At 39.3% G+C, this 68,830-nt stretch overlaps 8 protein-coding genes across 9 annotated transcripts; 6 read left to right on the top strand and 2 right to left on the bottom strand.

Moving 5' to 3' along the window:
* Positions 1–17,612: 17,612 nt before the first annotated feature.
* On the bottom strand, positions 17,613–21,312 carry LOC101896148 (sulfotransferase 1 family member D1). Its single transcript, XM_005175817.4, has 5 exons — positions 20,956–21,312; positions 20,762–20,894; positions 17,994–18,318; positions 17,855–17,927; positions 17,613–17,788 (listed from the first exon to the last, which is right to left on the bottom strand). The coding sequence occupies exons 1-5, from the start codon at positions 21,306–21,308 to the stop codon at positions 17,653–17,655; spliced, it is 1,020 nt and encodes a 339-aa protein (XP_005175874.2). The 5' UTR covers positions 21,309–21,312; the 3' UTR covers positions 17,613–17,652.
* A 5,911-nt stretch (positions 21,313–27,223) lies between these two features.
* LOC101895989 (serine protease inhibitor 77Ba) lies at positions 27,224–32,008 on the top strand. The gene is made up of 6 exons (XM_005175816.4): positions 27,224–27,550; positions 29,322–30,006; positions 30,079–30,355; positions 30,421–30,616; positions 31,491–31,669; positions 31,729–32,008. The coding sequence occupies exons 1-6, from the start codon at positions 27,532–27,534 to the stop codon at positions 31,987–31,989; spliced, it is 1,617 nt and encodes a 538-aa protein (XP_005175873.1). The 5' UTR covers positions 27,224–27,531; the 3' UTR covers positions 31,990–32,008.
* Positions 32,009–32,401: 393 nt separating this feature from the next.
* Positions 32,402–36,416, top strand: LOC101895814 (sulfotransferase 1C2). Of its 2 annotated transcripts, none has more exons than XM_005175815.4 (5): positions 32,402–32,785; positions 32,853–32,982; positions 33,059–33,386; positions 36,110–36,176; positions 36,238–36,409. In XM_005175815.4, the coding sequence occupies exons 1-5, from the start codon at positions 32,487–32,489 to the stop codon at positions 36,377–36,379; spliced, it is 966 nt and encodes a 321-aa protein (XP_005175872.1). In that variant the 5' UTR covers positions 32,402–32,486; the 3' UTR covers positions 36,380–36,409. The 2 variants fall into 2 exon arrangements, with proteins under 2 accessions (XP_005175872.1, XP_058980004.1); XM_059124021.1 differs by having other exon boundaries at positions 32,506–32,642; positions 36,238–36,416.
* A 374-nt stretch (positions 36,417–36,790) lies between these two features.
* LOC101895641 (sulfotransferase 1E1) lies at positions 36,791–38,523 on the bottom strand. The gene is made up of 5 exons (XM_005175814.3): positions 38,119–38,523; positions 37,921–38,050; positions 37,201–37,528; positions 37,069–37,129; positions 36,791–36,976 (listed from the first exon to the last, which is right to left on the bottom strand). The coding sequence occupies exons 1-5, from the start codon at positions 38,433–38,435 to the stop codon at positions 36,841–36,843; spliced, it is 972 nt and encodes a 323-aa protein (XP_005175871.1). The 5' UTR covers positions 38,436–38,523; the 3' UTR covers positions 36,791–36,840.
* A 5,325-nt stretch (positions 38,524–43,848) lies between these two features.
* On the top strand, positions 43,849–49,823 carry LOC101893506 (sulfotransferase 1 family member D1). Its single transcript, XM_005175801.4, has 5 exons — positions 43,849–44,258; positions 44,326–44,455; positions 46,846–47,173; positions 47,237–47,303; positions 47,539–49,823. Exons 1-5 carry the CDS (start codon positions 43,942–43,944, stop codon positions 47,672–47,674), a joined length of 978 nt encoding a protein of 325 aa, XP_005175858.1. The 5' UTR covers positions 43,849–43,941; the 3' UTR covers positions 47,675–49,823.
* A 131-nt stretch (positions 49,824–49,954) lies between these two features.
* Positions 49,955–53,341, top strand: LOC131803078 (sulfotransferase 1 family member D1-like). Its single transcript, XM_059124020.1, has 5 exons — positions 49,955–50,515; positions 50,572–50,701; positions 52,528–52,855; positions 52,922–52,988; positions 53,045–53,341. Exons 1-5 carry the CDS (start codon positions 50,211–50,213, stop codon positions 53,178–53,180), a joined length of 966 nt encoding a protein of 321 aa, XP_058980003.1. The 5' UTR covers positions 49,955–50,210; the 3' UTR covers positions 53,181–53,341.
* A 71-nt stretch (positions 53,342–53,412) lies between these two features.
* LOC101893174 (sulfotransferase 1 family member D1) lies at positions 53,413–57,717 on the top strand. Its single transcript, XM_020038192.2, has 5 exons — positions 53,413–53,824; positions 53,886–54,015; positions 56,991–57,318; positions 57,389–57,455; positions 57,523–57,717. Exons 1-5 carry the CDS (start codon positions 53,520–53,522, stop codon positions 57,656–57,658), a joined length of 966 nt encoding a protein of 321 aa, XP_019893751.2. The 5' UTR covers positions 53,413–53,519; the 3' UTR covers positions 57,659–57,717.
* Positions 57,718–57,980: 263 nt separating this feature from the next.
* Positions 57,981–62,224, top strand: LOC101895460 (polypeptide N-acetylgalactosaminyltransferase 8-like). Its single transcript, XM_005175813.4, has 3 exons — positions 57,981–58,585; positions 60,741–61,515; positions 61,569–62,224. The coding sequence occupies exons 1-3, from the start codon at positions 58,119–58,121 to the stop codon at positions 62,220–62,222; spliced, it is 1,896 nt and encodes a 631-aa protein (XP_005175870.1). The 5' UTR covers positions 57,981–58,118; the 3' UTR covers positions 62,223–62,224.
* Positions 62,225–68,830: the final 6,606 nt, after the last annotated feature.

The raw sequence follows: 68,830 nt of genomic DNA, 5'->3' as shown, positions 1-68,830 counted from the left end.
ATGATCTGCTAATTATGTCAGAGGGGCTGTCTTAAATGAAGTCAATTTTTCACAGTTGAAATGAAAATGAGATGTAATTTTTATTAGATTTATTTTAGATTTTCCAAATCAAATGGTAAATTCCGATTCGAGACGAGAGGCAAATAAAATGAAACCAGAGAGATGCTATCACAAACTTACCAATTTGCAATGGGGTTTTCCGGTAGGTTGACCGGCTAGCTCATCATACATGTTTGATATGGTAGACGTCGTCGGGAGTTCTTATTTTTTTATAGAAGACCTTCGAGCAGGATACCTACAGCTGGAAGACGTTCGAGTAATATAATATACATATTTTATATATTTTTCCTCGTTCCCTTACATCCCCTCTTCATAACTATTTGTTTATCCCCCCTTCATAACTTTTTGTTCTTTCCTTCCTCATCCCCCCAAATCCCCTAACAATCAATGGACACCCTTTGCCATTGTTCCTCTGTCTGACTCCCACTCTTCTTCCTTCTCCATCCTACCATCCCCCCTTCCTGGACTCCTTTTAATCTCCAAGACAAACACATTAACGTAGAGAATTGTTTTCCAATTTTTCCGAAAATTGAGCAATTTTCTAAGACGACTTTGCCAAGATTTGTTTACATTTCGTCTTTGACTTGAGTAGCTTTTCAAAAACAAAAAAAATTTCAATATTTTGTATCGAAAATAAACAACCCTCCGTCTGGATTTGGTTGCCAAGGGATGATGGGGTATAAAGTGTTATTGCCTGCATGAATTTTGGTTCCATGCAAACTGGAGCGTTTTGGAATTTTCTATAAATCTTAGAACAAACATTTTAAAAATCAATCAAAAGTGGAAAGTGTTTGCTAGGAGATTTGCCATTCTTAGAAAAAAAAAACAATGGGGAAGTGAAAAGTGGGTCAAATATCCAATATTAAAATTTTACCAAAAAAAGGACAAAAATGGGATAATAATATTCATAAGGGGTTCGGCTAGAAAATTAAGGAAAGTGATGAAGGTTTTTATATTATCGAGCCCTTATTTTAAGTGATTGAAAGAGGGGTTCTATAGTTAAACATTTAAGAATCCTTTTGGAGATAAGGCTCTCACAAGAAGTTGCCTCATAGGGGAAGAATCCTTAAGGGGCGAGAACCTTGAGGGAACCTTGAGGGATAGACCAACAGGAGTTTGGAAGAGGGGTTCTATAGATAAACATTCAAGAATCCTTTTGGAGATTTAACTCCCACAAGAAATTGCTTTAGAGGAGAAACATCCTTGAAGGGCGAGAACCTGGAAAGAACCTTGAGGGAAGAGAAAGAACCTCGAGGGGGAGCTCTAAGAGGGGTCTTTACCATATACAATACCTTAAAAAGATCTGAAAAAAATTATCTTTAAGAGAATTTACATAGCAGACCTTAAATAATCCTTTTTGAAGAGAGAACATTTTCAAGAGCTCTTCTATAGATAGAAGAACTTTGAGCAATCTTCAAAAAATAAAAGGCTTTCAAGTATTGTCGTATGATGATCTAAAATTGCGAAGTGGCTCCTATGAATTTTAGATTATAATAAGGCCTTCCGTGGATAAAATAAATAACTCCTATGGCACTGCTATAGTTAAACGAATATCGAGAGGTCTTGGGTTGTTAGAATATCGTCGAGTGGTATTTTATTGAAAAAAAAAATCTTTAAGAAGATATCAATTGGTGGGAGAATTTCCGAAGGTCTTTAGAAGACCTTTCATAGATAAAAGAACTTAAAAAAAAACCTTCTCAGATAGAACAAGTAAAAAAGCAGTAAGTTCGGTCGGGCCGAACTTTGAATACCCTCCAACATTTGGAACGAATTAGAAAATATTCAAAAAAATAAAATCCATTGAAAATTCTGTAAAAATCTTTAAAATACCTAATATCGGAAGGTGCCGATATATGGAGGGATATACGCTATTGTCGACCTATATAGACAAATCTATGTCTGGGGGTAAAGTACCCACTAGGAACTCCTTGTGTGGATTTTCAGACAATTCCGTTGAAAAATGTGGGTAAAATCATCAAAATACCGAATATCGGGGGGTACCGTTATATGGGGGATATACGATATCGTGGACCTTTCACAATTCTCTCTCAGGGGCGTAAAGTACTCACAAGGAACTACTTCTGTGGATTTTAAGACAATTCCATTGATAACTGTGGCTAACATCATCAAAATACCGAATATCGGGGGTACAGTTATATGAGGGCTATACGATATCGTGGACCGATATACCTCATCTTCGAACTTGACCTGCAGACAAAGGAGAGATCTGTGCAAAATTTTAGCTTCCTATCTTAATTCGTTTAGACTGTAGCGTGATTACAACAGACGGACAGACGGACGGACGGACAGGGCTAAATCGTCTTACAATTTTACGCTGATCAAAAATATATATACTTTGTTGTGTCTAAAATGATTATTTCGATGAGTTACAAACGGAATGACGAACTTAATATACCCTCCATACTTTTTTTGGTGGAGGGTATAAAAACTTCGAAAAGTTATGTTAAGGGACTTCCATGTATAGGAAGTCTATCCGTAGTATGTATCTCTAAAATCTTCTCTCTATAGATGATATGTCAAAAGATTTCCGGAGGTAGTAGACATCAATGGGCCTCCTATTGATAGAGTTCGTCAAGGGTTTTCAAACTTCGAGAAATCTTCTATGAACAGTAGGCCTTCCAATGATTTAATAAAAATTATTTTCGAAAGACTTCAACTGTAGTTGAGAGAGATCTTCTCAAGATGGGGGATCTTCCAAAAATGTATTAGTCCTTCGGGAGTTCCTTTTTATAAGAAGACCTTCGAGGGGTATGCAGAAGACCCTAGAATACGACCAGCAAAGAGTTTGCAGACGCATAGGCAACATTTATTGTTTGCAACGTTGGCTGAGTGCAAGGTGTGGTGTACTCACTACCTAGAACATATCTATAATCTACTGATTTTGATTCTGAAACTATTTTTTTTTTTGCGGAGTGTTTGGGAGCAACTGGCCTCTTTCTCCCTTATGGTTTCAAAATTCACAACATTAAGGGCCAAAATTAAAAAAAAATATTAAAGATGATACCAAATGAAGATATCCTATAGTCAGTGTGCCACAACTTTCTTTGGTAGAAGAACCCCTAAAATTGTGGGTAGGGATTGCACAAAAAAAAAAAAATAAATAAATAAATAAATAAATAAATAAAAAAAATAAATTCACTCAATTATTTCCAAGATTTTTATTTAATTTTTAAAGTCAGTTTTTTTAAACCAACCGCTTTTCCAAAACTGGCCATGAACGATATTCAAAAGTGAATTTTCTATGTTACCGGACAAGGGTAGCAAGCCTTTTCAGCGCCCCAAAAAAAGCATGCGGACATTTATAATTGTGGTGCAAGCCAGAGATGTGATTCCCTTTTGGCGAACATTTAATAAATATGTATTTGACACGTATCCAATCTAGACCACAGCGACATACACATTCTCCCATGTACATACGTACTTGCGGATTTTTTTCATTAATAAAAGTGAAATTTTAGAGCACTGAGAACGAGAGGGAGAGAGTTCGGGTGAATTTTGTTCTTTCACACCACCGCATATTTACAACAAACCATCGCATTGCCAAGCTGCAGGATGCGAATGGGGAGGACAACAAAGTTTTGTCGCAGTGACTTTGGGGAAAATTGACAATGAAAAAGTGTTGAATTTTCCGGCTTAAGGTTAAGTTTGTCATTAACACGTAGCACAAGCTGCCAAAAATGAATATTGACTGTGGAAGGATATGTGAGGATGATGATGTGTGTGTGTGGGGGGATGGGGGTGGAGGTTGTCACGAAAGAGTTTAACATGGCTGGCATAGAGTGGCCCCGAGGCATTGTACGTGTGGGTAAACATGTGGCAGATGAAAGACGTGAAACAATAAACGACAGGAAATTAAAAGTGTGAACTAAACGGAAGTCTAAATGAAATCGTCAACAAATAAAAGTTTCCCAAGATCTGGAAGAAGGCAGGAGGATAATAATCAACACGATGATGGGAGACAATTGAAACTTGTCTTGGCATGAGTTGTCAAAGTTCCATGGTATTTTCTTTAAGGACTTGTAGTTCAACTTCCAAATTTTATATTTGGATTTGAAAGTTCATGCCCAGGGAGAGACCTGACAGCCAGCCACCAAAACATTTGTCCATGCCTTACAAATTACACACCAAAATATTTGACATTTCATTGTCATCCATAATTGCTTATAATTTATGGACACAGACATTAATTAAATTCCATGGAACACTTGCATCACAAAGACACACACAGCATCAACGTTGAATTTCGGAAAGGAAGAGGGTTGGAGTTGTCTCTGTGGCTGTTTCAAAACTGGCACCTGCATCCCAACCAAAAAAATGAAACTACTCTGTGGTTGGTTGACAGTGTTTGGGTTCCCTTGGCTGCATACATGTCGCATCTTCTTTTTGTACGATAATCACATGTTCCAGTGGCATACCCTCCTCTCTTTGTTTTCAAAATTGAAAATTTAATATCTCCATCGCCACAATGGAAATTGAACTTGAATTTTTGTGTTGTGATGGCCTTGTCGCAACATCGCCACAGACACCACCACCACCATCAGCATCGCCACATTATTTTTAATTAGGAAAATTTACTTCAATTTTATAAAAATTAATGTCGATTTTTATGACAACTTCGAGTGTCGAACTTCGTTACAAGACATTGAATTTGAAATTTATTTGAATTTAAATAAGAGAGGATGGTTTTTCGTTTATGGGCCATGATATGAAGATGAATGCACGTGTGCGGCACAAGTTCAAAAATGGAAGAGGGGGAAAGGGGGGAGGGCTGTGTGGAGAAGGTGGGTTTTTTAGTTGGCTCCATTTGTTGATGAAGTTGTCTGGAATATTAAAGTCTAAAATGAGAGGAATTGAAAATATAAGTTAATTTCCTAACACAAATAAATAGCTACGCTCCACGAAGTCAAGGCAGGTCTACGTATTTCAGTTTTAAAATCGTAGTACTTCATTAACCTCCTGGAGGAAATCATATTACATTTTCAATTCCTCTCTATTCTGACTATAATATCTCCAACATCATCTTATTATTATACCCTCAGCCATATGGCTACAGAGATTATATATCATTTGATAAGGTCGAACGTGCCTCATCAAAACAACGGATTTAGCCCAAAGGTCTCTTTGAACAAAATCCAATTCAGGATATTTTGAGTTGATCTAGATATGTCCGTCCGTCAGTCTATCTGTCTCTCGAAGGGAGCATCCGATTTGATCCCAACTTGGTACGTCATATTATTTTTAAGAAACATAGATCGACTTCTGAGATGGGCCATATCGGTCCACTCCTTCTGGTACCTGAACCACAAAAGGTATGCAAATTATTCACCATTTAAAACAAGAAAGAATCATTAGATTTTGTGGAAAATTTGCAAATCCCAAAATTTTTGAAAAAAATTATAACTCTTATAAAATGTGAAATAAGAGTCCGATTGCCTTAAAATTTGAGATATCTCAAAATTTTTTTTAACACAAAATCTGGTGCTAAGATGAGATATATCGGTCCACACCTTCCGGTACCTCCCCCACAACGGGACAAAATTTTGAATAACCATGAAGCTCGTACAATGCGAACTGAGCATCCGATCCCTTTCAAACTCGGTACATCTCAATATTTTTATCAGCACAAGATCTGTTGTGAAGATGGTAGGTATCGGCTTTCTTCCTGCGGTACCTCCAACACAAAATGTTTACATGAAATAATTTATCTTATAGAACAAGAAGAGATCATCTAAATTCGTGCAAACTTTGTGAAATCCAATATTTGTATCAGTGCTATGTCAGGTGTGAAAATGAACAATATCGCCCCACTCCATCATGCACCTCCCCCACAAAAGGGTCTATTTTTTAAATAACTATAACTCTCTAATAAGCGAAACTAGCATCAGTTTCTCTTTAAATGGCACACACCTCAATATTTTTACTAACCCAAGACCTAACAGATTTTTATTCGTAGAATACTCTAAAAGCTCTCAATTTGCAGAGGATCACTTGAGGGTTAAGGTGTATTTTTCTGTAAAAGACCCTCAAAGTTCTTGTATTTTAAGATGTCCTTCCGAAATTTTCCGGCCAAAAAAGACATGACGAACTTCTCTAAAGTATCCCAAAAAGGGCATCAGAAGACCTGTCCCGGGCTTGAAAATGCTCCCTCAAATTTGAGCAGAGAATGAATTTGGCTCGAATTCAAGCGGAAGCACTACGTTCGATTAGAAAACAAGTAAAAAAGCAGCTAATTTCGGCCTGGCCGAAATTTTAAAACCCTTCACCATATGGAAGGAACATGAAAATTATAAAAAATAACCTCCACCATTCGGAAGGAACTTGAAAAAATTAAAAAAAAAAAATCGTCGAAATAAACGAAATGAAAATCGTCATAGGCGGTAGTGCCGATTCCGAACTTTAAATACGAAATTTGAAACAATGCCGGTGAATAATATCGCTAAATTCATCAAAATACCGAAAAAAGGGAGGTATCGTTATATGAGGGTTATACGAAGACGTGGACCTGTATATACGATATGGACCTGTATATGCGATTTTTCGTCATAGGTTGTAGTACCAATTACGAACTTCAAATACGAAATTTGAAACAAATCCATGTAAGAAGTTTTCAGTTTCAATACCTCAAATCTCTCTTCAAAGTATAGGCCAAATTGATTCAATAGTTTACGAGATATCGCCTACTTAAAGTAACTTCGTTCTTTTTTGCGAAATTACATTCGAAATGTATGGGAGTAATTGAGTAATATGTATGTGTCAGGGACGTACGCAGAGTGGGGACCCTTAGGGGGAATGCCATCCCCTCCATAGTGGCTAATCGTCTGACATTTGTTACGCTAAAACATTTTGAATAAGTAAGTTTGTCCTATTGACCTCTCTGAAATGATTTAGAAATGCCTCTCATCCCTGGTATATCTTCGGAGCGATTCCCTCCTCTTTTCATTTTTTTCTCAACTCAAAAAACTATCGCCAAAGTTATGTTTTTAATTTTCCTAATATCCGACCTCTGTTTGCAATTTCCAAGGAAAAATTCTCAGTCTGCAAATTAAACATCAACTACCATCTTCCATTCCTCTTTCCCATTTGTTGCAACTTCTTCGACTAAATTTGTTGAGTTATTGCAAAAATGCCAGCAACAACAACAACAGCGGACTCATCATAAATTTTTAAAACAAATTGCAATTAAAACTTCTTTGTCTTTCGGCCTTGGTGCGAAATCATTAAAAAGGTGAACTTTTTAATGAGCAAGCAAGGCAGGAGGCAGAACCATCACATCCCCGCCCATGGCCTACAATGAGAATCATTGTCTTGTTAGGGAGTTTGCTGGCACTGCCATTTGAAATCTTACATCGTTTCTTAAATAGATCCTATTTAGAACGAGGTCCTGTCAACACCCCGGCAGACTGCTCCTTCAGGCAAGGACAAGTGTAACAAGGATGAAAATGAGAATAACAACAAACAAACTATGATCTCGTTAGACGTGGAAAGTAACAAATTTTGCACTTGTTTGCCTTATGATTAATGATTACTTATCAGTCTGTCTGCCCGGCTGGTTGGCTGTCTGCCTGCCTGCCTGCTCCGATATGCGAATGGTGGCTGTTTACACTAACTGCTGCGAAAACTATAACAAAAATCAGACAGTGGGTGTATCCTCCCTTGCCAAACTGTAGCAACACCAGCACCAAAACATATGCGAATGCATGTCGACGCGACCAGGCGGAACCTGTTCAACGCTGTGCACAAAATTTTCGACAAAGACAATCAGAGCTTGTAATTATTGGTCTATTTACAATGTGGTTTGATGCGAACTATACTCCGTGTCTGGCTGCCATCGCCATTCATACCGTCGACAATGAGAAGGATATTTGGCTGGTAGTTTTTGATGGCAGCCATCCTTAATGGCCTGGCGGCTACGTGTTTTTGCATTAATTTTTGCAGTAATTTTTATGACTTTTGAAGAGGGTTGGATGTTGTTTTTGTTGTTGTTGTTATAGTCGACTAATTAAATTTTGTTTACCTTGACCAAATGAATAACTAGCAGATCATTTGTTGAATGAGAATGACGGTCAGAGAGATAAGCATTTACAGGCATTGAAGAGGAACTCATTCAAATTTACATAAAACAATAAATTAAAAGGAACAAGGGTTAAACAGCGGGGTGGGGGGAAATCGGAGTAGGTTTTATCCATTAAAACAATTACTAATTCTTTGGTAATTTTTTAAATGAAATTTATTGTCTCTGTTTTGAATACCAAGGCTTTGATTCTTCGAAGGGGGTACCAGAAGCAGTGGTCCGTATAGTCCATATTTATATCAGGCCTTGCGTTAATAAAAAAAAAATTGGGTTGTGCGGAGTTTGGAATGAATCTGATGCTTATTTCCCATATTATGGGCTTCATGGCTATTCAAAATGTTGACCCGCTGTGGCGGAGGTACCAGAAGGAGTGGACCGGTATATGCCATCTTCACATTGTGTTATTATTAGTATGTGTGAAATTTTAAGACAATCGGACTCTAATTTCACAATTTATAAGAGTTATAATTATTCCAAATTTTTACCCTTTGTGGGGGGAGGTACTTGATGGAGTGAACCAATATTGGCCATTTTACCACCTAACCTAGCATTTATACTTATATCGGGATTTGCAAAGTTTGAATATATTATTTTCTTTGCAAATTTGGATCTTTTGTGGTGGGAGGTGCCAGAAGGAGAGGACCGATATTGCCCATCTCCGAACTCGATCTTAGTTTCAAAATAATAATATAATGTACCATGTTCGGACCAAATCGCATATTCTCATCGAGAGTTATCGTGCGCACCAACCAGACAGACAAATGGTCGGACGTACATCCCCAGATCGACTCCCAATGTACTGAAACAAACAGATTTGGAAGGTCTTTTTATTATGGGAGTCTGTGGTGGATCCAGATACGAGCTGTGAAGGACCTTCTGCCTATAAAGTATCTGTGGACAATTAAGTGACTAGAATATCTGTCAAAGGCCCTTTATTAATAAAAGAGCAGTGAAAAGTATTATTATATCCACTAAATACCAAAGACGACCTTCTGGAAGCTCTTCTATCCTTAGAAAACCTGTAGGAAGTGTTGAGTTCTAGGAAAAACCTGAGAATGACCTTCCGTCCTTGGTTGAAATATCCTTTGTCCTTAAAATATCTCAAATCATACAAGATCTGCGGAGGATTTTTCATCCAGAAACGGGCTAAGAAATACCTTCTGTCCATAAAGGATTTGTGAAGGGTAATTGGTAGTAGGTATGTAATAATGGTAAGTAGGTATCTATGGAAGTTCTTTAATCACTAAAAGATTTGCCAAAGGACTTTTTATCCGTGGGAGACCGGTGAATAGAAAGCCTTCTAGAGACTCTTTAGAAGACATATGGCAGATCTTCAGTTCTAGAAAAACCTTTGAATGGGCTTCTGCTTTGTCATAGAAGAAATATCCTTTGTCCTTAGAATATTACAGTCTGCAGAGAGCTTGAAGAGTGATTTTCATTCATAACCAATAAATAACCCTTGACATGATCTAAGGATGGACCATAGGAAATTTGTCGAAGGGTTTTTGGTCCATAGAGAAACTTCGGCAGATTTTCTACTCTTTTTTGGAATGTCATCTGGCCATAGAAGACCGATATCCCTTCTTTCATTAGAATTGCTTCCAAGGATTTTTTGTCTTTTTGTGAAATAATGAGAAAACGCTTCTATCCTTCCAAATCCTGAGATGATTCTCTCCTTAAAAGTCCTGCGAAAGGTTCTCCATTCATTTATGATCTGTGACGAATCTTTAAAACCTGCTTGAAGCCTTTAAAGATTCTGTTGTCCTTAAAAATCCTACGAAAGTTATTTTGTCCTTAGAGATCTTTTGTAATGTTTTCTACGCTTATAAGACCTGTGAATTATCTTATGTCCTTAGAAGATAAGTAGAACGATTCTCTGTTCATTGAAGACCTATAATGGGTCTTCTCTCCTATGAAAACCTACCTCACTCTTTAATCTTTTGCCTTAAAAGCCCTGTAAAAAATCCTCTGTCCGTGGAAGTCCTGTAAAAGGCTCCTGTGCATCTTTGAAAATTTGTATACCCTTTCAAAATCTGCGAAATCGCTTTTGTTCTCAAATGACCAATGAAAATGGCAAGAGTCCTTTTAAATATTGCAGAAGGACGTGGATTTCTTATAAAAATTAAACGTGGATTTTTAAAAGAATTTCTTTAAAGAACCGCAAGGTCCTTAGGCGTGAATTTCTTACACAATTTTTCTAAAGGACATCAAGGACGTTAAACCTGGATTTTTTAAAGAATTTTTCTAAAGGACAATAATGACTTTGAAAGTGATATTTCTTAAAGAATTTTTCTAAAGGACCTCAAGGCCGTTAAACGTGGATTTTTTAAAAAATTTCTTTGAAGGACTTCAAGGACTTTAAACATGGATTTTTTAAAGAATTTTTGTAAAGGACATCAAGTACTTTAAACGTGGATTCTCTTAAGAATTTCTTTAAAGAACTTCAAGGACTTTAGACGTGGATATTTCAAAGCATTTCTTTAAAGGATTTCAGGGACTTTTAACGAGGATTTTATAAAGAATTTCTTTGAAGGACTTCAAGGGCTTTAAACGTGGATTTTTTAAAGAATTTCTTTAAAAGACTTCAACGCCCTTAAACGTGGATTTTTTAAAGAGTTTTGTCAAGTACCTGGCTTTTTTTTTAAGAATTTGTCTAAAGGGCCTGAAGGACTTTAAATGTAAATTTTTGCAATTTTTCTAAAGGACCTCAAGTACTTTTAACATGGATTTTCTAAGGACCTCAAGAATTTTGTTAAAGTACCTCAAAGCCCTTTAACGTGGATTTTTTAAAGGATTTTTCTAAAGGACCTCGAGGTCTTTAATCTTGGATTTTTTTAAATTACCTCAAGGCTCTTAAAAGTGGATTCTTTAAGTAAAGTCTTTAAAGTAATTTAAGAACTTCAAACGTTGATTTTTAAATTTTTTATGTTGGATCTCAAGGCCTTTAGACGCGATTCTCTTCAGAGGACTTCAGGCCTTTAAACGTGCATTTTTTAATTAATTCCTTTAAATTACCTCAAGGCCTTTAAATTTGGTATTTTTAAAGATGTTCTTTAAAGGACTTCAAGGCTTTCAAAACTGAATTTTTTAAAGAATTCATTTTAAGTACCTCAAGGCCGTTAAACTTATGATTTTTAAAGAAGTTCTTTAAAGGATCTCAAGGCCTTCAAACCTGGAATTTTTTAAATAATTCATTTTAAGTTCCTCAAGGCCTTTAAACTTATGATTTTTAAAGAATTTCTTTAAAGGACCTTAAGACCTTTAAGTGTGGCAATTTAAAAGAATTTCTTCAAGAACTTCAAGGATTTTAAAGGTGGACATTTTAAGGAATCTCTTTAAAGGACCTCAATGACTTAAAACTTGGGATTTTTGAAGAATATCTCTAAAGTTCCTCAAGCTCTTTAAACATGTTCTTGATTTTTTAAGAATGTCTGAAGGAACTCATGGCCCTTAAACGTGGAACTTTTACCGGATATCATTGTCTTTGGTAGTAAATATCCTATGTAAAGCTCGAATTGTGTATAGCCTTTATTAACTGAATTTCCTCTATACCCTGGGTTTCAAGACAGGATCTTATATTTATGAAATGCATTCAAAAAAATCATGTCTATATAACCTGTTTTCATTTCTCCAAGGAAACTCCTTTTGTAATTTCTCCCAGTAATAAATGTAATTTAGTCTCATATCTGAGAAATCGTCAAAGAAAAATCAATTCCAAATACTCTTCAGAGTTTTTTCTCCCCCTCTCCCCCTTCGGCCAAGTACAATCTATAATTCGATATAATAAAAGTTTATCGCCCATATGATGATGACAAATAAATGTGGAATTATTTATGCTTATCACACATTTTGGCAGTGTCTGCAAGGCATACTTACATGGAATACCCAACCTCCCTCTACCCTCTTTCTTAACTACTATTGATACAAGCTTCCACATAACATCTTAGCAACACCCTGCCATCTTCCTTCCCTCATCCTCAACGAATGATTGTTAAACATAAAGCTTAAGCACCCTTAATTACTTCTTAGTTCTCTGGTGAGTATTTACTTTGCACCCTTATCGATGCTGGGGTTGGGGTTGGCTGCTTGCCTTGGCCAGCATTCTTGGGGAAAGTAAAGTTTTAAGTTTACTTGGGCGATAAAATTGATGATGTTTGATGACTTTTAAGGTGATTACAATGGCCTTAGCCATGGGTATCCCCCAAAATATTCAGTGCAGTTACCAAAATCGTTCCTCCCTTCCAAAATGAAGTCCGGGCACAGTTGGGCCACCAGATTGACTGAATGACTGACTGCCTAACTGACCACTTGCTGGCTCTGAAACCCCGGCAAAAATTTATGACCAAAAAAAAAAATATGTACATATTTCAATGGTGGTCCCTTGGCCACAGGGGGAGATTCTTGCGACCACATATGGTTAGCAGCCACCGTATGTTCCGCTTTGTCCACCCCTGCTCCACCCGGCTCATTACATGCACTTTTCGTTGTGTTTCCAATATTCATCGATACATACGCCTTACAAATATTCTTGGCAATTTCTTGGGGTCTTCCTTTTCGTCTTCCTCTCTTTTTTGAGAAGAATTTTTCATGCTAAGAAGTATGGAAGAAAAAAAACGTAAGAGAAATATAGTTTCCCCTCCCCTTGGAGGTCGCACAGGAAGTGTTCTTGTTTCATTTTTGACGCTCATACGTGTCGAACGAAAATCAAACGTGTTGTTAAATAACAAAGCATGGGGAGAATGAATGAAGGTATGGAGGAAGCCTGCTCGAAATGCAACAACCCTCGTGAGTGAGTGAGTGTTCGACCATCATCACACATAGCGAGGACACGTGTGGTTGATGCTGAGGCTGCTGTTGCTGATGATGATGACGCTGCAAATGGATTGTGCCCAATGGCAATGATGATGAAGATGATGCCATGCCATGCCATGGATGTTGATGATGTTCTCTTTGCCTTGAATCCATCCAGCCATCCATCCATCCATCCGTTGGATATCTTCTCGCTTGATAATGTTCGCAAAGATAAAAGAAATTGTTAATTAAAAGTTCAAAAAATCTCAACAAGCTTGATTTGGAGCAGCATCTTTTATTTTTCACTTCTTCCTTCTTTGTTGTTGTTGTTGTTGTTGTTCTTGTTTCACGTTTGTATAAGGAAATGAGTTTTTTTGTGTTTTGGTTCGTTTTCTTTTCTCTCTCCTCTGCTTCCTTTGGGCTAACAAGCATGGAAGCGGATTTGAAGCGGAACTAAATTGTTTCATTTATTAGGATTTAAGTCAGAGTCGTTAGGTATTGATTTCCTAAAATGTTAGTATGTAAGGTATAATATGGTGGACGGAATCCTTGGAAAAGAACGAAACATCGAAAGAAGGAGAAAAAGCTTTTTTTTGGATGTTAAGTTCATGGAGAGTGCTGGAGTAGCTTAAGAGTGGGTCCAAAGGATCGTAAAATAAAATTTAGTTATGAGAGAGAGAGAAAAAGTAAAAGGAAAAAAGAGAGAGAAAAAGTAAGAGTGAGAAAGGGAGAGAGTAAGAGGGAGAAAGAGAGAAAAAAAATATTAGGACATATAGAATGAATCTATTGATAACCTGCGGCTCTACAAAAAAAAAAAAAAAAACTAATCAAGTATCCATGTAAGGATCTACAAGGCTAGGAACAGAAGATATATACGATTTTTTGTGGATATTAAGTTTATGGAGAGTAGTGGAGTAGCCTTAGAGCTGCTCCAAAGGAGGAGGGATAGGATTTTTTTTTTGGATGTTAATTTTCATGGATAGTGGTGGAGTTGCTTTAGAGTGAGTCCAAAGCATCGTAAAACAAAATTTTCTCATGAGAGAGAGGGAGAAAAAGAAAGAGGGAGAAAGTGAGAGAGAGTAAGAGAGCAAGAGGGAGGAAAAGAGAGAGAGAAGAAGAAGAAAATGAATCTATTGATAACCTGCGGCACTTAAAAAAAAACTAATCAAGTTTCCATGTAAGGATCTACAAGGATATGCAAGGATACTATTACAAAATACCTAAATACGTTATCTATCGAGACCCTATGAGGATTCACAAATATGCTGCTGCAAAAGACTTTTAGTGAAATGGGGAACAGAAGATAGATACGATTTTTTTTGTGGAGAGTGATGAAGTAGCCTTAGAGCTGCTCCAAAGGATCCTAGCAGAAAATCTAGTGATGAGAGAGAGAGAAAGAGTATGGGAGAGGTGAAGAGATAGAATAAATCTATTTATAACCTGTGGCACTACAAGAAGATACTGATCAAGTATCCAAATAAGGAACCAAAAGGATATACAAGGATACTACTAGCAAATATGACGGCAAGAACTCTATGGAGGCCTTATGAGAATTTACAAATACACTTCTGCAAAAGACTTTAAGTGCTATTCAAACAAGGATATACAGGGAAAGGATACTACTTTCGACAGGAGCCTTTAAAAGGGATTTATCACGGTTTCAAAAGGATATGTAACCTTATTAAGGACTCAAGCCAGAGGAAAGTCTGTATGAGAGCTTCGTACGTGTCCAATTTAGGACCTACAAGGAAAGAAGAGGATACTACTGCCAGGGAAATCAAAAAAGTGTTTTATAACGGATTCAAAAAGGATATGCAAGGATATTAGTACAGCTGACTTAGTAAAGTACTCAGAAAAGGAACATTTCTGCATGAGACCAAGGATAATACTACCAGAAGAGACTTTGAAGATCCTTGCTTCTGCAGTTACTCAGTTATAAATATAAAGGACCTGTATAAGTTTTCAAGGCTCAAGATCTTAATAAAAACTCTAGCAAGGATCTATACGGATACGAAGGGATGCCTTTGGCCTTATTGGGTACTCAAGCAATGGGGGTAAACAAGAATATTCACGAATACTCCGGCAGGATAGTTTAATAAGTTCTTAATTAAGGATCTGGAAGGATGAGAAAGCAGGTTCACTCCTTCAAAAAACCATAGTAAGAACTCAAATAAGGTTTTTGAGGGCTTTGTATGTATCCAATCAAGAATCTGCAAGGATATGTAAGGATAATATTACCAGAAGAGAGTTTGAAGATCCTTTCTTCAGTAATTATTTTTCCACAAGAGATCCTTTTTTTAATTGCTCAAGGCTCAAGACCTTAATAAGGATTCTGGCAAGAATCTATACGGATACGCAAGGATGTCTCTGCCGAGACCTTGTTAAATACTCAAGCAAGGATATTCATGAATGTTACTACAGGAAACTTAAATAAGTACTCAAACCAGGATTTACAAGCATATTCAAGGATGCAGTGAAATAGACTAAGCAAGCCCATTATTTAACAAGGACTTTAACGTATATGTCAGGGTACTATTATGGGAGACATTAACGAGTACTTTTGGTAAGGACTCACAAGGATAACCAAGGCTACTTCGGACCCTATTAAGATCTCAAGCAAGGGATTTTTGCCATGAGAACTTATTTCTTGTCCAAACAATCAACAGGGATATGTAAGGAGAATACTTCCAGAAGAGACTTTGAAGATCCTCGCTTCAATATTTATCAAGATTTCCGCCAATAGGTCCTTATTAAGATGCTCAAGGCTCAATACCTTAATAAGAGCTCTAGTAAGGAACTATGAGGGTGCGCAAGGATGGCTTTGCCGAAAACTTTTTTTGGGTACTCCATAGTGGGGTATACAATTATATTCATGAATACTCCTACAGGAAGCTTTAATAAGTACTCAAGCCAGGATGTAGAAGAATGGGGCAGCAAGATACTTAAGCAAGGATCTACACTGATATGGAAGGATGCAAGAAAATAGATTTTAATAAGTACTCATGCGAGTATTGTCAAGGCCACTACTACAAGAGACCTTTACAAGGCCTCTAGCAAGGATCTTAAAGGATTTGCAAAGGTACAATTAAGATAGAGAGAGAGAGCAATAAGTATTTTTGGCAAGCATCCACAAGGATATTCATGGCTACTTCAGCCAAAAACTTAAACCATAACCCGTACTTAAGCAAGGATATGCCAGGATCCTGAAGCCTACTTCTCCAATAGACGTTAAGAAGAACTCAAACAAGGATCTACAAGGATATGTCAAGATATTACTGCCACATATCAACAATGACATTAATGAGTGCCAGGACATTAATGCGTAGTCAAGCAAGGATACCACTACAGGACATTCAAGGCTAGCCCTACAGGAATCCTTAACAAATGTTTAGTCAGAGATACCTGACTTGACTTAAGACCCAAATAAGCACCCTTGGACCCCCGAATTAGGAATTTAGGTTGGTAACTCTCCATAGGATAATGTTGTCATACGAGCATTCATGGCCTGAAAATCTAGAGGTTTATGGCGGTTAAGGACATACGCAGGATCTCGTTTTGAAATTGCTGCTTTTTTTGTTAGTTGTGGTCTAATGATGGCAGTTATAGAGGTCCTTCAGACGATCTGCGGGCAGACAATAGGTCATGTAAGCATAAAAGACCCTGAGAAGGTCCTTTAGAGGAAGAAACCCTGTAAGGGATCATATAAGTGTGGAGATCCTATAAGATGTCATTTATTGATATCTAGCCCTTAAAATCCTGCCTGTGGATATGAGACCTATAAGCAGTCATTTATAAATAAAAGGTCCTCCAGAGGGCTCTCGTGTATAGAAACGCTTATGAATGGGCTTCGAATAGAAGAAAATTTTATTATGGCTTCATTAAATAAAAATTGTAAAATTGGCCCTCAAAATGAGAAAGATATTATAACAAAATCCTTTGCAGATGGGTTCATCGGAAGGATTTGCAATAAATTTGCACAGATGCAATTAAAAGGTTTTCCAGAGGTCTTCTGTGCATGGATAATTTTTCGAAGAACTATGTAAATTCCTACTATGGGTGATGGAAAGAAGGGTCTCGACCGGGAAACGTACAAAACGTACCGGAAAAAGGTTTTTTTATAGAGAAAATGCCTTTAAGATGCCTAATTTAAGTAAAGGACACTTGAGAGGTATTCTATGGATAGACAACTTCCAAAAGAGGCATTCATGTGGAGAAAATCTTCTTGAAGCTTTTCATAAGGAGAAGACTTCAAGTTTGAATAGCCAAAAAAAAAAATAAAGTTCTGCTTCAGACTTTTTTAAAATTCTCTGAAGGACTTCCAGAGAAAATCTGCAATCTGCATTTTTTCTCAGATAAAAGTGTTTCAAGTCCTCTTCTATGGAAAAATGTGTTGAGAAGTATTTTCCTTGGAGTAAGTAAAGCCATTATGAGGTCCTAGAATAGGACGTCCGTAGATAGATTTTTAATATCTGAATGTCTTTAAGGCTTTCCATGGCCAAAATAACATCCCCTGTTCATATATGAATCCATCATCAATCCCTTATGAGATCAGCAACCCAGAATAGACAACCATAAAGGAAACTGAGAATTTAAAACTTCCAAAGGTGTCTCTCATGACTGTAAGATTCCCAAGAGGTCATCCAAATAAAATTCAAAACAATCTGTTCACTTATGGTCCATGGAGTACCCACTGCACTCTTAATTCTATTCTAGATTTTTCCAAATATTTCCTCTAAAGTAAAATTATATTTTCGCAAATTTTCAGCTATCCATTTATCCAGCTTCTCTTGGGTCTCCACAGACAACTCATCCTTGTAGGAACCCACAATGCCACGGCGCATGAATCTGAAAATAAAAACATAAATTCAATATACAAGGACTCTTTTTTTGAGAAGATTCCTCAACACTTACTCAAATCCAGGTTTCACTTTTTTACTGGCATGGCTGGTGACAATAAGCTCGGTGGGGTTGGCCGAACTGTTTTCTAAAGGAAAACAAAGGAAAAAATAAATTTATAATACCGCCAAGTATTTAAAATCTCCCAACTTACCCTTCATACTCTTAAAGGACAAGTGGTTCAACAGTGTGTTCAGCTCCTCTCCGCTGAGCTCTTGTCTTCCCAGGAATTTATTTAAATCAACAATGACCTTTTGGAGATCTCTTTTCATTGCCTCATAGGTGGTAAAGAAAACATTCGCCTCATTCCTCAGCTGCCAGAAATCCCAAATGTGATCGAAATATGGCGAATACATGATGTCATTGTTAATTAGATCTTCCACAAATTCATCGATGCTACCCTCCCAGGTGCCAAGGCCACTGTGAAAGTGATAGAAGGACACCGCCATATCCTTGGGATTGCGGGCACAGTAGACAACCTGAAAATAAGGAATAGAGAAGATGATGACTATACAGGGTGAGATGAAAAAAACTGTAAAAAAAATTTAGACTGTTGTTATTTTAAAGCCACTCGTCCGACAGCTGTTAAAATTTTTCCAGTGCCAGCTCATTATATTGTTAACAAGCGTACAAAAGCAGTTTGGTGAGAATTTTCCAGAAAAAAAACTTATGCGTGATGGAATTCACGCGGGATAATGTGATTTCTTTATATTCCGCTGGAGAACCACAAGTGGCTATCTTTAGAGCATTCCAGCATTTGAATGTTAATAAATCTTTTGTGCCTCGTACCATCGCTCTTTACCGTGATACTGGTAGCGTAGCCCGACGTCAAGGAAGTGGACGGAAGGAAACAGCAAAATCAGCAGAAATGGTTCGAAAGGTAAAGAAACGACTTGATCGAAACTCGCACCGCAGTGGCCGAAAAATGGCTCGTGAGCTCAACATATCGCAATATTCCATTCGGCAAATATTGAAAAATGAGCTCGGGTTAAAGCCATGGAAATTCCAAAAAGTGCAAGAACTTACCAAACACCGCCGAAAGAAAATAGACTCAAAAGAGCTAAAGAGTTGCATCGCTTGGCCGAAAGTGAAAGGTGAACTGCCGAATTTTGTTTTCTCTGATGAGAAAACATTCGTTGTCCAGCAGTTCGTAAACAAAAAAAAAAAAAAGATCATGTTTACTTGCCAAAGAGGTCGACTAAAAATGTGCACCTTCGGTTGGCCACCAGAACTCAAGCGCCGGCCATGGTGATGGTGTGGGCCGCCATAACAGCCGATGGTCGCTCTCCGCTCGTATTAATCGAGCGTGGCATCAGATTTAATGCCGAATATTATCTCGAAAATATTCTGGAGGGTGTATTAAAGCCTTGGTCGCAGACCTTGGACATTCCAACAGGACTCAGCACGCACCACCCAAGAATGGCTACAAAATGAGGTTCCTCGCTTCATTTCCAGCTCACAATGGCCACCAAAATCTCCGGATACCAATCCGTTGGACTATTGTGTCTGGAGTTTTTTGGAAAGGAAGGTTGGCACTAAAAAAATACCAAAGTGTCGATCACCTCAAGCAAGCGCTTCTCCGGGAATGGGTCAAAATACCGCAGAGCAACATTCGGGCAGCGTGTGACGGTTTCATTTGCCGTTTGAAGGCCATGATTCTTGCCATAGTTGATCAATTCGAACCAATCTAAACTTATTCTGAAATTTGATGCTATTTCCGACATTTTTAATTTCATACAATAAAATGTAAAAACAAGTTAAAAAGCAGTAAGTTCGGCCTGCCGAACTTTGAATACCTTCCACCATTTGGAACGGATTTGGAGATTTTCAAAAAAAAAAATTCTTAAAAAATTCTGTTCAAATTTTAAAAATACAGAAATAGCCGTTATGTTGGAGTCTATACGATGTTGACCTACGTAGGCATTGTTTGTCATTAGCCATTGCCATATTCAAATTCGAAACTTGAAATAAACTGGGAATAATGTAGCTAAAATCATCAAAATGTCATATATATGGGGAGGTACCGTTATATCGAAGCTGTGCGAAGACCTGGACCAGAATAGACAATTTTCTGTCACAGGCTGTAGTATCCATTACGAACCTCAAATACGACATCTCAAACAATTTCGGTGGGTATTGTACCTAAAATCGTCAAAATGCCGAATATAGGGTGGTTCGGATATATGGGGCCTATACGAAGGCCTGGACCTGCATAGACAATTTTCTGTCTTAGGCTGTAGTATCCATTTCGAACTTCAAGTACCAAATTTGAAACAATTCTGGTGAATAATGACGCTAAAATAATCGAAATACCGAATATTGGGAGGTACCGGTATATGGGGGCTATACAAAGACGTGGACTTGTATAGACAATTTTCTGTCTTAGGCTGTAGTATCCATTTCGATCTTCAAGTACCAAATTTGAAACAATTCCGGTGAATAATGTCGCTAAAATCATCAAAATACCGAAAATCCGGAGGTACAGTTATATGGAGGCTATATGAAAACGTGAACCTACATGACCCATTTACGAACTTAACCTGCCTACTGACAAAATAAACATGTGTGCAAAATTTTAACCTTCTATCTCAATTCGTTCGGAAGATAGCGTGATTACAATAGACAGAGAGACAGACAGACAGACAGACAGACACACAGGCAGACAGACGGGCATGGCTAAATCGTCTTAGAATTTTACGCTGATCAAGAATATATATACTTTGTTGGGTCTGACATGATTATTTCGAGGAGTTACAAACGGAGTGACAAAATTAATATATCCTCCATAGTATGGTGTAGGGTATAACCCTTACTCGCTGAAAGCTAACACTTCGTATCTATTAAAAATTTTTAAAAACCTTTCTCCCTGAAAATTGACTTGAACGTCATTACATCCAAAATTTTAAGGCTCCTCTTACATACCTTGGCTTTTTTACTCCATATCTCTTTGGGCACTAGGTATGCGGGCAAATGTGACTTGAGTACCCTGGGCGAGGGTGTATGCTTGGCTGCCTCTAAGGTGTCAAATGGGATTCCACCATAGAAGCCTTTTAATCTGAAGTGAAGGAAGCATTTTCATAAAAATTAACAACAAAAGCTTTCAAAAAATCACCTACTCCATATATGGACTTCGGCGCATCAATTGCTGCTTTTTGGCAGCCTCATAATCCAAATTGTTCACCAACAACCAGGTGGCTTCCTGTATCCATGTTGTGCCACATTTTGGAAATGTCACAACGTAGACATCGTCTTGCTTCACTTCGAATTCTAACATTTTCTCCAGATACGTTTCATCTTCCAAGGGTAGGGAACAGCTGCGGTTGGAAGATTTCCCATGGAAATTGGGCAAATGCTCAGTGCTGGCAATGACATCGAACACGATCCGTTGATTTTGTCGTTTGGCGATATTTGCCGAAGTGCGTGGCTGAGTGGTGTACATTGCGATGTGAACTGAGATGGAAATTGGCATAGCCCTCTTGGGGACTGGCTGCCGTTATCTCGTCAAGAAAGCTCAACAATGGTCATTATCATTGTTGAAATGAGAGGAATGCGGTGTGAGATTTTAGTAATTTTTGTTGGGGTAGAGAGAGAAAGTGGGAGAGAGAGAGAGAGAGAGAGAAAGTGGCAGCTTGCAAATAAGTAAAGATAATAGTTTTGTGAGAACCCCGGCCATAAGTGGCTGCAATTTCGTTATCAAATGATTTTAAGTATCGCATATAACATTTATTTTTGCTTTTCTGTCCCCTGAATTGTTTTCGAACATTTTGATATTGAAAACAAGATAGCAACATTACGTTCTGGTTTAGTGTTAAATGTTCTATAAATAAAATAGGGTCTGTGAATTATAAAAAAGAAAGGAATTCAGGGTCTACATATCTCAATAATTCAACACTAATTTATACAGGGTGAGATAAAAAAACTGCAGCAAAGTCAAAGGCAAAAAATATCGGAAATAGCATAAAATTTTAAAATAAGTTTAGATTTGTTCGAATTGGTCACCTTTGGCACGAATTATGGCCTTCAAACGGCCAATGAAGGCGTCTCACGCTGCCCGAATGTTGTTCTACGGTATTTTGGTCAATTCCCTGCGAAGCGCTTGTTTGAGCTGATCGACACTTTGGTATTTTTTGGTGCCAACAGTGCTTTACAAAATACTCCAGACAAAATAGTCCAACGGTTTGGTATCCGTAGAATTGGGGTGGCCATTGTCCGTTGGAAATGAACCGAGGAACCTCATTTTGTAACCATTCATGGGTGGCGCGTGCTGAGTGCGATGGTGGTGCTGAGTCCCGTTGGAATGTCCAAGGTCTGCGGCCAAAATGTTTGCTTGCACAAGGCTTTAATACACCCTCCAGAATATTTTCCTTCCAAAATACTTCAGACACATAAGTCGAACGGATTGGTATCCGTAGAATTGGGGTGGCCATTGTCCGTTGGAAATGAAGCGGGGAACCTTATTTTGTAACCATTCTTGGGTGGCGAGTGCTGAGTGCGATTGTGCTGAATCCTGTTGGAATGTCCAAGGTTTGCGACCAAAATGTTTGTGTGCCCAAGGCTTTAAAACACCCTCCAGAATATTTTCTTTCCAAAATACTCCAGACACAATAGTCCAACGGATTGGTATCCGGAGATTTTGATGGCCATTGTGAAGCGAGGAATCTCATTTTGTTACAATTCATGGGTGGCGCGTGCTGAGTGCGAAGGTGCTGAGTCCTGTTGGAATGTCCAAGGTCTGCGGCCAAAACGTTTGGGAGCCCAAGGCTTTAAAAGACCCTCCAGAATATTTTCTTTCCAAAATACTCCAGACACAATAGTCCAACGGATTGGTATCCGTAGAATTGGGGTGGCCATTGTCTGCTGGAAATGAAGCCACCCATTCTTGGGTAGCGTGTGCTGAGTGCGATGGTGCTGAGACCTGTTGGAATGTCCAAGGTCTGCGGTCAATATGTTTGCGTGCCCAAGGCTTTAATACAACCTCCAGAATATTTTTGCGATAATATTCGTCATTTATTCTGATGCCACGGTCGATTTATACGATCGGAGAGCGACCATAGGCTGTTATGGCGGCCCACACCATCACCATGGCCGGCGCTTGAGTTCTGGTGGCCAACCGAAGGTGTACATTTTCAGCTGACCTCTTTGGCAAGCAAACACGAGCGGATAATTTTTTTTGTTTACAAACGTTTGGACAACGAATGTTTTCTCATCGGAGACCACCAAACCAAATTCGGCAGCTCACCACTTTCGGCAAAGCCAAGCAACTCTTAACTCTTTTGAGTCTATTTTCTTTCCTTTTAGGTGTAAGTTCTTGCACTTTTTGGAATTTCAATGGCTTTATCCCGACCTCATTTTTCAATATTTGCCGAATGGAATATTACGATATGTTCAGCTCACAAGCCATTTTTCGGCCACTGCGACGCGGGTTTCGATCAAGTCGCTTCTTTACTTTTCGAATCATTTCTGCTGATGTTGCTGTTTTCTTCCATCCACTTCCTTGACGTCAGGCTACGCTACCAATAACAGGATCACGGTAACGAGCGATGGTACGAGACACAAGAGATTTATTCTCTTTTAAATGCTGGAGTGCTCTAACGATAGCCACTTGTGGTTTTCCAGCCAAATATAAAGAAATCACACTATCACGCTTGGATTCCATCACGGATAACATTTTTTCTAGAAAATTCCCAAAATGCTGTTGTACACTCGTAAACAATATAATGAGCTGTCACTGGAATAATTTTAACAACTGTCGGACGATTGGCTTAGAAATGACAGCAGTCTGAATTGGGTTTTTTCATCTCACCCTTATCTTAACAATTAAACAATAAAAAAATTTTATTTTATGAAGAACTTGAGTTTAGATCCGAATCCTTGATCCTTTTCTCTCTTAGCTCTTGCTGGAAAATCATTACCTTCCCACCAAAAATCAAAAATTTTTTACATAAAAAATATTTTTCCGAATCTAATAACTGTTTTGAATTAATGCTGGATATATTTGATTTTTACATTTGTGACAGGTTCGTTTTTTTTTTTTTTTGAAATTTTGCATCTGTGGAATTGGAATTTCCTAAATATAACACACGATGCATAGGCAATACACTTGTCCGACACTTTGGTAAATAAATGTGATTCATTATGTGTATTCCCCAATCAAATGTCTCCAGTATGAATGCATCTCTGCTTATTTGTGGTTATTGTGGTTGTTTTTATATTTTATTACACTGTACAACAAAATAAACCTTTTTAAAGGAATAGTTGAAAAAATGTTTCAAAAAGCCTAGTGGTCCTTAAAGCCTGGGGGTCCTTGAAACCTCCTTAAAAAGGCTACTTTTAAATATCAAGAGGTCCTCAAAGATATGCAATTTTGAAGGCCTGGTGGTCTTCGAAATATTTGAAATTATCTACGTCTTCTTCTAATTCCTTGAAAAAATCTAAGCCAAGCCCTTGCCTCCTTAAAACATCATTGGTGAAACCCATGTTTATGGACCTAGTTGTGGTCCATGGCAAATCTTTCATTTTTTATCCACTTTTGAAGGTCCCTAAAAATCCCTTGGAAGTTTGAAGCACTTGTATCCTTAAAGGGAAAGACCTATGTTCTTAGACTTAGTGGTCCTTGACAAATTGTTGCGTTCATCCAATTTTGAAGGTCTAGGGGTCCTTGAAAAAAAACCGGATATAAATCCTATTTCGAAAGCATCGCGGTTTTCAAAACAAAAAAAAAATTGAAATGACACACGTTTAATAGTCAAGTGACCCTTGAAAAAAATTTGAAAAAAATCTAAGGACTTGGGCTTGAAGGCTTTGACAAATCCTTATATAGATTCACTTTTGAAGGTCCTTAAAAAGTCTTTGAATGTATCGAAAATTTGAAGACTAATTGGGCTTAGTGGTCCTTTAAAATATCTAAAATTTCAAAGCCTAATTGTCCTGTTAAAATTATTCCAGTGACAGCTCATTATATTGCTTACAAGCGTATGAAACCATTTTTTGAGAATTTTCAAGAAAAAAAGTTCTCCGAATTCGAGAGTGGTAGTGTGATTTCTTTATATTTGGCTGGAAAACCACAAGTGGCTATCTTTAGAGCACTGCAGCTTTTAAATGTGAATAAATCTTTTGTGTCTCGTACCATCGCTCGTTACCGTGATACTGGTAGCGTAGCCCGACGTCATGGAAGTGGACGAAAAAAAAACAGCAACATCAGCAGAAATGGTTCGAAAAGTAAAGAAGCGGCTTGATCGAAACCCGCGTCGCAGTGGCCGAAAAATGGCTCGTGTGCTGAACATATCGCAATACTCCATTCGGCAAATGTTGAAAGATATCGGGGTAAAGCCACTTTCCAAAAAGTGCAAGAACTTACACCAGAACAGCAAGAAAAGTGACTCAAAAGAGATAAAGAACTGTCGGATTTGTTGTCGGTTTTCTTCGATGAGAAAACATTCGTTCTCCAGCCGTTTGTAAACAAACAAAATGATCGTGTTTACTTGCCAAAGAGATCAGTGGAAAATGTGCACCTTCGGCTGGCCAACAGAACTCAAGCGCCGGCCATGGTGATGGTGTGGGCCGCCATAACAGCCGATGGTCGCTCTCCGCTCGTATTAATCGACAGTGGCATCAGAATAAATGCCGAATATTATCGCGAAAATATTCTGGAGGGTGTATTAAAGCCTTGGACGCGCAAACATTTTGGCTGCAGACCAGGACTCAGCACGCACCACCCAAGAATGATTACAAAATGAGGTTCCTCGCTTCATTTCCAGCGCACAATGGCCACCAATCCGTTGGACTATTGTGTCTGGAGTATTTTGGAAAGCAAGGTTGGCACTAAAAAATACCCAAGTGTCGATCACCTAAAGCAAGCGCTTGGTCGGAAATGGGCCAAAATACTGCAGAGCAACATTCGAGCAGCGTGTGACGGTTTAATTGGCCGTTTGAAGGCCGTTTGAATTCTAAAACTTGATGCTATTTCCGAAAAAAATTTAAGAATTATGGCATTTGACTTTGTTGCAGTTTTTTTATCTCACCCTGTAGAGTAGATTGCGCCCAACGTCATCTGCGATAGATTAGATGGCTCTCAACGGCGATAGAGTATATGTGATGGAGTAGATATCGCCCAATGTCATCTGCGATGGAGTAGATGGCGATCTACATCATCTGGAATAGAGTAGATGACATCCAACGTTCTCTGCTATGGGGTAGATGGCCATTAACATCATATGCTATAGAGTTGATGGCGCCCAACGTCATCTGAGATGGAGTAGGTAGCGCCCAACTTCATCTGTGATTGAGTTGATGGCGCTCAACGGCGATAGAGTAGATGGCGCCCAATCTCATCTGCGATTGAGAAGATCACATCCAACCATATCTGCGATGGAGAAGATGGCGATCAATATCATCTGCGACGTCATCTGCGATATAATATATGGCGACCAAGGTCATCTGCAATAGAGTAGATGACATCCAACGTTATCTGAGATGGAGTAGATGGCTCCCAACGCCAGAATTAATTGTTTTCCACCTTCCCCGTAGCTAATGATGATGTTGACAATAAGGTTGAGGTATGCCTTGGGATCCTTCAAAAACCTCATTTAAAAATTGCAAAATTTACTTGGGGAGCATATTCTTTGCAGGCCAGTGTCGATTTCCCCACAATCATTAATATTTCTCTGTAAATAATTCATTTTTGCTGGGCCATTCTCACAATTTAACCACAGAGTCTACAAATGAGACGTCATTTTTTCGGCGATAATTAATTGGTTCAAATGAATTTAAAAAAAAATACAATAACATTTATGAAATTCCCCAGTGAGAGAACGGTTCTGATTCTGTCAATAATAACAACGACAACAACACGATTTGACAATTTTTGGACTTATCAATCTTTACACGTCTTAGAAGTTACTCATCCCACAAAAAAAAATAAAAAAGTTCTGACGTTAGAAGCCGGTTTGTTGTTCTATCTTCGCCTTCTTCTTCTTCTTCTTCTTGCCTCGTTCTTTCTTTTGAGAAGAGATGTTTTTGCAAAAAATTATTAAAATAAACAAACATTTAGATTGATATAAGAGAGAGTTTATCAAACGAATTTGATCAATAATTGCAGGGGATTGGCTTCCAGTTTTGAAATCAGCGATTGTTGTTATTGTTTTATTGAGTTTGGATTCTGAAAAAAAAGTTATTCCCAGCGAGAATCTTAACAGGTGTAGAATGCTGCTGGTATTTTAGTCTATTGGCAGCATTTCGTTTCAACGGTTGAGTGGTGGCGTTCATAAAAAAAAATTATAAAATATTGGAGTTGAAATATCAAAAAAAAAAAAAAAAAAAAACAAAAATTAAAATTTCAAATTCACTGCAAAAAAAAAAAAAACTAGTGAAGAAAACTTCCAATCCGTGCAAAAAAAAAACAAATAAATAAATAAAAAAAATTAAACCCATAAATTTCAAAATTTTAAACTTATTATATTTTCTACTGTCGTTGTTGTTGTTATTGTTGTGTGAGCTAGAACTAAGCCGTTTAATTATCATTTAAAGAAACAAAAAAAGCGAAAAAACAAGATTTTGTAGAAGTAAACCCCGAAAAAAAAACCGCTTTCAAATTCAAAAGCTAAGAACGAACATCATCCGTTTGCCACACAACACAACAAATCTTCGCTAAACCGCCGCGAAACGGAGAGCAGCAAAGTAACAGTGTTTTCAGAATGTGGCTCTTGGCAAGGGGTAAGAGAGGCTTTAATTAATTATTTACTTGTTTATTTCAAATATGTAATTATAATCGACGTAAAGACAAATTGTTAATTTATAAGTTTCACATGGCATATGTGTAGAGAGGGAGAGGAAAGAGGTGGTTCCGCAGAAATTTTCATCAATGAAAATGATAAATTAGTCACCTGTAGATGCAACTAATTGTGATTCATGTAATTGACAATAAGCTGTGAAGAATAGAAAATAACAAGACACAGCTATTCACCTGGAGCGATGATATTAGGGGTCAACCACTTCTCAATAGATGGCGCAAAGGGTCATCAACAATAAAATAGGGGTAGAGTAGATAGCGACCTTATCAAATTAGATGAAATCATGAATTATCTACGATAGGGTAGATTACATCAAATGTCATCTATGGCATAGTAGATCATATTGTGAGTCAGCAACTGCAGGGAAGATGACATCCGGAGTCATCTACGGTAGAGTATATGACATCGGAAGACATCTAAAGTCAAGTAGATGACATCAGGTATCACCTACGGTAGAGTAGATGACATCAGGAGTCATCCACGGTAGAGTAGATGACTCAGGTGTATCAGGAATCATCTACAGTAGAGTACGGTTGAGAAGATGTCGATCGGAGGCTTATATTGTAGAGTAAACATCACTCGCAGACATCTACTATAGAGTAGATGTCGCTCGGGGACATCAACTGTAGATAAGATATCGCTAGGAGGCCCGATTTCGCCCGGAGACCTCTACTGTAGATTAGATGTTGCTTGGAGATCTCTTCTGTAGAGTAGATGTTGCTTGGATACCTCTACTACAGAGTAGATGTCACCCGGAGACCTCTAGTGTAGAGTAGATGTCTCTTGGAGACCTCTACTGTGGAGTAGATGTCTACTGTAGAGTAGAAGTCGTTCGTAGACGTCTACTGTAGAGTATATGTCGTTCATAGACGTCTACTGCAGAGTAGAAGTCGTTGGTAGACGTCTACTGTGGAGTAGGCGTCGTTCGTAGACGTCTACTGTGGAGTAGGCGTCGTTCGTAGACATCTACTGTAGAACAGATGTCGTTCGTAGACGTCTACTGTAGAGTATATGCCGCTCGTAGACGTCTACTGCAGATTAGATGTCGTGAGTAGACGTCTACTGTGGAGTAGATGTCACCCGGAGACCTCTACTGTAGAGTAGATGTCGTCCGTAGACATCTACTGTAGAGTAGATGTCACTCGGAGACATCTACTGTAGAGTAGATGTCACTCGGAGACCTCTACTGTAGAGTAGATGTCACTCAGAGACCTCTACTGTAGAGTAATATCGCTTGTAGACTTCTACTGTAGAGCAAATGTCGCCTGTAGAATTCTAGTGCATGTCGCTCGTAGACATCTATTGTAGAGTAGATGTCATTCGTAGACGTCTACGGGGGAGTAGATGTCGTTCGTAAACGTCTACTGGGGAGAAGATGTCGTTCGTAGACGTCTACTGTAGAGTAGATGTCGTCCTGAGACACCTACTGTGGAGTAGATGTAGTTCTGAGACACCTACTGTGGAATAGATGTCGTCCTGAGACACCAGATCTAGAATATATGTCGCCCGAATTCATCTACAAAAGTGTAGTTGACTCCCTAGTTCATCTACATTAGAGTAGATTCCGCTCGAAGTCATCTACGGAAGATTTCGCTCGAAATCACCTACTCTACAGAAAATACTTCTTGGGGATCTCTCTCTCTCTCTTTTCCTCCATTGCGGCGACAATAATTTCTTTTCTTTCCTCCTTTCAGTTTTTACCGTTACCCTCCTCGTAACTTTGTGCCACAGCGCACCCCAGCAAACCCTTAAATTCGCCCCCGCAACGAGCAGTGGCGAAACTCAGAGCAACAACACCGACAAATTAGTTTTTACCACAACCACTGCCCAGTCACCGGGTCAAATTGTTTTCGCCACCGATGATGCACCCTATGATCGATCCATTTTCTCCACCACTGCCAATTTTTATCCAGAACGCTATGATTTTGTACGCCCGCCCATATTCGCCTCTGCCAAGGCGGTAAATATAAAGGAGTTTGCCCGCTCACGGATTGATTCGGTGACAAGTTCACCCATTGTATCAGTGAATGCCAGTAAATCATTACCTTTGCCATTGGGTCCGCCGGTATTTGCCACCCTGAGAACAGAAGCTTCACAGCAGCCAATGGCTGGCAAACAGGAGGATGAATATTTGAAAACTATTGCCAAGGGGGCTGAAGAATTTGGCCTGGAGTTTCTGGCGAAAATCTCCGATGAACACAAGCCGGTTCCACGTCGCAGTTATATGGTCTCCCCCTTATCGGTGTGGTCCCTGATGGTTCTCCTGACCGAGGGCGCCGAGGGGAATACTTTCAAGGAGTTGCAAAATACCCTGAGGATTAACAATCAAAATCCGTATGGCTTGAGATTGGCATATCGTCAGATTAAGCAGCGTTTGAAGTGAGTTTGGTAGAATAATTTCCCTAAGAACATAGTTTTTTACCTCTGCCTTTATTTTACCTCTCCCATTAGTGTCGCAACAAATTTTGTAGAAGTCGTCTCATACCAGGCCATTTTTACGGATATCCACAAACCGGTGCAGCGAGACTTTGAGGATATAATTGAGCGGGAATACCAGTCGGTTTTAACTCCCGTCAACTTTGCCGATGTCAACAACACCTTTGTTCGGATTAACGACGAAATTGACAAGACCACCAAGGGTCTGTTGCCACACACCATACTGCCACAGGATCTAATCGATGTGCAACTTTTAATGATCTCCACTTTATATTTTAAGGGAAAATGGAAGGTAGAGGAAGGATGACCTCAAGATACAATTTTTTATTAATTAATTTTGATTTTCGATTGAAATAGTTCCCCTTTGAAACCATCAACACCCATGCGGTACCCTTCCATGATGAGGATGGCCAGATCACGGGAAATGTACAAATGATGTCACAAATGGGCAGTTTTACTTATGTCTTTGTGCCTGGCATTGATAGTTTTGTCCTGGAATTGCCCTATGGAGAGGCTAATTTGATGTCCATGTTGGCAATTTTGCCAAGGAAAGGTGAGTTGAGGGAGTGGGATGTCGATGATAAAAAGGTGGCGCCCAACGTCATTTTCTTAAATGTAGGTGGATCCTGCATACATCTCCGACGACATCTACAATTGAGTAAATGGCGCCAAAAGTCATGTACTGTAGAGTAGATGCCGTCCGTAGACATCTACGGTAGAGTAGATGTCGTCCGTAGACATCTACGGTAGAGTAGATGTCGTCCGTAGGCAGCTACTGAGGGGTGGATGTCTTCCGTAGACATCTAGTGTGGAGTAGATGTCTTCCGTAGACATCTACGGTAGAGTAGATGTCGTCCGTAGACATCTACGGTAGAGTAGATGTCGTCCGTAGACATCCACGATAGAGTAGATGTCGTCCATAGACACCCACGGTAGCGAAGATGTTGTCCGTAGACATCTACGGTAGAGTAGATGTCGTCCGTAGGCATCTACCGTGGAGTAGATGTCGTCCGTAGACATCTACTGTGGAGTAGATGTCCTTCATAGACATCTGCTGGGGAGTAGATGTCTTCCGTAGACATCTACGGTAGAGTAGATGTCGTCCGTAGACATCTACGGTAGAGTAGATGTCGTCCGTAGACATCTACGGTAGAGTAGATGTCTTCCGTAGAATCTACTGTGGAGTAGATGTCTTGCGTAGGCATCTACTGTGGAGTAGATGACTTCCGTAGACATCTACTGTTGAGTAGATGTCTTCCGTAAACATCTACTCTAGAGTAGATGTCGTCCGTAGACTGCTACTCTAAAGTGGATGTCGTTCGTAGACAGCTACTCTAGCTTTGGTAACGCCCAACGTCATCCGCTATTGAGTAGATGGCGCCCAAGGTTGAAAAGATATTAAAACGGATTTTTTCTCCCTTCTCCAGGTACAAAATTAAATACCGTTATGAACAACCTGCGCAACGTTGGCATATCGGCCATACTGCAACAATTGGCAGAAGAGGAACGGGCCGCAGCCGATGATGGTGTACCCAATGAGGTGGAGGTATTCCTGCCCCGATTCACAACGCAATCACATTTCTCGCTGAGATATATTTTGGAAAATGTAAGTGGTTAGATATGAAGTTTTCGATGTTGGAACTAATGTTTCTGCCCTCCCCTTAGATGGGCATGATCGATGTCTTCCAGCCGCACTATGCCAATCTAACGAAAATCGCCAAGGACATTTTCGTATCGAGTATTTTCCAATCGAGTCGCATCATTGTCAATGAGGATGGCACGGAGGCGGCTGCGTTGGCTGTGGCTTCGCTGATAAACAAGGCCTCGCCGGTGCGATTCTATTTCGATAGACCATTCGCATATTTGATTGTGGAAAAATCTGCCAAACTTTTGCTATTTGCTGGAGAAATAAAGTCGCATGCATAGAAAAAAAGAAGAGGAAAATGGAATGCAGGTCACTGAACCTGTAGGCTTTTTGTGTTTTTTTCGGGTCTATAACGAGGTTAGATTACAACAAGGATTTAAATTTGAATTCTTTGGGAGGGTGTTTCGAAGTCCAAGCCAGTTGGGGGTATTTTTGATTTTCATGTTTATTGCAAGACCCAAGAATAGCAACCTTCTTGAGTTTGCAGCCAGTGGTCCAAATATTCCACATTCCCACCCCCCAAATAGGTTCGAAAGGCATTGCTGATACTGGTCCCACTGATAATTGGGGTTTAGCAGGCGCGTTATCATATCGATTGGCCATTCGGTATCAATTATCATTTTTATCTATAAATTTATTTTTTCTTTGTTTTTTTTTGCCAATTGTTGGCTATTCTTGAAGTTCCGAATCAAAGAAAAACACTTCAAGTTTTCGGTCATTCGCAAAGTGCATTTCAAAAAGAAAACATCAACCTCTTTTCGCTTTCCTACAAACAAAAATGTTTATTTCAAGACCCAAGAAGGCCAAAAGCCCTGAATTGATGGAATTTGCAGCCAATGGCAAAGACATACCGCTTGCGGAGAATTGGCTCGAAAACTGGTGTTCCCTATATCCAATTTTCGATGCAGTGCTTGAAAATGTCTTACAGTTTGAGGTAAGGTCCGAGGATGTCTTTTTGGTGACTTTCATGAAATCTGGCAGCACATGGATGCAGGAAATGGCCTGGATGTTGCTGAATGACCTGGATTATGAGCAAAGTGGAAGTACACATCTTAGCCAGAGGAGTCCGTTTTTGGAGTATGGCCAAAGAAGGATATTTAGGTGATGTGAATTAATAAATAAAAATTTCATATTTTTGTTACAGGGCCCAAGGCATTAGACCCTATTTTGGCAATGAAATTGAGCGGTGTAATGCCATGCCAAGTCCAAGGTTAATTAAGTCCCATTTGCAGTCGAATCTATTGCCACAACAGATATGGAAAAAGAAGGCGAAGGTAAGGAGGAAATTCATATATGTATATTCTCTTAAGAGAAATTTTCAGTTTCTACTTTCACCCTCTCTCTCCCCAGATAATCTATGTGGCCCGCAACTGCAAAGATGTCATCGTTTCCTCATATCACTTCCAGAAGGACACGGGTCTCATCGACGACACGACTTTGGAGAATTTTGTAGACGACTTCATAAATAATGACGTTCTTTACGGCGGCTATTGGCAGCATGTTTTAAATTTCTGGAAAATGCGTAACGAATCGAATATCTTCTTTGTAACCTATGAAGAAATGAAACGAGATTTGCGCGGAGTCATCGAAAGGTTGAGTGAATTTTTGGAGAAACCCAAACTGAAAGATGACCAGATGCAGAAATTATTGGAACATTTATCGTTCAACAAAATGAAGGGTAAGACAGGAGGGAAATGTAGTGGAAGATTCTAGCATGGAAGAGCTTCTGTATATGTAACAGTTTTCTAAGATATTTTTTGGGAATATAAGACCTTGTAGGAGTCTCTTGTAAAAGTTTAAAGGGCGAACTTTTGGTGGATCCAGAAGATCTCAAATATTAGCAGAAGTCTTTCTAGTGGACATTTGTAAATAGAAGACTTTGGGTCATTCAAGCAAACAACTACAATTTACAAAACATAAAATGCAACAACCTTCAACTTAATCTTGAATTTTGAAGAAAAGAAGTCTTACCTCTGGCCTTCAAATTAAAAACCGAGAGAGGGAGAGAGAGTAACTAAACCGTTTTGTTTTTTTTTTGCAAACAGACTCTCCGGCTCATTTTAATTAGTTGCAAGTAAGTGGAGAGTAGTTCATGAGAAACACCACACAAACATTAATATCCGATAATGAGAGATTGTGAAGACAAATCAACAATGGATGGTGAGAGATACAATTAAAGAGAAAAAAGAATTTGGATAACCTAGGAGGCGATGAAGCAAAGCAAAATCTATAATGGAGTCAGTTGAACATCGTTCAAGATAGTGGATCGCTGAGACACAGACTAGACCTCGTTCTAATAAGTCGATTTTGTCTCGAGAAACATTTTATAAACATCTTAAATAAAAAGTTATAGAATGATGACAAGACAATGGAGGGAGTGATAGATACAATGCAAAGCAAACAATGAATTTGGATAATCTAATAGGCGATTGCGCAAAGCAAAATCTGTGACAAGTCAGTTGAGCTTTTGAAATCATAAGAATAACATCAAGTCTCTGCGCGAACTAGTCGCCAAATATAAACTAATCTTCTGAGACATTTTATAATTGCTGACCAAGCCAACAGGGTTCAAAATCGTGGATCGCTGAGGCATAGTCTAGATTTCGTTCGAATATGTAAGCTTAGAGTGAGTGATAGAATGTCAAGACAAATCAACTATGGATGGAGACAGAGAGAGATAGATCTACAATGAAAAACAAAAAATTGTTTGGACGATCTAAGAGGCAATAGAGCAAAATCCGCGATGGAGTCAGTTGAGCTTTTGAAATCATAAGAATAAGAACATGTGAGGAAAACTAGAGAAACATTGCTTTAACCTCATCAACAGAAATTAAGACAATGAGAAGACAGATCAACAATGGATGGAGAGAGATAAAATGCAAAAGAAACAAAGAAGTTATCTACGAGACGAAGATGCAAAGCAAAATCTGCGATGGAGTCAGTTGAGCTTTTGAACTCATAAGAATGACATCAAGTGCCTACTCGTCAAGTTAAAATTAACTACTTGTACATTTTATGATTGCTGTCCGAGTCAACAGGGTTCAAAATAGTTGATGGCTGAGCCATAGCCTAGATCTCGTTTCAATAAGTCAACTTAGTTTTGAGAAACGTTACTAATACATCATCAACAGAAATTGAGAGAATAGAGAGCTACAATGAAAAATAAACAAATAATTGGGATGAAGTAGGAGGCGATAGAGCAAAATCTGCTATGGAGTCAGTTGAGCTTTTGAAATCATAAGAATAACAACATGTGAGGAAAACCCGAGAAACATTGCTATAACATCATCAACAGAAATTAAGAGAATGAGAGGACAGACAGATCAATGGATGGAGAGAGGTAATATGCAAAAGAAACAATGAAGTTGTATAAGTGGCGAATGAGCAAAGCAAAATCCGTGATGGAGCCAGTTGAACTTTTGAAATCATAAGAATAACAACAAATGAAGAGAAACAAAAGGAAAATTATTTAAACATCATAGAAAAGTGATAGAGTGATGAGAAGGCAAATAAACAATGGATGAAGAGAGAGAGCTACAATGCACAAAAAAAAGAATTTGGATAATCTAGGGGGCGATAGAGCAAAACAAAATCTGTGATGGAGTCAGTTGATCTTTTGAAATCATAAGAATAACATCAAGTGACTGCAAGACATAGTCGCCAAACTGAAATGAATCTTCTGTTAGATTTTATGATTGCCGACCGAGCCAAAATCGTTTAAAATATTTTCGCCAATTACTAAAGAGTAGACGGTGTTCAACGTTCTCCACTGTAGAGTAAATGGCACCCGTAGCCATCATTTAATGCCCAAAGTCACCTGCTATAGAGTAGAGGGCGTCCGGCGTCATCTGCGATAGAGTATATTGCGCCCGAAGTCATTTACTATAGATTAGATGGCTCCCAAAGTCATCTACAATAAAGTAGATGGCTCCCGAAGTCATCTACAATAGAGTTGATGGTTCCCGAAGACATCTACAATAGAGTAGATTACGTCAACTGTTATAGAGTATATGACGCCCGACGTCATCTGCTATAGAATAGATAGTCGGGAATTGATTTTGTATAAGTTTGATGTCATCCACAATCGGCCATACTGTAACAATTGGAGGAAGAGGGACGAGCCGATGAGTGTAGCTTAGTGAGGAAATGAGGTAGTGCACTCTATGAGGTATCTAAATGGGTTTTTATAAGAAGCCCATATGTAAAATATCTTCTGAAGTTCTTTAGTATATCTAACATCAACAGATTCTGTAGGCCTCCTCTATAAATAAACTTTATAGATTTTCAATTTTAGCTACCATAGGTCTTTTATACGGAGTAGTAGTTCATCATTATGTCGATTTTGGCAAAAAATATATAATCATAGAAGTAATTTTTTTAAATTCCTCAATTTTTTTTCAGAAAATCCCCTTGTTAATACCACCGGAATTTTAAAGCTCAAACTGCCCAGTGTCAATGAAAATTTCGAGTGAGTTTTTTTTTTTGGCAGAACTCCATGATATTGCAATTAATTTCCAAATATTTTCTAGATTCATGCGTCGTGGAATTGTGGGCTCTTTCAAAGATGAACTGACACCAGAACTGCAAGCCAAAATAGATGAGTGGTCTAGACAGATATTGGCTCAGCATGGTCTCACCGAGACGGAAATATATTCTCAGATGATAAATTAAAAAAAAAAAAAATAGATGGAAATAAAAAAGAAATGGAAAATAAAAGAAAATGGAAGTGTAAAATTAATGGAAACCACATATTGGACTCAAAAACGATTCGACAAAAGAGTCTTTTTCGTCCTTTAAAATTTGATGAAAACTAGTTTTGTCTTTGGGGTCAGTCATCTAAAATAATGCTTTGAAGGAGAATTTTGCACACACAAATTAAAAAAAAATAAATTTTCCACTCATTTTCACTCTTAGAGCAAACTCTAGCTATATTTGGAGACATTCGACTCCCACATTAGTTTGAACGACTCCATATTTCGATTTGTGAACGTTACTAAAAAAAGATCCACTTTTATTTAAAAGATCGGTATTGCCTACTTACACATTTTCTCATTTTGACCTGAATTTAATTGAAAAAAAATATTTTAATTTTATATCCTTATTTTATTTTCAACATATTTATATACTTAATTTTATAGTTTTCCAAAAATGTCCTCCTCCGTTAGCCCATGCTGGGACAAAAAGTGCTGAGACCAAGCATCGATTTTCGCACGTAATTCCGGGGTTAACTCATCCTTAAAGGAACCTACAATGCCGCGACGCATAAATCTGCAAATGAAGGCAGTTACAAATTATTAAAAAAAATAAATATTTTTGGGTGGGAATAAATTCCGAAAATCGAAAAATATTGAAAATCTTACTGGAAATCCGTGGTGCTTTTTGGCAATTGGCTCTTTAAACCTTGGGTCATTTTTTCATAATCTGTAAATCACAAATAGAAATATTTAAATATTTTTTTCTATTTTTTTGATTTGTTAAGTCTTTCCACCCACTTTTCATTTTATCAAAGGACAAATGTTCCACAGTCTTTGCCATTTCTTCGGCCGTCAATTGCGGCCTCTCCAAGAAATCGCACAGCCTTCGTATGACCCCTGCCAAGTCGCGTTTCATTTCTTCATAGGTCACAAAGAAGATGTGCGGCTCATTGCGCATTCTCCAAAAGTCCACAATGTGATTCCAATAATTGGTGTAGTTCAGTTCATCGTGGATAAAATCTTCAATATAATCTTCGATGTTGTCACCGGTCCAAAGACCGAGTTTCTTGAGGAAATGATATGAGGAGACAATGACATCTTTGCAATTTCGGGCCACATAGATTAGCTGGAAGGAGGGAAATGGAAAGTTGTTTTAAAAATTTCGAAATTTCATTAAAAACGAAATATATTGGAAAGAAGTTATAAAATCTGTTGCATACTTTTAGGGTGCTAGTAGACAAAAATGGTGTATAGGCAAAAATGAACTACGCAGCCAAAGCAAAAGGGTGAGATGAAATAACTACAACTAACTTCAGACTGCTGTCATTTCTAAGCCACTCGTCTAATAGCCGTTTTTTTTTTTTTTTTGAAAAAGTACAAGTTTTTCCCAATTGGGAAGGGTGTAAAAAGTTCGGCCCGGCCTAAGGTATCTGTTTTTTTTTACTTTTTTATATTTCTGTAATCTAGCCTTTCTAATTGAAAGTGTTTCGATTTATATCTGTAAAACTTGTGGCCTACCTTTTGCTTGTTTTCCCATACTTTCATGGGCAATAGATTCGCTGGCATGTGGGACTTCAGTAAACGTGGGCTGGCCAATGTGTGGCTATAAGCCATGGCATCGCGGGCTCCGCTCACAATTCCATGATCTCTGTAATAGAAAATAAAAATAATTTCAACATTTCCTTTATTTATTTTTTTTCTGTTTGGAAGACCTACTCCAAAAACGGACTCCTGTCCAGTACCGCCTCCCGCTTACTTTTTTCATAGTCCAAATTATTCATCAGCAACCAGGCGGTCTCCTGCATCCAGGTGGTGCCACATTTCATGAATGTCACCACAAACACATCGTCGCTGCGTACCTCATAGTTGAGCAGCTGGGGAAGCACTCCGTCACAGGCCTCTGGCAGGGTACACCATGTATCCAACCAATTTTTGTTCAAAGGAATATTTCTACCCTCGCAGGCATACTGTTTCATGGGTAGAGGAGAACGAGTTTTGTGGGTGGCTGTTGTTAATGGACGAGATTTCAACATTTTGAAATGAAAAGTTTTTTCCACTACTCTACGATTTCTGGCGGGAGCGAAAGAAAGTCTTCCTGGCTGGCTGGGTTTCTAATTTCTAACTAAAGTGTAAAGATTTGAAAATTAATTAATAGGGCCACTGAGTAAATAACCGGTTCTTATCTCTCAAGCACTCTACCCCTCTCTCTTTCTCAGCTACTCAAAATATCTTGAATTCTTTAAGTATTTTGATAAGGGATTTCGAGATTTTTGTTGATTTTTCGGCAAGAGACTGATCTGATATTCGAGGGAAAGGAAATTTTGAATATGGAGGGAAAATAGTAAAGAATTTTGGAAGAGAGAGAGAGAGAATGGGAGATAGTAGAGTTAAAAAAGAGATAGTAGTTTTAGAATTAATGAAATACGATGTTGGATTGATAAGTCAGTGATTTTTCTAATATTCCTCGTAGCTTTGAAATGTAAAAGGTTATTTCATCAACTACCATCTTACGATAGACTACTGAGAAATTTTTAAAAGTTCTATGAACTCTGTTTCAGAAAAAAATTCAAAATCAATCATATATTTTCTTTGAGCTTGAAAAAAAAAAAATAAATAAAATAGTTTATTTGAATTAAATCGAAAAAAGTTTGATATTTTCGGATTAAAATTCATTCATTTGGAGTCCTTGCATTTCGGGTTGGATCCCTTGGAATCCTTGTAGTATCTTCGGCAATATAGATGATAACAATGCATGGATCATTTTCACAGAAATTGTTAACCCTTAGCCAGTCACCAAAAGGGAAATTTGGGGCTTCTTCAAAAAAAAAAAAAAAAAAAAAAAAAAAAAAAAAAAAAAGAAGTTTTAAAACTCCATTTAATCAGCATCGTAAAAAATTCAAAATAATCGAAATTATTTATTTTAAAATTCTAATATTGATTCCAGAATATATAAAAAATCTTAATCTTACCTTAACGCCAAGACCTCAAAACGGTTTTGATTTTTGTGGGACTAGGTGGAGGGGGAGTAGTGATAGGGGAAAAAATCAAAGAAGAGAAAAAGGGTAGAAAACGGGTTATGGCTGAGTTTTACTTTTTACTCGAATTCGAACGAGTTTTTCGGAGGGCTGTTGGGAAGTCTGAAGTGTGAAGACAATTGAACATTGAATTTACACTTTATCGAAATTTTTACCTTTTGGGGGCGAGGAGTGGGGCCAATATTGCCAATTTTCGCATTTGTCTTGTGTCTGATACAAACATTATGAGGCTCCAATATGGACATATCTATTGGGTACTCTCCTCCTTGATAAAAGATTTTTTTTTGAAATTTTTGAGACTTGATCAGCATAAAATTCTATGTCGATTTAGCAAAGTCCGTCCGTTTATCTGTCCGTGGAATTCACTCTAGCTTCCGAACGTTATGTAGTAAATTGATAAAATTCTACTCAAATGTAAAGTATGCCTGCAGAACTTTTGGTATTGAAAATGGGCCATGTAGGTCCACATCTTGGTATAGCCCCCATATAATGGTACCTCTCTATTTTCGGCATTTTGGTGATTTAAGCGATATTATTCAACCGAATTGTTTCAAATTTGGTATTTGAACTTCGCAATGGATACTACAGCCTATGACAGAAAATTGTCTGTGCGGATCCTCGCCTTCGTATAGCCCCCATATAACGGTACCTTCCGATATTGGGTATTTTGATGGTTTTACCGACATTATTCATCGGAATTGTTTCAAATCTGGTATTTGAAGTTCTTAATAGATATTTCAGTCTATGACAGAAAAATGTCTTCGTATATCCCCCCATATAACGGTACCTTCCGATATTCGATATTTTGATGGTTTTAGCAACATTATTCTTCGGAATTGTCTCATATTGGGTATTGAAAGATCTCAATGGGTACTACAGCCTATGACAGAAAATGGTCTGTGCAGGTCTACGTTTTATAACCCCCATGGTACTTCCCTATATACGGTAATTGGATGATTTTAGCTACATTATAAACAGATTTTTTTCAAGTTTCGCATTTGAATATTTTAATAGCCATGACAAAAGTGGCCTATACAGGTCCACGTCGTCGTATAGACCCTAATATACGGCTACTTTCGGTATTTTTAAGATTTTAACAGAGTTTTTTTTGAAACTTGCCAAATTTGTACCAAATGGTGGAGGGTATTCAAAGTTCGGCTCGGCCGAACTTACAGTTTTTTTACTTGTTTTTAAATGCAGAGGATCATATTGGTAATGCACATGAATCGGAACAGAAATTAAGCATAGTATCCTCAGCAAAGCAAAGGAGTTTTTTCTTTTATTTTCTTTTCGGTCACAGGTTTCTTTAAATATTTCTGAATGATATTTAAGAAATTGTCTTTCGAACGTGTGTATAGCTACGCTCCTAAAAATTTAAGTCAAATATAAGTTAAATGTGTTTTTAATTGAGCTCGCAAACATGCATGAATATGTGAAATTAAGGCCTTTGTTTGTTGCAAAAATAATCGCCGGTTGAACAGACTTAAAGCTCTCACATAAATAAGTTAATATGGCGGTGTATTAGCAAAGGGAGACTAACTCCGAATATATATAAAAATTTCGGAAACTACAAAAAACCTTGCATATCCAATTGAAAAATTCAGCTACTTCAATAAACGGAGACTGGATAAAGTTTTTCGTATTCTACGAGATTGGGGACACAGGGAACAATACCATGGAAACACCAAGACAACATTTTTAAATTCGAAATATATTTTTAAGGGAATTCTAGGATTTCAAAAGGATATTATTTGAGGACTATCGAAGCTTTAAACGTGGATTTTTAATGCATATTTTTCCAAGTACCATCAGGATTTTAAATGCGAATTTTTGAGAATATTTCTTTCAAGGATACACAGTTCTTGAGACCTGGATGTTTAAAAACATTTCTTCGAAGGATGCACAAATCCTTTAAATGTGGATTTTCAAGAATATTTTTTTTTGCCTGGACAGTCCGAGGTTTCATGACGGATTTTTAAAGAATTTTTTTTTTTCGGAGGAAAATTTTTTCAAATGTGGTTTTTGAAAAAAAAATTTAATGAGGGATTTTTAAAGAATATTTTTTTCAAAAAAAAAGAGTTGGACTTTAAATGGGCAATTTTAAGGAACTTTGAATTAATACAGACACATTCTCAAATGTAAAAATGTTTATTTTCAAACAAATCTGGTCAAATGCCATAAAAAGTGATAATTTGAAAATATATTTTTTTTAAGGATCACTAGTCCTTAAAACCTTGTCTTTGAAGATTATTTTGATTTGGAGAATAAAAAAGTCCTTGAAATGTGGATATTTTAAGAATATTTTTTTTGCAAGGATCCACAGACTATTAAAGTGGCTTATTTACGGATAATCTTTTCGGGGTCAATACTCCTTTTAAATGTGAATTTCAGGAATATTTCTATAAAGGATCGATAGTCCTTCAAACGTTGATTTTATGAAGTATTTTCATTAAGGATTGATAACCGTGAATTTTTTTAGAACATTTTCCGCAAGGAAAAACATATTCTTTACATATCCTTCTCTTAAGGACCTTAAAATATGAATTTTTTAAGGAATATTTTTCTCAAGGATGTATTGCGATTTTTTACGAAGTTTTATTTTTCGAAAAGTTAGTCTTTTAAATGCGGATTTTTAAGAATATTTTTTTTCAAGGACAGCCCGACCTTTTAAGTTAAAATTTTAAAGAATATTTTTGAAGGACCATATTACCATTTTTAAAGGTGTTTCATTCAATGAAACATCTGAAACTTAAAGTCGGATTTTTGAAGGACAATTTCCAAGGACTTTATGAATTTGAAACGTAGATTTAACGTAGATAAAAATATTTTTGCCAAGGACGTAGATTTTACAAATATTTTTGCCAAGGACGTGGATTTTAAAAATATTTTTGCCAAGGACTTAGGACTCGGATTTAGAAAAATTTTTTTTCATGGACCTTAGGCCTTGGATCTTTAAAATATTTTTGTTGTGGATCTTTAAAATAGTTTTGTTAAGGACCTAAGGACATGATTTTTTTAAATATTTTTGTCAAGGGCCTAAGGACGTGGATTTTTAAAATATTTTTTGTTAAGGTCCTAAGGACGTGTTTTTTAAGTATTTTTGTCAAGGACCTAAAGACTCGGATTTTTTAAGTATTTTTGTCAAGGACCTAAAGACTCGGATTTTTTAAATATTTTTATCATTTTTATTTATTTGAAATATTTTTGTCATGAACCTTAGGACTTTGATTTTTTAAATTTTGTCAAGGACCTAAGGACTTGGATTTTTTTAAAAATTTTGTCAAAGACCTATGGACGTAGATCTTAAAAATATTTTCGTTGAGGATCTAAGGACATGGATTTCTTAAATATTTTTTGTCAAGGACCTATGGACGTAGTTCTTTAAAATATTTTTGTCAAGGACCTAAGGACATGATTTTTTTAAATTTTTTCGTTAAGGATCTATATACATGGATTTTTTAAATATTTTTCTCAAGGATCTAAGGACGTGGATTTTTTAAATACATTTTTCAAGGACCTAAGGACGTAGATCTTTAATATTTTTTTGTCAAGGACCTATGGACGTACATCTTTAAAATATTAAATATTTTTGTAAAGGTCCTAAAGATCTAGATTTTTTAAATATTTTTAAGAATATTTTTTTCAAGGACGGCCCGACCTTTAAATTGAAATTTTACAGAATATTTTGGAAGGACCATTTGACTTTTAAAAATGAATTTTTAAAGGACATTGACTATTGGTTTTAATCTTTAGATCAATTGTCTTTTAATTTCCGAAAAGTGCGATGATATTGATTACAATTTCTAGTCTATATCTATAAAGGCAAGTGCATTTGATTTTCCTGCCATCAGAGATAGTCAGAACTCTCAAGATCCCCATAACCGTGCGCACATACATCATCGCTGTTGCCATTTTTATTTTAATCAAAACTAGGTTATTTTCCAGTCAAACAACCAATCAAACCATCATTTTCTGCCATGTCATTTTGTTTACCCCGAAATAAAAAAATACAAAACAATCGGTAAATCTCTGCAAAAAATAGTTCACGAATCACGTTTAACTCACATTTTTGTTGTTGTTGGACTAGGCAAAATTTCTTATCACTTCTACCCGTGGCGGTCTTATCAGAAGTTGTTGTGTTTGATATGATTACACATCCACTACAAACATGTGTAGATACATTTACAATCATCTATGGACTTAGGCCATTATCATGATTATGGGTAAATTTTGTCAATGGCAACAAATACGGGGATTACATGGGCGGGCGGGCATAACAATGATAATAGCTGATGAGCCCCTCACCCATGCGGCGATAAGTTGTTGTTGTTTTTTAAGTTTTGTTATTGTTTCTATTTTCAAGGGACAAGATAAGCCGGTTGGAGGTTTGATTTTAAATTCATTGCCAATGGAAGAAAACTCTATCAGTATTCGGAGAGCCGCTAAGCGAAACGGTCATTAGAAATTAAGAGTGATTTTTAAAATAAAAAATTAAATTTGCATCATGTTCAAATCCCGCTGCAAAACGGAAGGTGCTCCAAATCCCAGACGGGCCTTTGAAATGAAACAATATGCTGCCGCCGATCCAAATATTCCATTGCAAAAAGATTGGTCCGAAACCTGGTGTACCTTGCCACAACCCTTCGACACCGTTCTCGGGGAGGTTTTAAACTATGAAGTGCGGCCGGATGATGTCTTTATTGTGACATTTATCAAGTGTGGCACCACCTGGATGCAAGAGACCGCCTGGTTGTTGTTGAATAATTTAGATTTTGCCAAGAGCAAAGAATTGCCCCAGACCCAGCGTTCACCGTTTTTGGAGTAAGTTGAAAACGGAAATAAGTTTGAGGGTGTGTGAGGGTGTTAATTGTCAAATGTTGTCTTGCAGTTTCCATGGCATTGTCACCACTGCTCCCAATGTCGTGGAATACAGTAAAACTCTGACCAGTCCCCGTTTACTGAAGACCCACATGCCAGCGAATTTGGTGCCCAGGCAGATTTGGCAACAAAAGACCAAGGTAAGAAAGGAGTTCAAGGTGGGCAAAAATATATGTCTTCTTAGGGATCAAGGACTTGGATTTTTAAGGATTTTTTTGAAAGGTCCTTAGAAAGAACAAATATCTTTTAAATTTGGATTTCTAAAGAATAATTTTTTAAGCACACACAACTTATTTTCCTTTAGAATTTAGAAGGATTTATTTCTGGAATAATTTTCAAGGATTCTCAATCTTTTCAAGGACCCAAAAAATCTTTAAATTCGGATTTTCGAAAAAAGTTGAGAATCCATAATCAATTAAAAATTGTTTTTTAAGGACCAACAGCACTGTTTTTTTGAAGAGAAATTTTCTTCAAGGATTAAGAGTTCTTTAAACTAGATTTTTTACGAATATCTTGACAAGGATTAGCAGTCCTTTAAACATAGATTTTTAAAAAATATATCTTCAAGGATCTACAATCCTTTGGAGTTGGATTTTCATGAATATCTGTCCAAGGGCCATTTTTTTGAAGGAACATTTGACCTTTAAACCTGCACTTTTAAAGGACATTGTTTCAATGAAACATCTAAAACTTAAAGGCGGATTTTTAAAAGACATTTTCTAAGGATCTTCTGAATTTTAAAGCTAGATTTTTCAAACACATATTTAAGAACAATCTGGTTTTAAAACATTTTTTTATTATTTGCAAAGGATATTTGTTTCCAGAACAATCTGGCCTTTTAATGTGGATTTTCAAAAAATATTTTTGTCAAGGACCCAAGGACGTGGATTATTTAAATATTTTTGTCAAGAATCTAAGGGCGTAGATTTTTCTTTTTGGTTTTTTTTAATGTTTTTGTAAAGATTCTAAGGATGTGGTTTTTTAAATATTTATGTAAAGGACTAAAGGACTCGGATTTTATAGGTCTTGGATTTTTTAAATATTTTTGTCAGGGACCTAAAGACATCAGTTTTTAAATACTTAGGACTTGGACTTGGATCTTTAAAATATTTTTGCCAAGGACCTTAGGACTCGGATTTCTAAATATTTTTGTCAAGGACCTAAGGACGTGGATTTTTAAAATATTTTTTGTTTAAGAACCTAAGGACGTAGGTTTTTAAAATATTTTTGTTAAGACCTAAGGACGTGGATTTTTAAATATTTTTGTCAAGGACCTAAAGACACGGATTTTTAAAATATTTTTGTTAAGACCTAAGGACGTGGATTTTTAAATATTTTTGTCAAGGACCTAAAGACACGGATTTTTGAAATATTTTTGTCATGGACCTCAGGTTTTTGATTTTTTAAATATTTTTGTCCAGGACCGAAGGATGTGATTTTTTTAAATTTTTTGTCAAAGATCTATAGACGTAGATCTTTAAAATATTTTCGTCAAGGGTCTAAGGACATGGATTTCTTAAATATTTTTGTCAAGGACCTAAAGATTCGGATTTTTGAAATATTTTTGTGATGGACCTCAGGTCTTTGATTTTTTAAATATTTTTGTCAAGGAACTATCGACGTAGATCTTTAAAATATTTTTGTAAAGGATCTAAGGACATGGATTTTTAATTTTTTTTTGGTCAAGGATCTAAGGATATGGATTCTTGTCTTAAACACTTTTCGTCAAGGAACTATGGACATGGATTTCTTAAATATTTTTTGTCAAGGACCTAAGGACATGGATTTTTTAAATTTTTTCGTCAAGGATCTATGGACATGGATTTTTTAAGGACGTGGATTTTTTAAATAATTTTTTCAAGGACCTAAGGACGTAGATCTTTGAAATTTTTTTGTCAAGGACCTAAGAGCTTGGACTTTTAAATATTTTTGTCAAGAACCTATGGACGTACATCTTTAAAATATTAAATATTTTTTTAAGAATTAAGGACGTGGAATTTTTATATATTTTCAAGGACCTGGATTTTTTTAATATTTTTAAGGTCCTAAGGACCTGGATTTTTTTTTTAATATTTTAAGGTCCTAAGAACGTGGATTTTTAAAATATTTTTTTAAGGACCTAAGGACGTGGATTTTTAAAATATTTTTTAAGGACCTAAGGACGTGGATTTTTAAAATATTTTTTAAGGACCTAAGGACGTGGATTTTTAAAATATTTTTTGTTAAAGACCAAGGGGCGTGGATTTCTTACATTTTTTCTTCAAGGACATAAGGACGTGGATTTTTGTTTATATTTTACAATACTTTTAATGGATATTTTTGGAATACTTTTAAGGATATTATTGGAATACTTTTAAGGATATTTTTGGAAATCTGTTTAAGGATATTTTTACTTTTGAAGAATATTTTTACTTCTTTGAAATACATTTTAAAGGACATTTTTACTTTTTCGCAATGTCAGATAAAATACAATTTTATTAATTATTTTTTCTTTATTCTCCCTCCCCTCTCCCCTCCTCGCCTCTTCCAGGTCATCTACGTTGCTCGCAACTGCAAAGATGTCGTTGTGTCCTCCTATCATTTTGCTAAAAACCTACGCCTGTGGGCCGGTGATAATATCGAAGATTTTGTCACCGATTTCCTCAACGATGAAATTTTGTACTGCAACTATTGGTCACACATTGTGGACTTTTGGAAAATGCGCAACGAGGAGCATATCTTTTTCGTTACCTACGAAGAAATGAAACGGAATTTGGGTGGAGTCGTACAGAGGTTATGTGATTTCTTGGGTCGACCTCAGCTGAGCGAGGAGGAGTTGCAGAAGACATTGGATCATTTGTCGTTCAATAAAATGAAAGGTAAATAAATTTTGAGACTTTATGGCAATAATGGTTTATGCCTAACGAGAATGATATTTTCAGATAATGACAAGGCAAATATCACGACAGTGTTGAAACAGCACATAACAACGGCCAATGATGATTTTCAGTAAGTATGAGCAAAGTATTCTTTGTAGAGAAGCTGTGGGGCGAAGCTCACTTTCAGAGGTGTACTGCTTTTCAGTTCTTCTACAAAAGACTCCTTAGACTTTGATTAATCTTGAAAGGAGTCTTCCAATGAACTCACTGTCTCCTTCTCCTTTATTGTTCTTAAAGAAGTCCCTTGTCCTCCCCTCTCCCTCTGACTGTCTTATTTCTAATCTCTTTCATTTTTATTCTTCCAGATTTATGCGCCGTGGTATTGTTGGCTCTTTCAAAGACGAATTGACACCGGAATTGCAAGCGAAAATCGATAACTGGTCCCGGGACTTTTTGGCCAAGCATGGTCTGACGGAGGAGGATATTTTTGGAAAATTATAAATTCTTGTTGTTTTTATTTAAATTTAAGTAGATTTAATTTTTTTTTAGATTAATTTGTTAATTTTTTTTTGTACAAAACCAAGGCTTTTCAATTTAAATGTCTTTATATGACGACACCAGCTTACCTATTAAGCCTTCTTCAGCTAGCCTACAAAGATATACGTCCCTTCAGCTCGTCCATAAATTTCCTGGTCATTTAGATTTCCTATAGCGCCTCCATGTCATTTTGCCCTGTCTATAAAGTCTGCTAGGCCCTTCAGTTTGTCTATGGAGACTACTTGAATCTTCTGCTCTTCTAAAAGAGCCATAAAGTCTTCCTTGACCTTTAGCTCGCCTATAAGATTCCCTGACCCTTTAGTTTTTCTAGAGCGTTTTCATGGCTCCTTGTCTACATATGGAGACTCGTCCACCTTTCAGTTTATCTATCGAGATTCTTAGCCGTTTGTCTGAATATGAAGTCCCCAGCCCCTTAGTTTTTTTTGCAAATCATACCTTGAGTTTCACCACACCTATAAATATATCCGTCCCTTTAGCTCGTCCATTTAGATTTCCTATAGCGCCTCCATGGCTCTTTGCTCTGTCTATAAAGTCTGCAAGGCCCTTTAGTTCGTCTATAGAGACTACTTGAATATCCGACTTTTCTAAAAGAGCCACAAAGTCTTCCTTAACCTTTAGCTCGCCTATAAAATTCCCTGACCCTTTAGTTTTTCTAAAGGGTTTTCATGGCCCCTTGTCTACATATGAAGACTCGCCCGCCTTTCAGTTTATCTATCGAGATTCTTTGCCGTTTATCTGGTATATGACGACCCCAGAGCCCTTAGCTTTCCTACAAATCATTCATTCTTCTATAGATTTGCGGATCCTTTAGATTTACTATAGCTTCTCCGTGGCCTTTTGCTCTGCCTATAAAGTCTGCTAGGTCCTTTAGTTCTTCTATGGATACTACTTGAATCTCCGGGTCTTCTATAAAAGCTTCAAGGCCCTTGGTCTCGTCTACGGCGACTTCATATCTTTTAACCTCCTCAGTATTACAGAGAAATTCTAAGGACATTTTTTGGAAACATTTTAAGCATCTTGGATATGGATTTAAAAGACCCCATCCCCCTCACCTTAACTATGATTTCTTCCTAAACCTTCAGTTAGCTTACAAAGACATGCATACCTCTAGCTCGTCTATAGCTTCCCTGGTCCTTTAGACTTACAATAACGTCTCCATGGCCTTTTGCTCTGTCAATAAAGTCTGCTAAGCCCTTAAGTTTGTTTATAGAGACTACTTGAATCTCCGACTCTTCTATAAAAGTTCCAAGGCCCTTGGTCTCGTCCACGGCGACTCCCTATCTAATAAGCTCTCCCGTATTGCAGAGGAAATTTAAGAACATATTTTTCGGAAACATTTTAAGCATCTTGGATATGGACTATAAAGACCTCATCCTTCCTCAGCTTACCTATAATTTCCTCCTAGACCTTCAGGTAGCTTACAAAGGTATCCATACCTCTAGCTCGTCTATAGCTTCCCTGGTTCTTTACAGATTTCCTATTGCGCCTAAATGGCCCTTTGCTCCGTCCATAAAGTTTACTAGGTCCTTTAGTTTGTCCACAGCGACTACTTGGATCTTAGGTTCTTCTACAAAAGCTCTAAGTCCCTTGGTTTCGTCTATGGCGATTCCCTATCTATCAAGCCCATCAGAGGATTTTTTAAAGACATTTTTTCTGTAGAGTTTTCAACCTTTTGGGGTTTGACTTTTGGGTCCTATTTTTTTTGGAAAAGTGTTCTTTATTTCCTGCTTATATATGTCGGAATAATGTAGAAAAATTTTCATCATGTAATTTTACAATGGATGTTGAAATACACCTCAGTTCGGAACCTCAACATCAAAATCAAGCAGATTTTGGGTGTTAAGTTGTACCTTTTGAGAGTTGGATTGTATGGCCTAAAATGAAGTATTTTACAGAAGGGTGGTGTTGAAGGCAAAAATATTCCCCATAAAATTTTACCATAAGTCATCAACGAACTGAAGGGTATAAACAAAGTACATATCCATAAAATATCTTAAATATTTAGTCGTTCTGTTGCTAGATTATACATTTTTTTATCTAAATTGGTTTTGGGTCACAAATAAATATTATAAAACGCTATCCCGCAAACAAATGTATCTGTGAGAGTCTAGCAAACACCCATACAAAATAATTCTTTTGGCAATTCTCACTTCATGGCTCTCCCCTCTCATTGAGATTAATCAAGAAAAACAACAACAATAAAATGCAAATTTTCACTTCAGTTCTATATAAGATTTCGCGAAGAGGTGCACAAAAAATATTTAGAATATTCGGAACGATAATATCTCATTCAATATCCACGGAGAACTGTTCTGACAATTCTCACTTTATGGCTCTTCACTCTCAATGAGATTAATAAACAAAAGCAAACAACAACAACGAACGGCCATGACAAATAATAATTTGAATTTATTGAAATTCTTCAGTTCTATTTAAGATTTCGCGAAGATAACCACTCAAAATAAACCATCAGCGGGCAATGTTAAAATCTCGTTCAATATCGGCGCCTCGGGCGCTATTCTCTACCAAACAATATGCCACAGAGGGCCGAGATATACCTCTTACGAAAAATTGGTCCGAAACCTGGTGTACCCTATCGGCAGAGTTCGATAATGTCCTACCCGAAATACTGAACATGGAAATACGTTCGGATGATATATTCGTTGTGACCTTCATAAAATGTGGCACCACCTGGATGCAGGAAGCCACCTGGTTGCTAATGAATAATTTGGATTTTGAGCGTTGTAAACAGGTCCATGTGTGGGAGCGGAGCCCATTTTTGGAGTAAGAACTTGTTTTCATAAAAAAAGGATTAAAAAATTAAGTATTTTTCGGTTTAGCAATCACGGTTTCAATGTGGGTGCCCCCAATGCCATTGAATTTTGCAAGACTGCACCCAGTCCACGGGTCATTAAGACCCATATGCCGGCCAATTTATTGCCACTGGAGATATGGAAAAAGAATGTAAAGGTAATATTGAAAGAAAAAAGCAAATAAAGAACATGGGGATTTTTTGGCGAGTTGAGAGAGACACTTACTTTACAAGGAAGTACAAGGACCGTGAGGAAACTTCAAAACTGAAGATACAGGGAGTTTCTATGGGAGAGTTGGTCTTTTTAGGAGGAGGAGTATTCATAAGTGAGCTGAGGGTCAAGAGAGTCTTCATAAGCGAGCTAAAGAGCCATGGAGTCTATTGAAAAAAAAAAAAAAAAAAAAAAAACTGAATGACCAGAAGTCCCTATGGGCGAAAAGGCCCAAGAGGTCGTAATAGACGACCTATGGGCCACCGAAATTTCATAAGAACCACAAAGTTATGAAAGACGAAAGGGAGGCTTAGAATCTCAAGCGACGAGCTAAAGGACCAGGATACCTCTATAGATGAGCTAAAATACCATGAAGTCTATGGAGAGGTGTAAAAGGGCCAGGAAGTCTTCGTATGTGGTCAGGAGGGCTAGGAGATGTACACAGATGACAGTAGAGAGCCATAAAGTCTTAATAGGAAAGATGAAGGAACATCTAGTTTTCATACATAAGCTGGATGGTTAAAGAGTGTCCATAGGGCCTCAACATTCTCATTGGGTGAACGGAAGGGACAGAGAGTCTTCATAGACAAGCTAACATGCCACCCTATCTATGAAGGTGAGCAGGATCCCGGAAGGGTCAGCTACATTCCATAGATAAGCCAAAGAATCACCGAGTCTCCACAGACGACCTAAAGGTTAAGTGAGGTTAAGTGAGTTAAGTGAAGGATATTAGGGTGAGTTACAGGTCCATAGAGTGTCCAGGGGCAAGCCGAAGTAAAAGTTCCTTGGAATATCTTTAAGTGATTTGAAGGGCTAGAAATCGCTGTCGCAGAGTTGAGGAGTTGGGAAGTATTTATTGAATAGCTCAGGGGCCCGTGAGTCTCTGTAGAGGAGATGAGGGGTCAGGGAGCCTCCGTAGAAGAGCTGAGGTGCCAGAGAGTCTCTGTAGAGGAGCTTAGGGGGTCAGCGGGTCGTCGTGATGGAGCTTAGGGGTTAACGAGTCTCCATAAAAGAGTTGAGGGGCCCGCAAGTCTGTGTAGAAGAGTTAAAGGTCCAGCGAGTCTCCGTAGAGAAGTTGAGGGGCTGTGGGGCCAGCGAATCTCCATAGAGGAGCTGAGAGGTCAGCGGGTCTCCATTGAGGAGCTGAGGGGTGAGCGAGTCTCCATAGAGGAGCTGAGTCTATGTAAAAGAGATGAGGACCAGCGTGACTAAATAGGTGAGCTGAAGGGTCAGCGAGTCTTCATAGATGAGCTGAAGGTTTAGCGAGTCTTCATAGATGAGCTGAAGGGTCAGCGACTCTCCGTAGAAGAGCTGAGGGGTCGGCGAGTCTCCATAGAGGAGCCGAGTGGCCAGTAAGTCTCTGTAGAGGAGCCGAGTTGCCAGCGAGTCTCCGTAGAGGAATAGAGGGGTCAGGGACTAGCAATTCCCAATAGAGAAGAGACCCTTCAGGAAGACCAAACTTTCTATTCATAGAAGACCAGAAGAAGGTTTTCTCCCAAAGAAGTCCAGAAGAGGGTCTTCTCCCATAGAAGACCAGAAGAAGATCTTCTCTTATAGAAGACCAGAAGGTCGTCTGCTGCTCTTCTGTCAGAGAAAACCCTGTTGTCGTCTTCTATGACATGTCTTTCTTCTAGTCTTATATGAGAAGGCCTTCTTTCATATGTCTTTTCTCATAGAAGACCTGATTAAGATCATCTCCCATAGAAGCCCAGAATGTCTCTTCTCGTAAAATACCAAGATATGCTCCTTCTTCAATTTCAAATTCTCTTTCAGATAATCTATGTGGCCCGTAACTGCAAGGATGTCATTGTCTCTGCCTATCATTTCACCAAGAACCTTGGCTCCTGGAAAGGTGCAAATTTGGAAGAATTCGCAGAGGATTTTATAAACAATGAAATTATGTACACCTGTTTCTGGTCGCATATTGTGGACTTTTGGAAAATGCGTAATGAATCGTTTCTGTTTTTCACAACCTACGAGGAGATGAAAAGAGATTTGCCGGGAGTCTTGCAAAAGTTGTGTGGATTTTTGCAAAGGCCACAGTTGACGGCGGCGGAAATGGAAAACATGTTGAATCATTTGTCGTTTGAAAATATGAAGGGTCCGTTCTAGGAACTAAAGGTTTTTTCATGGAGGAATTTTGATCTGTGTTTTTTTTTTTTTGCAGGTAATGACCAAACCAATATTACGGCCTTGATGAGGGAGCAGGTTCCTACCATTAGCAATGATTTCCAGTGAGTTTGATTTTAGGATTTGGAAATATTTCTTTTGAAAATTTCGATTTTTCCAGATTTATGCGCCGTGGCATTGTGGGTTCCTTCAAGGACGAACTGACGCCAAAGCTCCAAAGGAAAATTGACAACTGGTCTCGCAACTTCTTGGCCCAGCATGACCTCAAGGAGGAGGACATTTTTGGAAAGCTCTGAGAAGAATTGTTTTCATTTATCATTTTCTGCATAGAAACATAAGAATGGTTAGATTGTATATTTCGGTCACGTTTATCATTCCTAATCACAGCTGTAGCAGGCAAACAAATCATAAACTCAAAATATTAATTTTGGAAACTGATAACGAGAATGACAAGCATAAAAAACAACTGCTTATCTTGAAAAAAAAAAAGAATATAAAACTAAACAAAAACATTGATATGGTCACTCTTGGTACTATTCCATTTTGAGTAGCGTTCTTATTTTTGGGTGGGTTAGTTTAAGTTTAGAATTGGTTGGGAGAACAACATAATTTTGAAATTCAATTCGAAAAAAAAAATGCTGCAGTCACGTGCCATTGACACACCACGAGCCTACATGGCATCGAAACAATATGCCACCGAAGGTTCAGATATACCGCTGAAGAAAAACTGGTCCGAAACCTGGTGTACCCTGACCATTGGTTTCGATGAAGTCCTACCCCAAATACTCAATATGGAAGTGCGCGATGATGATGTCTTTATTGTGACCTTCATTAAATGTGGCACCACCTGGATGCAGGAAACCGCCTGGTTGCTCATGAATAATTTGGATTTTGAAAAGTCCAAAAAATTACACATTTGGGAGAGGAGTCCATTTGTAGAGTAAGCCAAATGAATGTTTTTTTTTTATTTGCGGAGCGGCTAAGAAAATGTTATCTTTCAGTCACAGAGGTCTACAACCCGATCTACCAGATATTGTGGAGCTATGTAAAAACTTACCGAGTCCAAGAGTTTTGAAAACGCATCTGCCAGCCAATTTATTGCCATTCGATATCTGGAAGAAGAAGACGAAGGTAAGTTCATTAAATATAGATGTGATAAATGTGAGAGTGAATGGGCAGAAGCCGAAGGCACATGAAGGACTCTATATGTACGAATTGACGACCTGAATGTCAGGAGGGTATCTGTATAGTAGAGCCGGAGGACGTCTGCCTAAAAAGTGAGAGAGAATGGATGGGAAACGAATGGATCTGACAAGACTCTTAATATGCCAGGAGAATGGAGTCTCTACAGACGTCGAAGGTAGCCAGAAGGGAAGCTCTATATGCGAGTAGAAAGGAGTCTGTACAGATGAGTCGAAGGGAGTCTTATAGACGATTAGAAGGGAGTCTCTATAGATGAGCGGCCGCCTTCTCTGCAGAAACTCTCTCGCCCGACAGCTCGTCTCCATAGACTCATTGGACCCGCAGCTCGTCTATGGAGATTCCCTGGTCCGTTAGCCCATTTATGGACACTCCTTGGACTGTTTGTTCGTCTCTAGAAGCTCCGTTGCTTTTCAACTTGCAGTCTTGGCTCTTCACTTCGTCAATGGAAACACGCTAGCCTTTCATTTTGTCAATGAAGGCTCGTCTATAAAGACTACTTGACCTGTAGACCCCATGGTCTTCAGGAGACACCCTGACCTCCAGCACGTCTATGAAGACTTCCCCGCAATCCAGCTCGCATCTGGGGCTCTCTTGCACTTCGGCTAAACTTAAGGGACACTTTGGCCCCTTAGAAAATCTGTGGAGACTCTCTGACGACCAAAGTCATCTATGAAAGCTTTCTGATTCTACAGATCGTCTGTGAATACTCTTTGGTCTTTCAGCTCATCTATGGAAAATTTTTCGCCCCTCAGCTCGCTCATGGAGAATGAGCACGTCTTGGATACCATTTTATCGCCTGCTCTCCTATAGAGTCACAGGCTCTACAATACGTCTATAGTCACTCCCTGACTTTCAAGTGGTTTATCGAAAATTTGTGATCTTCAAAAATAGAGACCCCCTGACCTTCAGGACGTTTATATAGACACCCTGATCTCCAAATCGTCTTTAGAGACTCCCTGACCTTCAGGTCGTCTATGGAGCCTTCCTGACCTTTAGGTCGTCTACAGAAACTACCGCACATTCAAGTTTCTTATAAAGACTCTCTGACATTCAAGTGGTCCACCGGGACTCCCTGATCTTTAGGCGGTCCATAGAGACTCGTATAGATTATCTTTAGAGACTTCATGACCTTCAGGTCTTCTATAGAGAATCCCTGAGACTTCAGCTCGTCTGTAGAGACTCCCTGAGACTTCAGCTCGTCTATAGCGACTCCCTGAGCCTTCAGCTCGTCTATAGCGACTCCCTGAGCCTTCAGCTCGTCTATAGAGACACACTGAGCCTTCAGCTCGTCTATAGAGACACACTGAGCCTTCAGCTGGTCTATAGAGACTCCCTGAGCCTTCAGCTCGTCTATAGAGACTCCCTGAGCCTTCAGCTCGTCTATAGAGACTCCCTGAGCCTTCAGCTCGTCTATAGAGACTCCCTGAGCCTTCAGCTCGTCTATAGAGACTTTTTGAGCCTTCAGCTCGTCTATAGAGACTCCCTGAGCCTTCAGCTCGTCTATAGAGACTCCATGAGCCTTCACCTCGTCAATAGAGACTCCCTGAGCCTTCAGCTCGTCCATAGAGACTCCCTGAGCCTTCAGCTCGTCTATAGAGACTCCCTGAGCCTTCAGCTCGTCTATAGAGACTTCCTGAGCCTTCAGCTCGTCTATAGAGACTCCCTGAGCCTTCAGCTCGTCTATAGAGACTCCCTGAGCCTTCAGCTCGTCTATAGAGACTCCCTGAGCCTTCAGCTCGTCTATAGAGACTCCCTGAGCCTTCAGCTCGTCTATAGAGACTCCCTGAGCCTTCAACCCGTCTATAGAGACTCCCTGAGCCTTCAGCTCGTCTATAGAGACTCCCTGAGCCTTCAGCTCGTCTATAGAGACTCCCTGAGCCTTCTGCTCGTCTATAGAGACTCCCTGAGCCTTCAGCTCGTCTATAGAGACTCCATGTGACTTCAGCTTGTCTATAGAGACTTTTTGAGCCTTCAGCTCGTCTATAGAGACTCCCTGAGCCTTCAGCTCATCTATAGAGACTCCCTGGGCCTTCAGTTCGTCTATAGAGACTCCCTGAGCCTTCAGCTCGTCTATAGAGACTACCTAAGCCTTCAGCTCATCTATAGAGACTTCCTGAGCCTTCAGCTCATCTATAGAGACTCCCTGAGCCTTCAGCTCATCTATAGAGACTCCCTGATCCTTCAGCTCGTCTATAGAGACTCCCTGAGCCTTCAGCTCATCTATAGAGACTCCCTGATCCTTCAGCTCGTCTATAGAGACTTTTTGAGCCTTCAGCTCGTCTATAGAGACTCCCTGAGCCTTCAGCTCGTCTATAGAGACAGCCTGAGGAGCCTTCAGCTCGTCTATAGAGACAGCCTGAGAAGCCTTCAGCTCGTATATAGAGACAGCCTGAGGAGCCTTCAGCTCGTCTATAGAGACTCCCTGAGGAGCCTTCAGCTCGTCTATAGAGACTCCCTGAGGAGCCTTCAGCTCCTCTATAGAGACTCCCTGAGGAGCCTTCAGCTCGTCTATAGAGACTCCCTGAGGAGCCTTCAGCTCGTCTATAGAGACTCCCTGAGGAGCCTTCAGCTCGTCTATAGAGACTCCCTAAAGAACCCTCAGTTCGCCTATAGAGACTCCCTGAGCCTTCAGCTCGTCCATAGAGACTGCCTGAGCCTTAAGCTCATCTATAGAGATTCCCTGAGCCTTCAGCTCGTCTATAGAGACTTTTTGAGCCTTCAGCTCGTCTATAGAGACTCCCTGAGCCTTCAGCTCGTCTGTATAGACTCCCTGAGTCTTCAGCTCGTCTATAGAGACTCCCTGATTACTTTTGCCTCATCAAGATTACTTTTGGCTTACGCTCCGCTGGTCCGGAAAAAGTTATGTTGATTTGATTGTATTTTTTCAATTTTTTCCTTTACAGATAATCTATGTGGCCCGCAATTGCAAGGATGTGGTTGTCTCCTCATATCACTTCTTGAAAAATCTTGGCTCCTGGAGTGGTGATAATTTGGACGATTTTGCCGAGGATTTTATGAACAATGAAACAATGTATACCTGTTTTTGGACCCACATTGTGGACTTTTGGAAGATGCGCAATGAGCCGAATATTTTCTTTACCACCTACGAAGAGATGAAAGGGGATTTGGGTAAGGTTATTGAAAAGTTGTGTAAATTCCTCGAACGACCACAACTGACCAAGGAGGAAATGGAGAATATTTTGAATCATTTGTCATTTGAAAATATGAAAGGTAAGGATGGGGGAGAGTGAAAGAGGGGAGGCTATAGGATTTTTTGAAACATATTTTTTTGAATTTCCAGGGAATAATCAAACAAATCTGACCGACACAATAAAGGGCCAGGTGCCAAGCGCCAAGGAGGAGTTCCAGTGAGTGGACTTAGTTTGAATATGAAATAATAAAAATTGCTAACGGTTTTTTGTTAATCTTTATTAGATTTATGCGCCGTGGCATTGTGGGCTCCTTCAAGGATGAGTTGTCTCCCGCGCTGCAAAAGAAAATCGATGATTGGTCGAGAGAGTACTTGGCCAAGCATGGTTTGACTGAAGAAGATATTTTTGGGAAATTGTAAAACGAAATGATCCTCCTGAAAGTTGGGATGAAATTGGAAGCTTCGATACCGTTATAAGGAAATACGAGGAAGGAAATAAGGGCATACTTTGGTAATTGATGGCGAAAAGTTTTAAGAATTTTTAAAAAAAATCCATTTCAGCTCAAATTTTTTGGTTTTCATATTTTCAGAAAATAATATTTAAAATAAATTACAATATTTAAAAAAAATCAAAAATATTTTCAAATATTAACGTCTCTTTGTTAACTGCTAAGAGCTTTTTTAAGGATCGTCTATTTCCTCATTTTTAAAAAGCTTTATCAGGGGCTTTCATAAAATGCATTTTGTAAAGCTTTTTGCTTTAATCTCCACCTCTGCAATGCTGTCGCTTTTACCTGCTCCCCAACCTTCCCATTCACAAGCGTTGTGATCTTGTTTTGTTTACTATTCTCCACACCAAACCAAAAATCAGTCGCACGCCATGATCCGCTCCAAACACTCTTACTCTCTGTTACGTTATCAGTTCAGTCGGAAAGTGACGTCGTATCTGCTGCTGCTGCTATTCTCTTTGAGCGTTCTAACCATTCTGCTAATTATCGTCTACAGTGCGGGTCTAATCGGCTATGGTGCGGAAAATGTTGCGCTGTTAACATTTTTCAAACGCTCACAGCGGCAACATTCAATTCCTCAGAATCTCAAGACACGGCAACACGTAGCCGTCTCTAGCACAAATCGGCAATTACGTGATTGGCATACATGGCGACCAAGCGACTTGGCAAACGCAAACGGCGATCAACAATTGACACAACCACCACCGTTTAATATTGGCCAACGTTACAGCAACAGCAACAACCAAAACGGCAATGGCATAAAGTTAACCGGTTTCAATGTTCGACTCTCTGAGAGTTTACCATTGCGGCGGACGGTTCCCGATACCAGACATAAAAAGTAAGTGAGAGTGTGACTAAAGCAATTTTTCGATGGGGAGAGGAAAGGAGAGGTATTTAGGCCACTTTGAGGTCGGGCATAGAGTGCGAAACATGGAAAGAGGTGCCAATAGCTAAGCTAGCTTTGTTTACTCAATCAAAACGTGTGCCGAATAAATTAAACGAATAACCCGCTAAATTGCCAGTAGAATAGAGAAGTTCGCATAAGGGGGGTGCTTCTAAAAACTATGATCTACATTATGTGATTGGATTCCACAAAAGAAACGTTGGAGCTAATCAAACGGGAGACCAAATAGAATAAAGTCGCTAAAGAGAAGTAGAGACAAAATTACTTAGAGAATCGTTCAAGATAGATGGAACTTAAACGCGGGTTAATAAGAGATTATATTAAAAGAGCTGAGGACCAAGAATTTCTGTGGACGATCCGAAAGACTTCGAATATTCCCATACTAACTGACGAGCTGAAGACCAGAGACCCACTCAAAAAGGTCTACATGGACAGAGCCTCTTTCGAGAGGAAGTGAACGGTGGCTATATACCTACTGATGCACCTGGGCCTCTATATGCCTCTGGAAAGGAGATAAATGCCAGACAGTCTTTTTAGATGAGCCGGAGGGCTTGATTGTTTCCATCGGATCTTTTAGACAAGTTTAAATGGCCAGGTACGGGCGGGACGGGCGGTAGGCAAGCTGAAGGCCTGTGGAATCCGTCTAAAGTAACTGGATGCCCAGGTAGTTTGTGGGACCAAAAACGCAGAAAATCTCTCTAGAGGACATATCGGTTCAGTTCGGTTCTTTTTACGCGAGTTGATGCGTCAGGCAAACTCTCTAGATTCCCACTGGGATGGTCAGATGGGAGCGGGAGTTGAAAGACCGGGAGGTATCTGCACAAGAGATACAGAACCAGGAGTTTCTATACAGAAACTGGAAGGGCGGGGAAACCCTTGAGGGAAGCTTAAGTGGCAGGGAGTCCGTCGAAGGAAATGAAGTCGCAGAGGGTCTCCACAGGAGAGTTAAAAAGTCAGAGACCTCTGAAGACTTGGGGAGTCCTTCTAGAGTTTCCGAAGCCCACTTAGTAATCGTGTGGGAGATTAAAACTCGAAAGTCTTTCTAGAGCAGCTGTAGCTTCAGGCAGTCTTACTTCATTAACTGAAGGAGAGCTGAAAAATAGAAAGCTTTCAAAAAAGAGGTGGTGAGGTTTTCCATGGAGGAGCTGGAAGGACGGAGAATCCATTGAAAGTAGCATTAGTGGTAGGGAGTCCCTCGGGACGAACTAAAGTTGTAGAGAGTCTCCATAGAAAAGTTGAAGAGTAAGAGAATCTCTGAAGGCTTAGGGATTCATTTCAGATTTGCAGAGGCTCATTTAGTAATCGTATGGGGGATAACAATTCGGAAGTCTCTTTGGATTACCTAAAGCTTTAGGAAGTTTTACTTGACCAGAATGGGAGCTGAAGAACCGAGAGATCTCAAAAGAAAAGAAAAATGCAGACCCAGAGAATGTCCATCGACGATTGAGGAGCCTGAGAATCTCTACAGACAGAAGGTCAGACAGTTTCTATGAATGGGCTGGACAGCACGCAGTGTTTGTCGAAGAGTCTCCGAAGACGAGCTTATGTTCAGATAGTCTCTAAAACGAGCTGAAGGGAGAGACTCTAGAGACGAGTTGATGGTCAGAGAAACTCTATAGCCGAGATGAAGGTCAGAGAGTTTTTATAGACGAGCTGAAGGATCAGAGAGTCTTTTGAGACGAGCTGATGGCCAGAGAGTCTCCAGAGACGAGCTGAAAGTCAGAGAGTCTCCAGAGACGATCTAAAGGTCAGATAGTCTCTAGAAATGGGAGTCTCCAGAGACGATCTAAAGGTCAGATAGTCTCTAGAAATGAGACAAAGGTCAGGGAGTCTCTATAACCGAGCTGAAGGTCATATAATCTACAGAGACGAGATAAAGGTCAGAGAGTCTCTAGAAATGAGACGAGGGTCACAGAGTCTCTATAGCCGAGCTGAAGGCCAGAAAGTCTCTAAGGACGAGCTGAAGGTCAGAGAGTCTCAAGAGATGAAGTGCCTTTTTAGGAGGCCAAAATGACCACAAGCTTTTGGTTGAGCTCCAGCCTTTTAATTTTTGATGGTTTGTGCATTTTACTCCTCCTTTTTCTTTCAGATGCAAAGCGAAACTGTACCCTGCTCAACTGCCCAGCTGCAGTATTATCATTGTCTACTACAATGAAGAACCCTCAGTATTGCTCCGGACCCTATATAGCATATGGGATCGAACTCCCGACGAGTTATTCCTGGAAATTATACTTGTCAATGATTTTAGCGAATCCTTAAATAAAGACGAGCAAAAGGATTTAGAAAAATACTTAGCTGAGAACTTCCCCCAAAAGTTGCAGCAGATTAACTTACAACAACGAGAAGGCTTAATACGAGCCCGTTTGGTTGGAGCCCGTCAAGCTAGATGCGATGTTTTGGTATTTCTTGATGCCCATGTTGAGGTGAATGAGAATTGGTTGCCTCCCCTATTGGCGCCAATTGTGGAAAATCCCAATACCACGACCACGCCCATTATTGACATTATCAAATATGATACGTTAGAGTACCAAGGTGGCATGTCCTCCCGGGGTGGCTTCAATTGGCAGTTCAATTATGTACAATTGCCTTTGCTGAAAGAGGAAGAGGCCATGGATCCAGAACCCCATAACAATCCCATAATGAATGGTGGTCTCTTTGCCATTGGCAGGGAATATTTTTGGCAGTTGGGTGGCTATGACAGGGGTTTGGAAATTTGGGGTGCCGAACAATATGAATTGAGTTTTAAGATATGGCTTTGTGGTGGTCGGCTTTTGGAGGTGCCCTGCTCCAGGGTGGGTCATTTGTATCGCTCACCAGAGTTTGCTGTGAGCTATACCAAGCGGAAAGATGATTTCATATCGAAGGTAATGTGGAAAACGAGGTAAAAATTCCACGACTAATATTTCAAAATTTCCAGAACTACAAACGTGTGGCCGAGGTGTGGATGGATGAGTACAAGGACTATCTGTACGAACACATACCCAAACTCAATCAAATTGAGCCGGGAGATCTCAGGGAACAAAAACAACTGAGAAGCCAACTGCAATGCAAACCCTTCAAGTGGTTCATGCAAAACATTGCCCCCGATTTGCTCAAGGCCTATCCGCCGGTAAAGCCGCCAGATTTTGCCAGTGGTGCCATACAAAGTTTGGCCCGACCCGAACTTTGTTTAGATATGCAGCACGTGGAACCACGTCAAGAACTTAAAAATGTCCTAAAGTCCTGTTCGCCGGACCTAAAATATCCCTACGATGCCCAAAAATGGCATTTGGGTTTTCGCCGAGATCTGCAGCATCATGGCAATTGTTTGGAAGTGCAAAGCTGGACTTCAAATGCCCCCATTTGGCTGTGGCCCTGTCACAATCGTGGTGGCAATCAATGGTGGTATTATGATCGCAATACCCAAATGCTGGTCCAGGGTAAAGAGTCATATCAGCAACGCTGCATGGAGATGGAGCCGGCAACGGGTGGAGTTTTTGTCAATTTTTGTGATCTCACAAAGCCGGAACAGAAATGGCATTTCGGCTATGTCAATGAAACGGCTATGGAAAAGTTTTTTAAGGATGAATAAAAATATAAAAAAATTGGTAAAATTTTGCTTATACGGATTTCAGTTAAGTAGTGCTTATGGATAGACGAGCAGAAGGTCAGGGAGCGTCCACAGACAAGCTGAGGGTGTGAAAGTCTCAATAGCAGGGCCAGAAAGTACCTAAAGACGAGCTGGAGGACCAGAGAGTCTCCATAGACGAGTTGGAGGGGCAGAGGGTCTCCATAGAAAAGCTGTAGAGCCAGAGAGTCTCTTTAGATGAACTGAAGGGCTATATACGACCTGAAGGGCCAAAGAGTCTCTATAGACGAGCTGAAGGGACATAGAGTCTCCATGGACGAGCTGGGGTGCCAGAGAGTCTCCATAGACGAGGTGGAGGGCCAGAGAGTCTCCATAGACGAGCTGGAGGGCCAGAGAGTCTTCATAGACAAGCTGGTTGGCCAGAGAGTCTCTATATACGAGCTGGTGGGCCAGAGAGTCTCTATAGTCGAGCTGGTTGGCCAGAGAGTCTCTATAGACGAGCTGGTTGGCCAGAGAGTCTCTATAGACGAGCTGGTTGGCCAGAGAGTCTCTATAGACGAGCTGGTTGGCCAGAGAGTCTCTATAGACGAGCTGGTTAGCCAGAGAGTCTCTATAGACGAGCTGGAGGGCCAGAGAGTCTCCATAGACGAGCTGGAGGGCCAGAGGGTCTCCATAGAAAAGGTGTAGAGCCAGAGAGTCTCTTTAGATGAACTGAAGGGCTATATACGACCTGAAGGGCCAAAGAGTCTCTATAGACGAGCTGAAGGGACAGAGAGTCTCCATAGACAAGCTGGAGGACCAGAGAGTCGCCATGGACGAGCTGGGGTGCCAGAGAGTCTCCACAGACGAGCTGGAGGGCCAGTGAGTCTTCATAGACAAGCTGGTGGGCCAGAGAGTCTCCATAGACGAGGTGGAGGGCCAGAGAGTCTTCATAGACAAGCTGGTGGGCCAGAGAGTCTCCATAGACGAGGTGGAGGGCCAGAGAGTCTCCATAGACGAGCTGGAGGGCCAGAGAGTCTCTATAGACGAGCTGGTTGGCCAGAGAGTCTCTATAGACGAGCTGGTTGGCCAGAGAGTCTCTATAGACGAGCTGGTTGGCCAGAGAGTCTCTATAGACGAGCTGGTTGGCCAGAGAGTCTCTATAGACGAGCTGGTTGGCCAGAGAGTCTCTATAGACGAGCTGGTTGGCCAGAGAGTCTCTATAGACGAGCTGGTTGGCCAGAGAGTCTCTATAGACGAGCTGGTTGGCCAGAGAGTCTCTATAGACGAGCTGGTTGGCCAGAGAGTCTCTATAGACGAGCTGGTTGGCCAGAGAGTCTCTATAGACGAGCTGGTTGGCCAGAGAGTCTCTATAGACGAGCTGGTTGGCCAGAGAGTCTCTATAGACGAGCTGGTTGGCCAGAGAGTCTCTGTAGACGAGCTGGTTGGCCAGAGAGTCTCTATAGACGGGCTGGTTGGCCAGAGAGTCTCTATAGACGAGCTGGTTGGCCAGAGAGTCTCTATAGACGAGCTGGTTGGCCAGAGAGTCTCTATAGACGAGCTGGTTGGCCAGAGATTCGCTATAGATGAGCTGAAGGGTCAGAGAGTCACTATAGACGATCTGAAGAGCCAGAGAGTCGCTATAGACGAGCTGGTGGGCCAGAGCGTCTCTATACACGAGCTGGTGGGCCAGAGCGTCTCTATAGACGAGCTAGTGGGCCAGAGCGTCTCTATAGACGAGCTGGTGGACCAGAGCGTCTCTATAGACGAGCTGGTGGGCCAGAGCGTCTCTATAGACGAGCTGGTGGGCCAGAGCGTCTCTATAGACGAGCTGGTGGGCCAGAGCGTCTCTATAGACGAGCTGGTGGGCCAGAGCGTCTCTATAGACGAGCTGGTGGGCCAGAGAGTCTCTATAGACGAGCTGGTGGGCCAGAGAGTCTCTATAGACGAGCTGGTGGGCCAGAGAGTCTCTATAGACGAGCTGGTGGGCCAGAGAGTCGCTATAGTTGAGCTGAAGGGTTAGAGAGTCGCTATAGATGAGCTGAAGGGTCTGAGAGTCTCTATAGACGAGCTGGTGGGCCAGAGAGTCTCTATAGTCTAGCTAAAGGTCAAATGGGTCGCTATTGAAGTACTGAAGGGATTATGATTGTGGTCTTTAAGGTGTCGCTAAACATCAGATTAATTTAAGAACTCTTACGCATAAGTTTTGCTCATTTACATCCGCCGCAATTGCAAAAACTCTTCTTGACGTAAAACTTCCATCTTCGGATCGACGCTTGGTAACCCCAAAAAAAAAACCTTTATTTGCCCAAAAAATTAACAACTACGCAATATTGGTTTAACAAACGCTGCCAATGCTCGCCTTGTGATTCTTAATTCCAATCAACATTTTGATAACGTCACCTCACGAGATCGCTTGCGAATTATCAATGGCACATGGCCAACACCAAGCTATGTTAATGGGCTATGCAAATAGTGGCAGTAAAATACAAATGAATACAAATTGCAAAAATGAGGAGCATAATTTACTTGAGGGAAAGAGAGGAAGAGAGGGGAAGAGGGGAGGATGGGGTGTTCATTGAGAACATAGGGGGAATGTGTGAATAAACTCGAAATAGGTTTTGGTTATTATTGATGGTACAAAACATTGCTCTCCAATTGTTTGGTACGTTGGGCGCCACAGCAATCAGCCACTGAACAGTAAGGCCGTCAGTATGTCATCTGATCTTTAACAATTAAATTATACTTTTCTTCATAATTTATTATTGTCAATATTTTCATTTTGCATAAATTTATGAATATTTTCAAAACAAACATTACGAAGTATTGTAGGGAAATACTAACGAATAATTCAAAATCAAAACAGAACTAACCTCAGCAACCAACCAACCAAACAGCAGTACAATATGAAATCTAAACAAACAGATATCATTTAAAGTCCAAGAGATGGAGAAAGAGAGTGAGTGTGAGGGTGAGGGAGGGAGAGGGAGGGAGTGACAAATCCGTAAATGTCAATGACAATGGGATTTGAATGTGGACCTTTGTTTGAAAGTAAATGCGCCGCTGATGATGCTATTGCTACCGAGCGCTCAAACCCATCTCACCAGCCATCCATCCGTCCATCCACACTCAAACGTAATTCCTTGTGTCAACATTACACATTGAATGAAACCACTTGAGAGTTCCGCATAAAATCAAATCCGTCCTTCGTCATTGTATTTTTTTTCGGGGATTTATTTTTTGGGTTGTTGTTGTCGGTCGGATAGATGGGTTGTTTATTTGGCATCACCATCATCATCATCATTGTTGCAATTCGTTGAATGAATCTACGAATTTCCACTTTTTTCTGAGATCCGCTTCTTTGTATGGCATAATTTTGTGTCAATATTTTGCTTGACAATAAAAGTAAATATTAAAACGAATTATACCCAGTTTGATTGTGGAGAATCATTCTCGGCACTGTGCTAAAATTCATATTGGCAAGCAAAATTGTTTTCAGAATTAAATTTTGAAGGGGAAATTTTTATAGAAATTTCAAAATTAAATTAATAAAAAAGTGCAAATGTGACAAATGTTGGTCAAAGTCTTCAGAACGGGCTTTAAGCTTGTCTATATGGCCAAAATAGAGTCCCTTGCCTTAAATATTAACACCTGATATTAAAATAATTTTTACAAACTCCCTGAGCTCTAGAAAATTTCTGCAGAAAATCTAAGCTTAGCTTGATGATTTGGACACTCTGACATTCAACTCGGCTAAATTTACTCCTTGACATTTACTTATAGAGGCTTTGATCTTCACCTCAGAGGTTCGACTTGCTAATGAAGTCTCATCGCCCAGCATCTGAAGAGACTCTTAGCTCGTCTAAAGTGTCGCTCTTTTCCATAGACTCTCTGACCTTTAGCTCGTCTACAGATACACTTTGCCTTTCAGTTCGTCTACAGAGACTATCTGATTTTCAGTTCATCTACAGAGAGTTTCTGATCTTCAGCTCTTCTATGGAAACCTCCTGGACATATCGAGCTTCTCTGGACCTTATGTTCGTCTAAAAAACCCCCCCACCCCGCCAAAAAAAAAAAAAAAAAAAAAAAAAAAAACTGTCCAAAAGGCCCTCTACAAAGACCTCCTGGCCACCAGCTCGAGCATTGAGACTCTTTCAATCTTCAGCTCGTCTATAAAGACTCTCTGGCCCACCAGTTCGTCTATAGAGATTCTCTAGCTACCAGATCGTCTATGGAGACTCTTTGGCCCCCCGTTTTGTCTATGGAGACTATCTGGGCCACCAGCTCGTCTATGGAGACTCTCTGGCCCACCAGCTCGTCTATAGAGCCTCTCTGGCCCACCAGCTCGTCTATAGAGACTCTCTGACGCACCAGCTCGCCTATAGAGACTCTCTGGCCTAGCAGCTCGCCTATAGAGACTCTCTGGCCTAGCAGCTCGCCTATAGAGACTCTCTGCTCCAGCAGCTCGTCTATAGAGACTCTCTGGCTCTTCAGCTCGTCTATAGCGACTCTCTGGCCCTTCAGCTCGTCTATGGCGACTCTCTGGCCAACCAGCTCTTTCATAGATAGACTTTATGGCGCACCACCCATCTATGGCCACCATCTGATCTATAGAGGCTGTCAGGACCAGTAGCTCGTCTATAGAGACTCTCTGGCCCTTCAGTTCGCTTATATTCACTATCTCAGCATTAAGTTCATCTATATCGACTAGAGAGCTCGTTTTAGTCGATTATGTGGCCTTCGCCTTGCCCATACCGACTTTCTGACCTTTATCTCGTCAATATGGACACTCCTCTCCTACATCCCCCACTATTTATATTTTAATCGACATTCTTTTGGTTTTCAAGACAAATGTAACCGCTTTTCGTTTTGGATCTCTGGGGAAGTACTGTTTGGTGTTTTATTTTTGTGGCTTATTCACCACTGAAACAAACCGCTGTGTGAAACGTTTCTCTCATTTTGCTATCGTGTCATAATTTCTCCAAAGAGATTATTAATTATTTTAGGTTGTGGTTTTAGATTTTTTCTTAAAAAAAAGGTTCATGTGTTTTCAAAACTCCGAGGACAAATTTGTAGAAAAAATTTAAATTTTCTGACATCTTTATTTCCAAACCATTCAGAGATAAATGCAACCTTATCGAAATACAATATGCCGATACTAAACAGAATCCCACGACAAAAAATATCTTGAATATCGACAATTATCGCTTGGGCTTCTTCGACAAGCATTGGAGATGAGAGATAAGGTATTATCGAAGAAATGAAATAAAATTTGTAACACCAGGAAAAACATGATTTCCCACCCATGCAACTACTACTACTTCTTCGGCTATTATTATCATATGGAGATTTAAATTTTCAAAAAAAAACAACAACAAAATTTCCATTTGTTTACCATTCAGTCTCACACAGCCAACCGTCAGATTTTTAATACAAGAAGTCTGTTTCACATCAAACGGAAGTTACAATGAATTGAATGCGTTGAACGAATTCAAACCAAGTAGTATCATCAAATGAAACGTTTTGCGGAGGCTTTGAATGGCTGCAACCACGTAGCCAAATTCCCCATAAAATCAAGCCAATAAAAGCGATAACTCCTACTCCGAATGGTAGAAAAATAGATACTTGCCCTAATAGATGTCATAGATGACAATTGATTAGCCAAATTAATAGCTGACTGCCTACAATGAAGCTTGTTTTGGTTACAAAGGTTTTGAATTTTATTTGAGGGCTTTGTTTGAAGCCTAATTTGTTCGGAGTTGTTAAAGCGAGTCCATTCAATGGATAATCCCTTGTTTTTAGACAACAACATGAAAATTCCTTTTGTCTGAAGTGTTGAGTTTTTGGAGAAAACTAAAGCTATTGGATTTCTAATATAGACCATGAATACTCTTTGTTGAAGAGGGAGAACGAAAGTCAGGGGAGGGAAAACCATAAGAGAGAATTTCAAGAAGGAAAGTCAAACAGAAAAATCCAAAAGAGGGAAAGTTAACAGAAATAAGTCAATAGAGAAATCTAGAGAGTTTGTACTGACGACATGAAGGCCTGTTAATCTATAGAATGTAAGTAGACACGGCAGCTAATCTGTAGTGACTCCTTGGCGTCTATGGAGACTCTCTGGCCTTCAGCCCGTGTCTGGAGACTCTCTGTACTTTCAGTTCGTCTATAGAGAGACTCTGGTTCTTCAGCTCGCCTATGAAGACTCTCCGGCCCTTCAGCTCGTCTATGGATACTCTCTGGCCTTCAACTCGTTTATGGAGACTCTCTGGCCTTCAGCTAGTCTATAAAGACTCTTTGGACCTTCAGCTCATCTATGAATACTCTCGGGCCCTTCAGTTCGTCTATAGAGACTATCTGGCCCTTCAGTTCGTCTATAGAGACTCTCTGGCCCTTCAGCTCGTCTATGGATACTCTCTGGCTCCTCAGCTCGTTTATGGAGACTCTGTGACCATTCAGCTCGTCTCTTGATATTCTCTCGCCCTTCAGCTCGTCTATGGAGACTCTCTGGCCCTTCAGCTCGTTTCTGGAGGCTCTCTGACCCTTCAGCTAGTCTCTGGAGACTCTCCGCCTTTAGCTCGTCTATTGAAACTCCCTGGCCCTTCAGCTCGTCTATAGAGACTCTCTGGCTCTTC

The sequence above is a fragment of the Musca domestica genome, unplaced genomic scaffold (genome assembly GCF_030504385.1).
Source record: "Musca domestica strain aabys unplaced genomic scaffold, Musca_domestica.polishedcontigs.V.1.1 27, whole genome shotgun sequence".
NCBI classification, from domain to species: domain Eukaryota; kingdom Metazoa; phylum Arthropoda; class Insecta; order Diptera; family Muscidae; genus Musca; species Musca domestica.
Note: the sequence above shows the minus strand (reverse complement) of the source record. Positions and strands in the feature narration are given on the sequence as shown.

Coding starts and splice junctions, on each gene's coding strand:
- LOC101896148 (XM_005175817.4), bottom strand. CDS start 21,308: ATGCCAATTTCCATCTCAGTTCACATCGCAATGTACACCACTCAGCCA. Junction 18,319..20,761: donor TATGGAGTAAAAAAGCCAAG/GTATGTAAGAGG, acceptor CCTTATTTTCAG/GTTGTCTACTGTGCCCGCAA. Junction 17,789..17,854: donor AAAGTGAAACCTGGATTTGA/GTAAGTGTTGAG, acceptor TTTTATTTTCAG/ATTCATGCGCCGTGGCATTG.
- LOC101895989 (XM_005175816.4), top strand. Junction 30,007..30,078: donor CAGATTAAGCAGCGTTTGAA/GTGAGTTTGGTA, acceptor CTCTCCCATTAG/TGTCGCAACAAATTTTGTAG. Junction 30,356..30,420: donor ATTTTAAGGGAAAATGGAAG/GTAGAGGAAGGA, acceptor CGATTGAAATAG/TTCCCCTTTGAAACCATCAA.
- LOC101895814 (XM_005175815.4), top strand. CDS start 32,487: ATGTTTATTTCAAGACCCAAGAAGGCCAAAAGCCCTGAATTGATGGAA. Junction 32,786..32,852: donor CAGAGGAGTCCGTTTTTGGA/GTATGGCCAAAG, acceptor TTTTTGTTACAG/GGCCCAAGGCATTAGACCCT. Junction 32,983..33,058: donor TATGGAAAAAGAAGGCGAAG/GTAAGGAGGAAA, acceptor CTCTCTCCCCAG/ATAATCTATGTGGCCCGCAA.
- LOC101895641 (XM_005175814.3), bottom strand. CDS start 38,435: ATGTTGAAATCTCGTCCATTAACAACAGCCACCCACAAAACTCGTTCT. Junction 37,529..37,920: donor TATGGGAAAACAAGCAAAAG/GTAGGCCACAAG, acceptor CCCTCCTTCCAG/CTAATCTATGTGGCCCGAAA. Junction 36,977..37,068: donor AAAAGCACCACGGATTTCCA/GTAAGATTTTCA, acceptor CTTCATTTGCAG/ATTTATGCGTCGCGGCATTG.
- LOC101893506 (XM_005175801.4), top strand. CDS start 43,942: ATGTTCAAATCCCGCTGCAAAACGGAAGGTGCTCCAAATCCCAGACGG. Junction 44,259..44,325: donor CAGCGTTCACCGTTTTTGGA/GTAAGTTGAAAA, acceptor GTTGTCTTGCAG/TTTCCATGGCATTGTCACCA. Junction 47,304..47,538: donor ACGGCCAATGATGATTTTCA/GTAAGTATGAGC, acceptor TTATTCTTCCAG/ATTTATGCGCCGTGGTATTG.
- LOC131803078 (XM_059124020.1), top strand. CDS start 50,211: ATGTTAAAATCTCGTTCAATATCGGCGCCTCGGGCGCTATTCTCTACC. Junction 50,516..50,571: donor GAGCGGAGCCCATTTTTGGA/GTAAGAACTTGT, acceptor TTTTCGGTTTAG/CAATCACGGTTTCAATGTGG. Junction 50,702..52,527: donor TATGGAAAAAGAATGTAAAG/GTAATATTGAAA, acceptor ATTCTCTTTCAG/ATAATCTATGTGGCCCGTAA.
- LOC101893174 (XM_020038192.2), top strand. CDS start 53,520: ATGCTGCAGTCACGTGCCATTGACACACCACGAGCCTACATGGCATCG. Junction 54,016..56,990: donor TCTGGAAGAAGAAGACGAAG/GTAAGTTCATTA, acceptor TTTCCTTTACAG/ATAATCTATGTGGCCCGCAA. Junction 57,456..57,522: donor AGCGCCAAGGAGGAGTTCCA/GTGAGTGGACTT, acceptor AATCTTTATTAG/ATTTATGCGCCGTGGCATTG.
- LOC101895460 (XM_005175813.4), top strand. CDS start 58,119: ATGATCCGCTCCAAACACTCTTACTCTCTGTTACGTTATCAGTTCAGT. Junction 58,586..60,740: donor CCCGATACCAGACATAAAAA/GTAAGTGAGAGT, acceptor TTTTTCTTTCAG/ATGCAAAGCGAAACTGTACC. Junction 61,516..61,568: donor AAGATGATTTCATATCGAAG/GTAATGTGGAAA, acceptor CAAAATTTCCAG/AACTACAAACGTGTGGCCGA.